The sequence below is a fragment of the Drosophila grimshawi genome, unplaced genomic scaffold, assembly GCF_018153295.1.
Source record: "Drosophila grimshawi isolate 15287-2541.00 unplaced genomic scaffold, ASM1815329v1 contig_848, whole genome shotgun sequence".
Classification (NCBI taxonomy): Eukaryota; Metazoa; Arthropoda; class Insecta; order Diptera; family Drosophilidae; genus Drosophila; species Drosophila grimshawi.
The window spans coordinates 3,830,254-3,902,342 of record NW_025063692.1 but is presented as its reverse complement, the minus strand read 5'-3'; the positions used below and the strand labels follow the sequence as shown (position 1 = coordinate 3,902,342).

The 72,089-nt window shown below is 39.8% G+C and overlaps 2 protein-coding genes across 2 annotated transcripts; one reads left to right on the top strand and one right to left on the bottom strand.

Moving 5' to 3' along the window:
• The first annotated feature begins 33,799 nt into the window (after window positions 1-33,799).
• On the top strand, window positions 33,800-34,987 carry LOC6569386 (casein kinase I). The gene has a single exon (XM_001995779.2). The coding sequence runs from the start codon at window positions 33,831-33,833 to the stop codon at window positions 34,866-34,868; it is 1,038 nt and encodes a 345-aa protein (XP_001995815.1). The 5' UTR covers window positions 33,800-33,830; the 3' UTR covers window positions 34,869-34,987.
• A 7,655-nt stretch (window positions 34,988-42,642) lies between these two features.
• LOC6569385 (ubiquitin-conjugating enzyme E2 E1) lies at window positions 42,643-43,787 on the bottom strand. The gene has a single exon (XM_001995778.3). It carries the CDS (start codon window positions 43,726-43,728, stop codon window positions 42,922-42,924), a length of 807 nt encoding a protein of 268 aa, XP_001995814.1. The 5' UTR covers window positions 43,729-43,787; the 3' UTR covers window positions 42,643-42,921.
• Window positions 43,788-72,089: the final 28,302 nt, after the last annotated feature.

Sequence of the window (72,089 nt, the reverse complement as noted above, 5' to 3'; positions counted from 1 at the left end):
GATGATGATGATGACGGTGAAGGCGGTGTGGTGGCTGATGAGCTGACATGGTCTCTCATTTGGCAGACTCCACACACACACACATATCATATATATATATATATATACACAGTGTGTGTGGCTATCGATTATCTGTGGCAGCAGACGACGGCAATGCGTCGACGAGGAAGGACAAGGATGAGCCAAAGTACAAGGAAGCAGGCCAACAACAACAGCAATGATAATGATGATGATGGTGATGATGAAGATGATGATGATGGGTGGTTGGAGTGGGAGGAGTACAACAACGACGACGACGACGACGACGGATCAACTAGCCAGTAATAATGTCTTTCGCTGACATTTGACATTTCGGCTATATTTCACTCACTTTGTGACAACTGGCAACTTGGCATTCAAATATATATCCAGAACGTCCCGTTTCGAGCCCACAGTCAGCGTGGCATTCCCGTAACCAATACAGTGATACCTCCCTAATGAACATTGTGCTAAAATTAGAAATTCTACTTGGATTTTGAATACGTTTGGACAAATTGATAACTATTAGCGGAAGCAAAACTGAAGTACGATTCAGGTTGACAGCATGATTTGATGTCTATGAAATTGGTTTCCAATAAATGTATTTGGTAGTACAGTGGAACCGTTGCCAAGAACTCTTTTACAACATCTTATTAGTGTACGAGATTTATTTTTTTGCTAGTTTTCTCAGCAAGTGTTTAAGACTGATGTAAAAAAATATTTATTATAATTTAAAATAAATGTATGTTCATAAATTATTTGTGTATGATTGTGCGAAAAAGACTTGAGCAGTTTTGAAGTTGTAAAACTTTTTACAGTCACAATAAATAAAACGAAATTATGGAATTTGAATGAATCCCTGATCTTAGATACCTATAGCGTACTTATCACGCTGGTGTTTACTGTACCGATTGCATTTCCATACCCATTTCCCCCTTCCCATTTCCATGCCAGAGTTCCAGTCGTTGGCCCGGCACACGAGTCATTCATTCATGCTCAGATGTTTAAGAACAATAAATTTGTGCGTCTCTTTGGGTGTATGTGTGTGTGTGTATGCGTGTATGTGCGTGTGTGTGCGTGTGTGTGCGTGTGTGTGTTGAGTGTGGTTGTTGTATGTGTGTCGCAGACAGACTAAATGTTTGCCAGCATCGTCTCTGTCGGCGGCAAAAACACAAATGACAAGACGGACAGCGTCCAAACAGGAGTCGCAATCGGAGCTGAAACTGGAGATGGAGCTACAGCTGGAACTAAAGTTGGAATTCGAGTTGGAGTTGGAGTTGGAGATAGTGAGGAGTGGCGATTATCATCATTGGCAGCAGGAGCTGCAGTAGCAAGCACAACCAGCACCAGCACCAGCAGTCGCAGTCGCAGTCGGGTCGGCATTTACATACATCATAACATGTCCAGCTGATGGATAGACAGATAACCCGGATTAGCATTAGCGGCACGATGATGACCAATGCTCCCAGCTTTCCACATACCCGCTGGCCAGTGTGTGGGCGTGGCATCCACGCTGTTGTTTGAACATGCGGGTAAATTATCTTTTCATTTCCGTCAACGTCGCCATCGTCTTCGCTGTCGTCATTCCAATTGCCATGTCCAACTCCTGCATCCTGCATCATGCATCCTGCATCTATCACACAACAGCAACAACAACAGCAAACGAAAGTAGCTGTAACCGACGATTAGATAGCCTATATCCAGTTCTTCTATTGTTTGAGAAAAGAGAAACTAATTAACGTATCTGTAAACTGTTGTTCTATAAAGATTTAAAGCTTAAACTAAAATTGGCGTTCTTGCATCAAGATCAGGGAACCAGACCAGAGCTGGCAATGCCATCGTTAACAGAAACTCACCCATTAACGCTGGGAGCCAATCGTTCTTCAAAATGAACAGCAAGAAGTCTTTTCGCTGCCAGTTACTTTCATTTTCATTGAGTCATTGTTACAGGGTATAAAGTCAACGAACACGGACTGCGCTCATTGTTGGCTCTTAAGCCTTTTAGCAATCGGACAGGTCCTCCTCCCATCGAGCTTCTCTGCTCTTGTTATTCTTACTGGCCCACTGGCCCCTTGCCCCTTGCCCCGACAACCATCGACTGCTTAAGTCAAATGTCGAGATTCATTAAGAATGCCGCGAAAGGACACTTCAGCAGCATCAGCAGGAGCAAACAATGGCCACATCCTCGTCCTCATCCCCAGCCTAAGTCCCATCCCATTCCCCAACCCTTATCCTGTTTGGCACTTTCTCTCTCTCTCTCTCTCTCTCTCTCTCTTTCTTTCTCTCTGTGCGGCTCTTGAAAGCAGCTTAATTCACATTTTCATTTCGCTAATTGTTTCATCAAACTACATACATACATACTGAATTTCAAAAATACATAATTACAACATGCTTTCTCTGCTATGTTGAAAGAGTTCATTATCGATGCCTTCCCTAAATATATAAATATATTTATTGTTGTGTACAAAATTGTGAACAAATTAATAAATATTTATATGAATAAAATACTTTGATTTTTATACACTGATACCAATAAGGTTGTTCAGACAAGAACTCATCTTTAGACCGATTGCTTCTAAGGCAGCTATATGATTTGGTTATCCGTTCGATCTGGCCAAGTTTCATCAAGATTACTTTTGGACTGACTGAGTTCACATAGTCAGACACTGGCTAACTCGACTCGACGTATATATATATATATATATATATACACCTTCAAGGTCCTGCACAGCACACCACAATATTGGAGTGCCTTCTGCGAAGGTATAAAAGAAGATACTTAACAGTTATCAACTGAATTCGATGTGAATGGCATTCGCTTGCCAGGCCAGGCTGGACTGAAGTGCATGCTGCTTTGAGGTATACGACGGCAAAAATACACAAAAAAAAAACAAATACTACATTGTGGCACAGCTCTTCTACACACACACACAGTTGGAGCAATGAGTGGGGGGGGGGGGGGGGCGGGGGGTGTAAATCCAGATGGTGTGGAGAGCATTAACAGTTACGCTAACGCTTCGACAGCTAATAAAAATGGTCCAGTTTCTGCAATTTGAGAGATGCCTGGCACCCACCATTCCTTCTCAGAAAGAGAGAGAGAGACAGATAGATAGAGAGAGAGAGAGAGAGAGAGAGAGAGAGAGGTAGAGGGAGAGGAAGAGAGAGTGGCGAATAGAGCAATTTAAATTGGAACGTGATTATGCAAACGTTTGCGCAGCTTAACTCAAGTGGCGCTCCGTGCCGCTTGGCCAGTTGGCTGCTTGGCTCACACACACACACACACACATACATATGTGCTGTAATGGTAGTTCTGGTAGGGGCGGAGGAGGGGGGATGTAGAACTGTTACTGCTGTTGGTCATGCATTACAAGTATTAAATCAATTGCTAAGGCCAACAAACGTTGTTGGCAACAAATCCAAGCAAAAGTGCCACCAAGGATGAGGCAAGGCAAATATAAAACATTTCATTCAACTGACAATGGAAACTACGCTAAAAAGCATTTTCAAATCTTCTGAGTGCCACCCATTCAGGTTTTAGTTAAACTCAACAATTCTTCAATAAATATTTCCAATGCGGTCGCAGCAAAAGTATCTGCAGCATTGAGTGCCGAGCTTTAAAGGGGGAGAACAGCAAGCTGTCCTCAAAATTATAAGAGATATCGATTAGCACAAAGGCATAAAAGTGGCCATAGAAGTTATAAAAAGGCACACAAAGATATAACACTCTTGTATATATAGCCACACATATTATTGATCTGCTGTGCAAGTTTCATTAAGTTCAGCTATGAAATCCAGACTTCGATTTAGAAATTGAACAATCTTATATTAGAAAACCTGCCTTAGATTGCACAGCAGTCTAAAAGCTATCCCAAAAAATTAATTGTGGATCGGTCTAAAGTTTTAACGGTCATAACTTTGCCAAAACTGAACAGATTTCCAAAAATCAGGGCTTCTTTATCATGATTCAAAGTTGAAACTAATATATCGAAAATATATAAATATGCAATCCAGAAAATAGCATTGAAGGACTGATCAAAAATCAACATATAGAATAATACCACAAGTTGAAAACTATAATAATAATAATATATTTAATCGTCAGTTTGTTTAAGATATTGGTAATTGGTAAAGTGTGTTTAGATCTGGCTTAAATACGATTGAAATTGACATGCATTATCTCTCTCTCTCTCTCTCTTTCTCCCCATCTCTCTCTCTCTCCCCCTCTCTCTCTCTCTCTCTCTATCTCCATCTCTGTCTGAGTCACTCTCGCTTAAAGGCCAAAGGTCAAGTGGGTGCTGGGGGCAATGGGCAAGGAACAAGAGGCAGCAGCAATAAACGCCACAAAACGCGCACTTTTGGTAATTTAAGAAGCGACACAGGGACAAAACTTGCAACAGCAAAAGACAGCAGAGGAGCAGGAGCAGGGGGAGGGGTATTCACTCGATGTTATTTTACAAGGACACGCGCGCAATTTACAATAACGACCGCCCTCCTCCCCCTACCGCACTCCTTCCACCATCCCCGAGAATTGAATTGAAGAAAAAGGCATTTCTAAATTCAATAACGAAGTGGAATAGAGTTCCCAATTAGTTTTCGATTATTTTGAAATAATTGGAAATGAGAGCAAACACTGAATCAAGTTAAAAGTGCTCATAACAAGCAGTTCTCTTCTACAAATAAATACTTGAGTACTTAATTTGAAGAGAGAGAGAGAGAGAGAGAGAGAGAGAGGGAGAGATAGATATTGAAATGGGTGAACATTTCTTAAAACGAGAATATGAGTTCTTTTAATATCAATTAATTGCGACAAATAGGCGATTAATTAAGAGAAATAGATATTCGTGCCTTGGACAATTTCGAGGTCTTTGATTCATTAAAATAAAAACTTTAGTACTTCATATGAAATTAAATAAATACATCTGCAAATAATTGAGTTTCAAGTCAACTCAAAATTAGTTGAACATGTTTGAAATTGTCTTAGATTAAGAAGAAACAATCCGAAAATCATATTTTTTTCTTTCGTCTAGAATATAATTTTGTTGTATCCAAGTGCACAGTAAAGTAAAGCCAGGACACACACACAGACACACACATACAGCCAAAATAGACACATAGCCAAATAGAGATGTGGGTGTGGGGGTGTGTGTGTTTGCAAACGAGAAAAATGAAGCGAAACAATTCCAAGTAAGCAAACAAAACTGATGGAAGATAATCTACTTGAAGCATACTTTAAGGCGTATCTAATGGTCCTTTTAATGTTTAAACACGCTTTCGTCTGTCTTGTCCTTGTTGAATACCACCCGACAGTCCATCCCCCATCCCTATCCTCATCCTCATCCCCTGCAATGGCCTGCCCGTCCCCAACCTAGAGGAAAACACAATGGAAAAAAGAAGAGAAAAGAAAGAAAAACCAATGTCCTATGTTTATTTTATCCACATCATCAGCCGCAAAGAAGCGACTCCTCTCACAGTGGCGGCCAGGCCAATGTCACGTTCTTTTTCTTATTATCCCTCCACGCCCCCAAACCCCACCCTAAACTATTCTCTTCGTCTCTCTCTCGCTCTCGGAGTGTCTGTCTCTTTCTCTTTTTGTAATATTCACGTAGTTAAGTGTTGCGCTGCGGCTTCTTCCCTGTGTTTATTTTATCAGAATAATTCCACATTTTTGCTTTTATGCATTTTTAATTTGAACAGCGACGCCGAATCCCCTGCGGGTCAAGGACGAGGCAGGGGCGTGTCGAAGGAGGGGGGGTGGCAGGAATGGTCAAGCAGTAGCCTTGATAAGCTCTTTGTGTGGCGTAGCTGACTTATGTATTTTGCATAAGTATTTAAATTAATCGACCAATTGATGCCAGTTATCGAAAATGCCAGTTCGATTAATGCAGACGACTATCGCAGCGAGTGGGCCACATGTGGCCATATACGTTAATTAGCATATCGCAGCTAATGCAATCTATTATCAGACGATTCAGATTTTAAATGACTATCGAGTATTAGCTGGAGTTATCGATAACATGTCTGTGCTCAAATAATGACTGATATGTGCTCCAGAGTAAACAAATTTAGCAAAGCTCATCATTTGGTAATGATATATCGATTTGAGACATTTATCGAAATTAATGAAAAACTATCGAAACTATATTTAGCCAACTCTATTGAAACGCTTTATTGTTGATAGTTCTCGCTTAGCAATCGACGCAATGTTTTAGCTGCTTTCGATTTTCTTTAGTTGTCGATAGGTTTTTAGAAGTTATCGATTACAGCTTTGATCAGATTGAATGTTGGGTTGTATAACACTTAAAAGCTTATTCTAATACTTAGTTATTTTTTATCAATACATTTTCTTTTCATTTTGAACAGTTTCGATAACTTTTCGATAGATTGTAGCGTGTACAGTTGCCATGTTGTCATGTTGTTGGTTCGTCGATGGTGGCTCTCCTGTAGTCGCAAACATTTTTGCACCGCCTCACTCCTTGTCGATGTCGATGCCGATGTCCTCGTCCTTGTCCAGTGGCTAGAGCTCGTCCTTTCGCCGGATGGCATCGTTGTACGAAAAACGATTACGCACTAAGCCTATAACTTATGTTGATGTTTTCTTTTCGTCTTAACATTTGCAAATTTGTCATTTTTTTCTTTTTTGTTATTTTGTTTTTTTTTTTCTTTTTTGCCAGCCCCCCTCTTTGGGCTTAGCTAACCAATATTTTGCTTGTCCGTGTCCTTATGCCAGCTCAACTTTTCTTCTCTCTTCTTTTCTTTTCCTGAGCTATTTTCTTATAAATGTATATACATATATATATATATATACATTTTTTTGTTGTTCGTCCTGCTTGCTAATAGTATTGTCCTTGTGAGCATGTGTATTAGTGTGTGTTCGTATGTGTGTGTGTGCGTGCGTGTCTAAGTAGTCAAGATTTTGTTGCTGCTTTGCCATTTTTAAGTACTGTTTGCGTATTCCAGCTGCCTTATCCACTCTCAGCCCCTCTCTCTGTCTCTCGCTCTCTCATTTTGTTTTGTGTGTCCTTGTATCATATTAAACTAATCCTAAATGGTTTCTTCACGGCACATTTGCTGGCACTTGTTGGCGGCCGCAGGACCTTCGCTTACCCATCTGCCCCCATCCCTCCCGTCACAGTCTGCGTCTCAGTGTCCTTTGTGTCTCTGCCATGTCTAAGCATATTTTTACAGCCCAAAAGCCTACACAAGAAATTAAAAATACAGGTATACCATTCATATATGTATATATATATATATATATATATACGCATATATTTGAATAGAAATATTATAGAAAAGATAAGAATCATTTCCCGTTTTCAGTCCAAATGTCAACCAAATCCACAAATGCGATTCGTCAAACAATTTCAAAATATTTAAAAGAGATAAACGATAAGCACATAAAAGACGGAAAATCTGAAAATCATATTTAAATTTAAATATTTAAATATATATATATATATGTATATTTGGTTGAGCGATGCTCATCCAAACTATGAGGGAGAAAAAAGGGTGGAGTTGTATCAAAATAAGTTGATCAAATATGCAGAGCAAAAAATGTGATAAGTTCGTTTAGTTTTTTGATTGGCTGATTGACTGATTGCAGGCAAATTGAAATTGAATGAGCGCCACTAATTGAACAACAAATTAAAATCAATCAGAAGCTGCTGCAATAGAAGCAGACGCCGCTAATGATTTGCCTGCCTGGTTGCCTGGCTGCTGGCAACAAACAAACAAACAAACTCACACCCCCCTACATCCCCCCCCCCAGCGAGAGCAGTGGTTATGTAAACAGGCGCTGTGCGAAGGGAAGTGAATTGATTTCCTATTCAACTTTGACAAAATTACATTTTGCAAATGCAATTGAAACGCAGCCAGTGACATGTATGTGTGTGTGTGTGTGTGAGTGTGTGTGAGTGTGTGTGTGCGTATGTCTATTATAAAGTAATTCGTTAATAAATAGTTAACAATCAACGATAAATTGGCAATGGTTTGTGGCCTGCTGAGCTGCTGCTGAACAGCGACAACAGTTCAACTTGTTGCCAGTGACGTAGTCCCTAAAAAAAAGAGTTTAAAGGGGGTTAACCAATAAATGGGGGCCTTATAAAGCGCACGATTGGGACGCAGTTAAGAGAAAGAAATGAAATTGCGATTGCTTATTGGCTCAAAATGATCAGAGGCTTGTGCTCGCGTATCGTGATTGGTTGATCAATCCAGTTGGCCACGGCTTGCTGCTCGCTGTGCGCAACGAAAAGAGAAAAAAAAACATTTGCTCGCGTTCGCTGTTGTTCGTGTTAGTTCGTGCATTGCTGCCGCTATGGCCGCTGTGATCGACAGACGACACGAAGCGAACACAATCACGAAGCCGAATCCGATTCGTCTGCGCACAAGTACCGAAGTGAACCGCTAGAGGACGCCACTGCAATAATATGCTATGGAAACTGGCACATGGCAATAATAATAATAATAATTACACGTATTATGTTTAATGCCAGCTATTGTACAAGCCACAACCCAAAGAGCAAGAGAGAGACAGAGAGAGCGATAGGGAGGAGATAGGGAGAGAGAGAGAGAGAGAGATTTGTGCACGCACATATTTTGCAGCTTTTATTCACTTTTTAATTTAAAGCCATTGTTCTTAGGCGCATTCAAAATGACCAGTCAATAATTTCACCAATGTCTGTGGTCTGCGTGTGTGTGTGTGTGTATGTGTGCAGAAGTGCATGTAAATTATTTGGCGAACAATAGCCGTTAGTTAGTTTGCCAGTTGGCTTTTATTTCATGCGCATAGGTTATCGATTAATTTCTCTGATTCGTTCCGATACCCTTTAACTATGAACAATGGGGCATACAGAAATGCAGCACAATTGTGCCACAAATGCAAAAGGACCTGCAATGTACATATATATTAATTAAAAAATATTAATAAATATACAGATGCAAAAGATTTCAACTAAATTGAAAAGAAACTTGACATTTCAAATTTGTAAGTTCGGTTTAAATAAAGTAATACATATAAAAGGTTTCCTTTAATAAAAATATGATTGAAATATGCAAATCTGTTATTATTGTGGCAGCTGCAAGCTCTCGGTTTTCTTTGATCCACATGCAACTACTCTTCGGGATGAACTTCATTGAGAAAATATCCAAAATTGCAAAATCCACAATCTTCCACAAGTCTCTCAATATAATCACAGCGAGATGCATCTGCATATCTCTAAGCAACTATTCGCAATCCATGTTCAATCCATGTATTGTCATCTATCGTTTATTATAATCGCTGACAATAAAACTTAAACAAAAGTTGCCACATGCTAGTTTTCAGCACTAGCAACTTTATTTTTACAACAGTTAACAATTTAATAATTACTTAATGAGCTCGATTTGACCTGCTTTGCTTCCATTTAGTGCTCGTATAGGAATAGTTTGAGTTTTAGTTTTAGTTTATGAATAAATCAGACAAACACTTTATGTGGGAATGTGTTGCAAGTAGCGTGTGCTGCACTGAGAAAAACAAAAATAAATCTTCGATCATGCCGCACAAATCAAATAATACACTTTTAAACCAAGTATAAATTATTTAAATGCAGTTTGTTTCCACTTTCTTCTACTGCTGCTCATTTTTATTCTACTCTGATCTTCATTCGAGATTAAACAACTGCCACATTTGTTTTTCTCTGTGTATGGAAGGGGAGGGGTGGGGGCAATGTTCGTGGCATGCAACTAATTATGATTTTTGGCATTTGTTAGTTTGCTCTAGTGTTACTTAGCAACATTATAAGCCGTTTAACCCGTTGCACACACACACACAGACGCACACACACACACAGTGGTACACACACACACACACTCGCACAATTAACTCTCATTGAAGTTGAGAGAGAGGCTGCTTCAAAGTTAATTTTCGCAATCCTGCACTTGAAGTCCTTCAGTTTTGGTAATGCTATATCAGGATATAAGCTTATAAAACCGATTTATGCACTTTAGCATTAGCAATAAATTTGTACACATTTGTACACATTTGAGCAGTCCAAAATCGGCCAATGGCAAACGAAGCTATATTTAGTTAATATTCAAACATAGCGGTATACGCCCACTAAGGGACTTCAATGCCAAGTTAAAAATATAGCTGAGACTCGTTAGGAACCTTGTCAACAGTGGTCAGCTCTTTCTACTTGGCCAATTGGCTGGCCTTCTCGGCCAGCTCTGTCTTCTTGATCAAACTCATTTCACTGTCAAAGTGCATCGTTGGGTAACTCGCTGAATATTTTATCCAATATAATCTGATCTATGTCTGCATGTTGTCTAATTTCGCCGGGTTATTCAGGCAGTTGGTGCATCTGCGCCGATCCTGTTCCTGTTCTGTATGAGGCTTCTCAGACTTGAACAGCAAATCATCCAGATCAGACTAGCATATAGCATATATAACTAGGGTATTTAGGATTCGGCATGCCTCAAATAGCTGTTTTGTCTTGTTTATTTGTATATTTTTGCTGGTTGCTGCTGCATTAATTAAAGGTAATTTGATATTTTACAGTCAGTTGGAGGCTTCTTCGAATGGGGTAACTGAACAATTGAACAACTGAGCAACGAAACAACTGAACAAATGAACAACTGAGCAACGGGACAAATGAGTAACTGAGCAACTGAGCAACAGCCAAATCATGAACTATATAAATTATTAGAGCAATGACAATAATAACAAACCAACCAACCAACCAACTCAGTCCCGCTGTGCAATTAGATACGAGTCTAATATGGGGGGCGGTGGTAGTAAATTGTAGGGGTGGATGGTGGGTATAGAGCTGGGGGTGGGGGTGGTGTGACTGGTACTTGGCTTGTAGCCAATTGAGCGGCTTACTCGAATAACGGTGGCGGCAGCGGCTTCATAAATAACTAATAACCAAATAATTGAGTTGACAACGCTCCATGAATAAAGATTGCAACTCGCTGCTGGACAGTGCAGGGCAAGGGGTATTGGGAGCGGAGGGGGGTGGGGTGTGGGTATGAAGAGAAACTAGTCGGACTTGTAAGCGACAAAACTAATGAAATTCCAATTACTTATTTGTACTTGTGGTATTTTTACATTTTTTATTTTTAGTTCTTTATTGAACAAATGTGAAAAGAAAACAAATAACAATGATTTAGGCGAGAGATAGATAGAGAGAGAGAGAGAGAGAGAGAGAGCTTGATTAGCAGACACCCTGTGATTAGCTTTAGGCTTGCTTGAATATATATTACGACGATATTGGAATTGGAATGCCAATTCTTTAAAATTATATCTTTTATTGCTATCGGTAATCAATTAATACCAATATTCACGAAACGATTGCAATTATCGATTAAATCCTGAAATCAACCTTATCAGATCAGATCAGAAATCAACTTTTACTCCAAATTTGGAGTAGCTCTTCTTGCTCTGCGTCGTCTACGATTCTATCTGTGATTTGGTGTTTTTATATATATTTTCATTTTCTTGGTAAGTCGCTATACGTATTTTTGTGACAGCCATCGAGCATAATTCAATTCTGGTAGCCTGTTCTTAATCAACATGTTGTCAAATCTCCTGTCAACAGTCGATTTTTGATTTGATGATTCATTATTTCGGCAATCTCAGAAAGAAATATTTAATAACATATGCTAAACGAGGAGATGCCCATTAAATTTGTATTTTCTCGAGCTTTAATGCAAACTTGATTTAAGTTCGTGATTTCTGCAATCTGCAATGAACTTACTTTAGTTAAGAACATTTTGGCTCCTGCTTCCAAGATTATAATCAATGAAATCTCCTCTTTCCATTCAGTCAGTAAACATTAACATTAGTAAAATGTACAAATATAAAGCTTTGCAAAGCTTTGACCCACTGTTAAACTATAAATTTCAATTTCGAATTGCAATCGAAAGCTTTTGATTTGCTGTGTGCTATTTGTTAACGGCAGATGGCGCCAGGAGAACTTATTTGGTGTATCGTGGGTATTTTGTTGAGATTAGCTTCGTACTTGCTGGCCCTTTTCTAATAACGGGAAATTCGGCAACAACTTGAGAAGCTTATGGGAGATATTTAATCTAGAATTACTTGCAAAATCTAAATAGGTCTGCATTGACTTATAGCTAATATACAAAAATATAATCACTAAGCTAACCTAACCATTAAACTGATAACCCACGCAAGGCACCTTAACTATTTATGTGTTCCTCTTAATTATATATGTATATAGATAGGATATTTTTGATATGATTTGTAAATTGTATTTTCATAAGTTCACAATTTTACTGTCCACGAGTGTATATTTATTATTCTCATATTATATAAACATATTACATATTTATATATTTATATATATATATAATCCCCCATTATTGGGAGCGTATCGTGAGCGTAATTGACACTTGTGGCAATCAAAACACAGATAATCGCGTGTTGGGGGATTGATTGCTTTGTGGATGGGGAAACGGGGACATGGGGCATGTGGGGTAGGCAAAAATGGTAAATTGTATTTAAGTAGTAATTACATTAAATGGCAGCTGATCGCCGAGTGAAACTCATTTGTTTTTATTAACGCATGTCAACGAAAAACAGCACACGTGCCACAAGTGGCAACAAAAGCGGTATGCAACGCAATCATCGAGTTCGAATTGCACGTTTTGACTGGCAAATAGCTCAGCAATTATTTAAGCCAAATGGAATTAACCCAATTTTCATGGTTTCATAATTAATCCAATTTGCTCGGCGTATAAATTTCCACACACACACACACCGAAGGGATGGGGGGATGCTTACTGCAGTTGCAGCCACAAAACAGTCGACCGATCATAATTGCAAATTTATTATACACAATGGAGTTGTCCTTGTTGTCCTTGTTGTCCTTCTTGCCCTCTGCCTCCACTTCTGTAATGCGTCCGATAGCCCTTGGCCTTTGCAGCAGCAGCAGCAATTGAGAAATTGGAGCAGACACCACACCACATCACATCACTCACTCCTGCCCCACTCAACCTGTCGTATACACAATTTGCCATTTCCAATGTACATAGACGAAGAGTGCTCGACTAGCAGATACCTTATACACAGCTGTTAAAAATCAAGCAGCAGTTTGTTCAATATGGGAAGCAAAAGCGTTGAGTTCTTTCGATCTCAATGAAATACTTACACACTGTAGTCAATAATATGTCCAAGTATATATTTTATATATATTTGAGGGCTATATCCTTATTTCATTCTGCTTCTTGCATACTTTTGCAAAAATTCATTTACTCATTTTGAATGAGTGCAGGGCATGAAAGGTGCTTGCATCGGCTAAACAAGGATTTAGTAGGATATTTAAAGCTCCGCGCATAAATCCCTTATTTTGTTCAATTTCCCCTTTTCGGCAGCTTTAATTGTTGCGATGTTTTTGCTGTCCCAAAACAACTGTAAATGGAAAGTCAACCACGCTGTTATTCCTACAGAGCCGACATCTGTTACTTAACATGCATTTGAACTGTTAGTTAACATGATCTAAAATCAGTTGACTACGAGAAATAAAAGCTTTTTTTACTGTGGAGCTAAAAAGGGATCTAAATTTTATTTCAATATTGAAAGCAAAATACTGAGAATCAAAATATTTGAGTATTATTATATTATATATAAAAATAAATATGTTAAACTAAAAATTAATTATTATATTTTAATTTTAAAATTAATTAATCTTTTTTGTACAAACATGTTTTGCTAGCGATAATTGAAAAAAGAAGAATAGCAATTGCCGACTTGAAATTGTTTAAAATTTGGTATTTTTGATAGTAGTTAAATAATTGAGCATGTTTTTGTTTTGACTTTCCCCGGTTGCTAAATAATATTTGATAAGACTAGGTTTTGTTTTAATTAAGTCTGCATCAGGTTAAGATCGGGTAACTATGCCCTCCATCTCGTCAGCGATTTTTCCGAGACTTTAATCTACTAAGTTAGCTTTGAGTTCTTGACGAGAAACAAATCCAATCACGATATATATATATATACATATCACTATCACTTCTATTCCCAAAATATTTCCATTCCTATGCTACTCCTATTCCGAATATATTTTAGGAATTCTGCAGAATGCTCTTCAGTTGAATTTGAAGATGCTTTGTTCTTTTTTTTTTAACGTTTTCTCCTAAAAGAGTTTATTATTATTGATTGATTGATTGAATGATTGAGAAGAGAGAGAGAGAGAGAGAGACAGAGAGAGAGAGAGAGAGACAGAGAGAGAGAGAGAGACAGAGAGAGAGAGAGAGAGAGAGAGAGAGGGAGAGAGAGAGCATCTCCCACTCGCTTGCTGTGTTGTTCTGTGTTCTAGTCGAATACGAATATAATTGACAGGTAATCAAAATGACTTCCGACAGGTGAACTGTCTGTCTTCTTGTACATCTCGTGGCTATTGGACTTTCTTAGTTTCTTTAGTTTCCGAAGAATGAGTTGGACCGTCTTGTTGGGTCTTCTCCATTCTTCCATTCAGTTTGAACAGCATTTGACACACAAATACATATTTAATGTGTATACAAATTTGTTTTCAATTTAAGTTCTCTTTCTACCTCCGGTAAGGATGATAACTCCGGGATTCTTACATTAGGTGTACCTATTATTGTAGGGGTACCTCACCGTAGAGGTACCTTATTCAATTACGTACGTATTTTCTTAATACCAATTGTATTGTTGTGAAATTCAATCGGTTAAAATAGGTTAAAGCTACCTTTTATCTCTCTCTCTTTTCTACACATTCCAAAGTAATTTATATAATTTGCTGGACACGTTTCCAACCTGTGGCTGCAGCATGTAAGTTGCTATAAATAGAACCCCAAAAATCTGTTATAAACGCCATAAATATACTTATAAGAACTGATGCTGTACGTCTCGTTACAGACTTAAGAGACTTAACGGCTAACGACGTAAGAGCTTCGTTGTAGATGAGAAAAATGTTCGCTTCAAAGAGAAAGAGAACGTTTCAAACTGTTTGCCAAAGTTTTGTGAACAAGAAAAATGATGAATGCGATTTGCTTGCCTGAGACTGGTGTTAGTCAAGTTTCGAACCTCGCCATAATTATAAGAAGAGTAGCCCACTTTAACATTCGCTATTGCGCTCTCTCTCTCTCGCTCTTTAAATGCGCCTGAGTGCGCCAGCGCTGTGAGAGTTGAATGTTAATGACATTTTAGCACCTGTTATACACAACTGTTAACAGTTAACAGCGAACAGTTAAAATTGCTGCTGTTTGCATTTGAAGAGGAAGAACTAACTTAATACAATTATCTCTGATCATTTTGAACTCGAGCCAAATTGTGTCTGTGATCTGGGAAACCAAAAAAAAAAATCTGCAAATGAAGGTGTTCATGGGTATAGCAGTGTGGATGAGGCGGGGAGAAGAGGGGGGTGGTTATAGTCGGGAGCATTGAGAACTGTTCACGTTTTGTTTCAGTAAATCACATTTGTATGAGGCTTGACGGGGGGTTTTCTATCTGGCCGTAACGTCTTCTTTATGGCAACAACAACAAAACGAGCGTTTCACAGTCAGCACGTTGTGTACTTCAGTTCACCCCCCCTCACTCCTCACCCTCCACACCCCTTCACGCCCATAACCTAGTCCACCCCCAACGCACACAAGCTGCTCTCACAGAGCACATTTTCGGCTTTTAATTTCGCACTTGGGTCATTTTGTTGTTTGGTGTGGATTATAAGACCACTTCATATTCATGCAACTAACAACCAAGAGGGGGCACACACACACACACACTCGCACACACATACACACACACATACCGTAGACACAGACTACTTGCTACTTGCGGCCTAGAGCAGCAACAACAACAGCAACAATAAGGACAATAACAAGGAACAGGCACAAAAAGCAGCCGCCTTTGTATTTAGCCACAAAAAGGAGCCACACAAAAAGAAAGCAACAAAAACAGCAACAGCGACAACAACAACAAAAAAGAAGGGAAATAAAATGCTGGCTCTCATTCAGCCAGCGACGACGACGTCAAGTGCAAGTTGACCAAAATGAAAGGCAAAAGGCAAAAGGTTTTCCACAAAAAAAAAACACTAGGACACAAATCCTCAACCACCCAACCCACTCTCCCCGGCTCCCCCCGTCGACTGGGGCCAGGCCAATCCTTTCCCGTGGCCCTCGGACACGGCGCAAAAAAGATGTGTACGTCTGTATAAGTGGACATGTATATCAGTTGTGGAGCAAAGAAGGCAGAAAATAAAATAATATAAAAAGTAGCAGCTGAAGTAACAACTTAATTTTTAGCTGGCACTGCTGTTGACCTCTCGGTCTCTTGGCCATGTCTAGGCCGGGTCAGCCTTTGACTTTTGGCCCAATTGCGTTCATCAATCAGCGATCGAAGCCAGTTTGAGCAATGATGTTTGGCTGGTTCAGGCTCAAACACACATAAATCATTCAAAGCAAACCAAACATTGAATCATTAAAACACTCAAATGGGTTTTATTAAGATATGTGCTTCAGCCAGTCATATAACATATATAGTCCTCTGATCCGATCGACTGAATTTTGCTTTATCTAAGATAATAATAATTATTAAACTTCATTTATCACAATCTCTTTTTAGCTATTTAAAGCCTCAGCTCGCGACGAACTGGCAACGCTTTGGGCAATGCTTGTGATTGAACTGGTATCTCTCATTTTTGCTTAACTCTTTTTCTTATTCAGACCACTTATCAGCTGTTGGTTAGTTCACTTCCCATTAGCTGAAGATGTGGCAACGCTTTGATTGAACCTGGGATCAGAATGGGAATGACAGCATTCTCTCTCTCTTTCTCTGTCATTTTAAGAAACCCCTTAGCATACGCGGTCAGTCTGGCAACGCCATGCCCACTTGGACTGAGATTAGAGGCTTGGAGGATGCCTATTTTCAAAGAGCATTCGCTCACATTTAGCTGGCTTCATACAATGTGGCAACGCCATGGACATAAATAAGCCTCGACTTCGACTGGGATTAGTTGATGTCTCCGCTTGTGCAGTGCTTAACCTGGCTTATTTAGACCGGTTACCAGCTGGTTGGCTGGTTGGCTGGTTAGTTAATGTTGCCCAATTTCACTTCATCTGAGTCCTGTTTGCGTCGGCTCAATTTGTAACTGTAAAGGCATCCAATAATATACCGAAGACGCGACAATTACAACAGTTTTGCCGGCAATTGTCTTCTTCTTTTGTTGCTGTTTTTGCTGTTGTTGTTGTTGTTGTCTCGCTTTTCATTTCGGCCATTTTTGTAGGCCAGTTTTTGTTGTTGTTTGTGTTTTTGTGTTCGTTTCCGTTTCCGTTTCTCATTCTATTATTATTGCTGTTTCGTACTGTTGTTGTTTTGTTCTGCTTCTTCTTCTGCAACTACAACTTCTGTTTGTTTGTCTGTTTGTTTTTTCCTGTTGTATTTAGCTACATAAATGTCTGACCTACGTTCAGAGATGCCCACCCCCACCCCAAACTTAATTTTTTTATTATTTTTGTTTTTTTTTCCTAGCACTTGTTTTGCTGCTGCTTTTTCTTATTGTCCTTTTTTAGCTTCTCTTTTCTCTGATACCATTAAAAATGGGATAAAGCTGTTTTAAAGTAGCTAACAGCTAACAGCCCCATGCTGGATATATATATATATATTCTTGATCAGAGACTATAGCAGCTAGAGAGTTCCAATTTGGAATATAAGTTATTGTCTGTCAGTGATAAATTTTATTTAATTTCATCGAGAGCAGCACCCATTTCGAGAGTATCGGAATAGGTGAATTTCGAAAGATAAAGCCTTCCAATTGGATACATGATATGCCCAGATATGTTAATAATTAAGTGTAAAAATTGAGAGTAGATCGAATAACAAGCACAGAAGCTGTTGGTAAATAAGCAACAATTCTACAAACTATTATCAGCCAAGTATATTATGCATTTAACAGCTGTGTTTAGGGTATCCTCTAGTCGAGCATTCTAGCTTATTCTCTTTTTGTTTCTTTTGTTTTTTGATAATTGGTTGACCCTCACATTTGCCGCACATTTAGTTTAGTAGCAGCTGAAAGCGTCTCAATTTCTTGTCGGTCCTTATGACGACACCAACAGGACCAACCAGACCAACGCATCCTCCTCACTCCGCAGTGGTCTTCACTTCATTTGTGTACGTTCCCCGTTCCCCGTTCGCCTCTTCCGCCCCACCTGCTACTTCTTCATTTCAGTTTTCTGGCTTTCCTTTTTCGCACACTTCGCATGTATTATTTACTTCTCTCAAACTGCTCTATTCGACTACCCTTAGACGTGTGAGAGAAGTTCCTTGGCTACTTGGCCAACTAGCAGATACTCCAACGAATCCTATCTGATTCTTTAAGCTCGTATATATCTACATATTTGTAGTCTATAAAAGAGAACCCGCTTAAGCTTAAATTTGAAGCCAAGAGTTGGCACTGTTCCATTGCAAAAGTGCAAAAGATAACCCAAGGGTGAAACATATATACGCAGCTCTAATATCCTATATGCCAAATCAAAGTTTCAGTTAATTTGAACAGGAAGTTGAGGAGAAGTCCTGCTAAACTGTCAACTGTCCTAGTAGCTTCTCCTGTCTAACACTTAACTTCGTGTGAAACATGGTAAGAATATTCAAGTGTCGTTCATCTGATCGACTGTTTGCCTTTGCCTTGCTCAGTATTCAGCTTTATGCCAAATTTAACTGCCTGACAGTGTATTCAAGTGTCGTTCTCTTTCAGTCTCCTGTTAGCTTTCCTTTGTTTTGTTTTAATTAAAGCTCTTGACCGCCAAAACGCACACAAAACAAAAGAAAAAAGAACTCGACTTCAGCTGTGAGCTGTGAGTTACACCTCGTGTAACCCTTCCCATCTTTCCATCATCATCTATCTTAAACTTTGAGTTGGTTTTTTTTTTGTTTTGTTTTTTTTTGTTCTTTTTATCGATGGTGAAAACCTTTTTGGCCAGCGCATGTCTATGCATTAATGAGGCTTATGGGCTTATAATAAGGAGACAGTACTCTCCACCTGCTCCTTCGCTCTCTCCAAAACAAAAAGTTGCCCATTTTGAGAATCGCAGCCACATCAAAGCACTCTCCATTCGCATCCCCATCGACATCGTCATCGCCATACCCATTCCCATTGCCATCATTCAATTGTGGTCCCATTTTCGATGTTTCCGATGTTGGTTCCATTTCAGTTTTGAGCCGAGTGTGAGCTGAATTTGAGCTGCTGCATCCCGAACTCTTATCAGACGCTTAGCTCTGCGGTTGTCCTTTATTATCACAGTCACAGTCACAATCACAATCACACACAGCTGCCATTGGCATTTGAGGTTAGTGTCAGCTGGCGAATACAAACTTATCAACTTGTTAATTTCCCTTCATTATTTTGTTTTATTCAAAGCAACCTTTTCACTTTCATTTATGATGCTCGACCATTTCAAAAAGTTCAAGCGAAATTTCAAATCTACTTCAAGTTAAAAGTCGAGTTTCACTAGCTCCTTTTAGGTTTTGTTTTTGCTTTTTTTATGGTTTCCTTCTGCATATTTCACTTAAATAAAATTATAATTAAATAAAGTGAGTTTTCAATTAAAAATTGGAAAACTGAAAGCTTATCAAGTCGATTGCGGACTTGCATATAAAATAATAATGATTTGGATGCCTTTGTTCCGAAATCAACTTAGCTTTCATTTGCTGGATGAAACCACTTGGATCTATTGTGGCTGAATATTCCTAGTCTCAGGTAGAGAACAGCTTAACTTTAATAATTACTCAGAACCAGGATTTGCATTTCTACTTCAGAGAATACTTCTAAAAAGAAGATAAACACTACATTTTTATGATTGTCGATTTAGGGCAAGCCTCTCTAGTTCTTAGACATTTTTTGTTATATTTCGAATTATTTTTAAAAACAAGCAAATATGTCTAACTTTCAGTTCGGTTTTCTAAAATTCAGTGCGATTATTTTACGATTTTGCTGAGTGTAGTCCATTCAATATATGTGGGATCTTTAAGACAAGCTTGTAGATTCACCGTGCGCTGAAAAGATGGCTTGTGGGAGTATCTTTTGAACGGTAAACATTTCCGACTCGGTATATATATATTCTGCTCAATGTCATCGACTTGGACCATGACTGGAGATTACTCCAATGAATTATCGCCCGGCTTGACTGTGAACTATAAGCCCTGCTCTCTGCTGCTCTGGAAAAATAAACGATATTGTACGCTTTCGCTTGTTTGCTAATTTAAATTTATGTTTATGAGTTATGGCCGAGACCGAAACCCTAAACCTAAAAGAGCCTTCGTCGATGAGCCGTATATCACGTATATTCATCCCACTCAGCCCTCTCAGCCCCTCAACCCTTTTGCTTTTGCTTGCCAACAGGAAAGGCTACCAGTCACCGCAGTGGTTGCACTTCTACAAAGTATAATTATGAATTTTTGGCTCTCTTTTGCTGCTCTTTGAGGTTAGCTATTAATTTTTAAGCGTATCGCGTACAACAACAACAATAAGACAACAACAACAACAACAACAATGACAATGAGAATGCCACAAATTCATTACGCAAGTCTGAGATTAGTTTTCTCGAGTAGAATAATTGCGAAGCGCCAATTAGTTTTTGAAATATGCGCACAGCCTGAGAAATTTGATAAGCCACGACTCCAAAATGATTAATTGTTTGGATGAGGCAACAAAAGCATATAAAATTCAAATGTATGTATTACACCAGGCATAAATATTCAGTAGATAATCCTAATAAATCTCGGCCAGAATCAAGCAATTGAGTCTCAAATTCAATTGTACTGTGCATAACACAAAAGTACCACCAAGTTGTAACATGGGACTGAAAAACTACCAATATTTTGGTCTGGTAAATATATTTAATTAAGAAGTTGGAGTTATAGAAAAAATATGCCTAACATTGTCGATCTGTTGACCTGAAAGCGATTTAGATAAGGATATTTCGATGCGTATCCACAATCACAGGTTAAGGAATGAAAAATGAAGAAGGCAGCTTAAACCTTTCAGTTCAGTTTTAGTCTTTTAGCTCAGATTCAGATGCACAGATTCATCAATAGCAATTCGACTTTCAACAGTAATTAAATTTCTGTTAAAACTATCTCTGTTTTCTTTCAATTCGAATGTTTTTATTTTTAGTAACAAATAACAAAGAATTAACAACGAACTTTGGCCATTTTGAAAGAGTTCAATTAGCTTGCCCAACATGAGTATTTATATAGATTTATTCTAGTTATAATATTTCTTGCAGGTCACAGCAAATGCAACACAATATGAACTGGAATCAAATCTTATCTTATGATTATCAGAGCTAAGATGTGAAGAGGTTTGCTAAGGGCAAATGCAGAAAGCGATAAACAATCCGATTTATTATTGATGTCAAATATATTTGACTTTTTATCTAATAAAGCTAAGCAATCCATATTTAATTTAAGTCGAACAAAGTGAGGCAGATAGAGAGATAGAGAGAGAGAGAGATATATTTATGGAATATAGTAACAAAATGAATCAATGCAAGTGAATTCATTTTTATTGATTCGAATTCCCAAGAAATAAAGAAAAAGGACACAAAAATATCTGTATACCCAATTGCTGTATTTATGCTGTAAGACAGCAGGGGAAGTTTGGAGTGGAAGTTGGTGGGTTGGGGGTTGAGGGTTGAGGGTGGGGCAGAAGAGGGAGCAAGGGCGCAAGCAACCAGCGAAATAGGTGTTCAAATATTTATGCCAATTTTGGTTGGCTTTGTGCTGAGTCGGAGAAAATACAATGACTACAAAATGAAACTATTTGCGGCAACGCCACCGATTTATATATGTATGTATATATTTTATGTATATTTATATATATATATAGATATAGATATTTATATATATGTATATAATATGTACACACATACATACAATAACCGAAGCGGCTTCACTGAATAAAACATGGGTGCAGCCAGCAAAGGGCAGGGCAGGGCAGAGCAGGCAAGGAACTAACCAATGTTGGAGACGGGAGACACAGGAACTGAGGAACTGAAACGATGCCTTCCCTTCATTTTTCCAACTAGAGATGAGTGTGCTGAATGCGAAAGTCTAATATGGTGAAGGAGTCAATGGCAAAGCAAAGTAAGAACATCGAAATTTCACCAATTCTTCCAATTCTTGAAATGATATAAATTTCAATGTTGATTACTTGTTATCCAAATGTTTGTGGGTGTGTTGTAAAACACAGTTAAATGTCGATCAACTGGGAAAGTATTTCCTGTTTCCATGAACTCTGCATATTCCCTTTTATAAACACAGCTTTGTTAATTACCATTTGGCAGCTATCTAGATTTCAATATTTGGTACAAATCGCATCGATTTTATGGCTGATTTTATTTACTAAATATAAATATGAAAAATATCTTACGATTTAATTAATGTTTCAGCTAAATTTTTATATTTTCCATTTTTGCATTATTTATTGTGAATTGAACAAAATTGGCATTATCTATTATGGATGCATCACTCTCCAAATTACTTCTATTTTTGTTGTTGTTAATTGTTTGGTGACTTCTATTTATAATCGAAATAAAATATAAAAATATTTTATGTCTTAATAAATAATAAAAAATATAAAATATATGAATATAAGTTCTATATATATATATATACACTTTTTTTTTGTATCGTGGGTCTCGTGCTCGTGTAGTACACGGGAGCATCTCTGGCGCTGAGAATGGCGCTCCTGCATTGGGCTGGCTGCTTATTTCCTGCCGTGCTTGGATAATCATCCAGGTAGCAATGAATTTCTGAATTTAGGCGATACTTTTTTTGTGCTCTTTGCTGGCGCTTTATTAAATCTGTTCCTTTTGAATTGTGTTGGCGCAAATCTTGGCATCGATGTGGATATGTATATGGATATAGATATAGATATGGATATGGATGTGGATGTGGGTATAGATGTGGATATGTAGACGATGGGCAATTACACAAGATGCGCTTATTACTACAGCTGCTGCTGTTTTTGGGGTGTGTGTTTTTAGGTGTTCAATTATTTATAAGCATGCTCAAGCAATCGCATCTTATTCAATATTCGATATTCAATATTCAGCATTCAGCACTCGGTTGTAAGGCGGCAAGTGCAACCAATTGCCATTCAAGTTCATTTCATATTCGAAATGGGGGCCATGCCCACGCCCACCCGCCCATCACAATAAGCCAAAACCAATAAATGGGATAGATTTGCGTACAACTTGTAGCATATTTCCTCCTTTGTCTTCGGACCATGCATATTTTTTCGAATGTGTTCGAAAAGTTTTAGTAACGCTTTCGAGTTGAATTAAAAGCCAAATTAAATTGTGATTTTGTTTGTGTGAGATCATAATAAATCAATCCAACTAGAAGTCAGTTTAGTTTCTTTAGGTTTAACCAACTTAGGAAGTTTCTTTGTAAATGCCCTTTTGAGATATTTCAAAAACCATTTTTGCGTTCACCAATTTTCTAGTTTTGTTTTGATGCCACTTCAAATGCATTTTTCTTTTTCATTGAGACACTTTTTAAATCATGTTTTTGAAGTTCACCATTGACCAGAACTATTTCCTGGTCGAATTCATGTGAAAGGTAGTTAAAATGACTGCTGGATTTTGAAAACCAGATGACAACTTGCTCAATTGCTTGTACAAATTTGGCAGGCACCCACAAAATTGCGACACAAGTCTAACGATAATTATACTTTAATACCGAAACTAGAAGAGCATATTGGCTTATGCCGTCCGTAGAAACTTGAACTTACCCGTCCTTCTGCAAAGCGTTAAGAGATATCGATAACATCGAGCCTTCATTTCAAAGCTAGAGTCTTCAAATTTGGAGGGTACATTGCTGGTGACCTCCTTCAATGTCAGCATATTCAATGTCAACCAATTTCTAGACTGCGAACAGAGTATGCCCCCGTCGGCTATGCCCGAAAACAACGTTCTCACTTTCTACTTTCTTGCGTAGTTGTTCAAATTGCTGCTGCGAGCGTTGAGGTAAAAAGAAAAAAATTAAGATGCGTTGCCGACCGACCAATAAAATGCAATGTTGATATAAAAACAAATTCACGCGGGTGCGACAAACCAAATGACAAGGACATTAAGCACACATGTACACACACACACACACACGCACACACACACGCACACACACCTCTCTCAAAATGTGTGTTAGGAAAGGGCAACTTTTGCAATGATTTCAACATTAGATTTTATTTGCACTTTCGTTGACATTTGCTCAGCCCAAAAACTGAAAGAGCAACACGCAACACGCCCCGTGGACACACAAGACACAGGACATCGGATGCACACACATACACACACACAAGCAGGTTGAAGGATAACGGCTGAGTGGGTGGTGAAGTTGGGTGTGTGATAACGTTTTTAAAGCGGCTACAAAATCTCCAAAGCACACTTGACTTAAATGTGCAGAATATGTGCTTGTGTGTAGGTGTGTAGATGTGTGTGTATGTGTGCGTGGGGGGTACAGGTAGACACAAGGACTATTAGAAGGAGCAAGTGAATGAGATGCAGGCTGAGGCTAGGGTTTGGTTTGGCCAAGACACTGAGTCAGTGGAGCGCAAAGCGTCGAGAGCTGTTCCCATTACCACAAGACGAGGCGAGGCAGCCACATATGACACTTGTTAATCCAACAACAACAGCAACAACAGCAGCAACAACAACAACGATAACAACAACAAATAATGGAATCAAAGGAGTGGCAGGAGGAGGAACTCAACAACCGATGACGAACAGAGCATGAAGCAATGCGGCTACACAGAGAGAAAAGCGAGCAGAGAATGCAAAAAGCACGCAACAATCTAGGCGAGTCCAAAGAAAACTCGACTTGGAGATACCCTGTGCCCTTTCGATTGCTTTGTAATTATGTAATTGTTAATACACAATCTTCTCCCGCTTTGTAGATATGATAAATATTTTATCGAGGTGTAAGCAAACCCAGTTGGAAAAACATATCTTTAAGATTGAGGATTTTAATCGATGAAATAAAATAAACTTGATTTGAAGAACTTACATGCCAAATTTCAATGACAACATTTTGGTTTATTTGCTTTTGAATTTTTTGTCGCTGTGCAGGAATAAAGTAAAGTCTACGCTAGTTGAAGACAATTCCTGTCAGGATTTTGCGACGCCACACAAGCGGCAACAACAACACACACACACAGAGCGCGAGAGAGAGAGAGAGATACATACATACGCATACCAATAAAAAGAAACGAAACGATATGGCATTTGGAATCCTCATTGCAACGAAAGTGATTTTAATAATAAATGAAATTTTTTCGGTTATTTTTGCGTCTTTTTGTGTTTTTTTTTTTTGTAACAACAACATGCAGAACACGCCACACATGGAAGAACGCTTGTTGTTGTTGTTCTTGTGTAGTTTTTTTTATTCTTGTATTTTTGGAGCATCCACAAAGGACTCGGCTTGAGGCTGTATCAACAGCCTGCTTGTCCGTTTTAGTGGTATTCTGTGGGGACAACCAAAACGAAAATACCCCAACTGTTCACGCCCTCCTTACCTTCCCCTCCCCTGCAGCATCAGCAGAATCAGAATCAGAATCGGATGGGAAAACCCTAAGTGGAACTTAAGTTGAATATCCCAAAAATGTTGCCCAAATGGGTGCAATCCAAATATTGAAAACATTTGCTGCATATCATAATTTGATTAGCTCAGATACTCTCCAAATATATTATTGGTATTTCTTTAAGCTCAATTTAATACTGCCAAAAGACTCACCAAATTGTTACCTTTACTGTATATAATGTATTATATTTTGTATAGTTTAGCTGATTGTAGACAAATATATATAATCTCTCATGTTAACTGAACTCTTTGATGTGGCCAAAACTCATTGTCAATTCTTTGATATTTGTCTTCGGTATTTAATTCGAATTGATAGAAAACATCGATATCTGTCTTAACTGGAATTTAATTATTTTTGAAAGCTTAACGATCGTACATCGATATATGTTTTTGATATTAAAATACTAATGAAAACAAAAGTCAGGCAAGGAACTGTCAAAAATCACATCTAGTTGCCATTGCTTGCATAAATAATTCCACATTCCTAATTGCTGACGAAATAGGCAAAAAAGTCAATTGTCGCCAAATATTCGAAGGAATTAAAGAGAACTGGTAAATAGAATACTCTGATTAAAATATTGCAATTGCATCCAGGCGAAGAGTGCTTTCTAGATTTTAGAATGTCCAGCTATACATCAAAGGCAAGGAAAAACCACTTTGAGCAGTTGGCACGGTTGAAACCACATCCGATTCGGCAGCCTTTGTGGTTGTGGTTTTCGGAACTGGAGATTCTATATGCTTCGGTGGGCATCGTCGATGACAGCGTGAAAGTCTTTCATTTGATGACCATACTGGAAAATGAGATAAGCGATGCCAAATTGGAGCTGCTCGAATTCTCGCTGGTCTTTGCTGATAAGCCTGATCACGGCCGTTCATCCTACGAACTGCTCAAGGAGCAAATGCTGAGTGTATATGAAGATATGGATTTGAAAGGATAAGACTACTGGCTTTTTTCCTTAGCATATTAAGCTAACTGAAAAAAAAAAAAAAACAAAAACAAATAAAGAGCTGTTCATTCTTGACGCATTTTTAAGAAGTCTGCGACGCCGTGGAATGTATATTTATTCTTGATAACCATCACAAGCCTAGTCAATTTAACCTGTCCGTCTATCTATTTATCGGAGGCTTGTATAACTAAATACTAGAGGCTGAAACTTAATGCAGGTTCATTTAATAATAGGCTATAAGACATACAGTTAAGTAAATAAGTCCAGAAATATACAATTATTTTCCATTTAGTTTGAAATGCTGGAAAAGCGCTTAAAAATTAAGTTGCTTGAATTACGTTGTCGTCTCGCTTGTTCAGTTTGTCAGGTTAAGTTAATGAGCGAATTTCACACACTACTCTGGCACATGTAGTCGGAGAGTGTCAAAACGAGGGGGGGGGATGGATGAAGAGCTTATTTGTTAAGTACTTAAACAACAGCAATTGAGCCACAGTTCGGGGATGCAACTCACAACTCATTTTCGATGTTAAGCCGATATGTAAGCAAAAATCATCCTGGCTTTGTTGCAATTACAAACGCAAAGCTCTGAACTCCAACCTGCATGTTGTGTGCTTAATGTTGTATATTGTGACTAACTGCCACTCCCATGCCCACGCCCCCACGCCCCATGCCCCCTTCGCTCTTGTCCCTTGTCCATTGTCCATTGCCTCATCTGTAAATGTATCTGCATCTGCATATGTAAATGCAATCAAATTTGCAACGGTCATTTGGCCAGCCAACCGTCCAGGCCAATCTAACGGCTATCATGCGGCATGTGGCGTGTGGCATGTGGCATGGACGGTGCATTTATATATTCATAAAGCTGCTGCCACTGCTACGAGTGCAACTGAATGATGTTTACCTCATAAATAAATAATTGTTTAGCACAAATATATACATGCAACACACATTGCAACATTACGGCACTCCACGCTCTAACTGGCAACACACAAATTACCAGCAGTCAAAAAGTAGCCAACAATATCTTCAGACCCACACAAAAAAAAATACAAATAAAATAGTTTAGGTTTAGGTTTAGCTTGTGTCGGCTGTCAGCCCTATGGGCTGACACACTTAGGCAGCTTTGGGTATGAAGGTTATTTTTGACTGGGGCCATGTCGGTGGGATGCGGCCAGTCTTCAGAATCCTCCCGAAGATCTCGTGTAGCCAGTTTATGGCTGTATTTCCCGCCTTTTGTAGTTGTACTGGGCTTATCTGGTCTGGGCCCGGAGATTTGAACGGCTTGAAGCTGTTCACTGCCCACTTGATGTTATCTTTGTGTATAAGAGACTTCAAAGATGTGCTCTCTATACCTTTGGTTTCTGCGCACCTCGGGGTCTGCTCGGAGCAGCCAGGGAAGTGGGTTTTAAGGAGGATTTCCAGTGAGTCTTCACTGATCATCAGACACTCTCCAACCTATTAGCTGGTCGCTCATAGATTGTGAGATGAGGGTCAGATAAAATAGTAAAACAAGTGTGAATGTTGCAATTGGGCAGAACCGACTGCGGCATACTCTGATAGTGAGCGTGGCGAGCGGGCAATGGGCGAAAGGGTAGTGCTGGTGGGCATGGTCGGAATAAGCTTTGATGATGATCTTTGAATAAGGTCACCAGCAATCTAACCTCCAACTTTTATGACTATGTCTTTAAAAGTGGTCTTATCGACAGATAGACAAAACACAGCATGCCAAAGCCGACTAGCATTGGTATCAGAGTATACAAATGGACCAAGAGGAGAACCAATAAATCACAAGTCGGCCACTAATTAATTTTGACGTACAGCAGCTTAAATCCCATTCGCAATAAAATCAAATACTTCAGAAATTGAATTACTTTTGCTTAGAGTTAGAAAACTTAAGCTTAAAATACTCTTACAAAAAAGGCACTTGGGTACGGTTCACAAATTAACCAATATTTAAGGGTATGCAAAAATGTCGATTTAAGAAACATGAAATTGTATCACTCAGATAAAAATCTGTCTGACTGCCAGTGTGTGTGTGTGTGTGTGTTCGAGAGCTTATAAGAGCATCAAAAAGGTTACTCAATATTTGTTGCACAGTTGCACATTTCTCGGGCTCAGCTGAAATGTTAAAGCAGGTCGCTAATTGACAACACAGTCGAGTTGCGAGTCCTTCACACACACACACACACAGAGACACACACACACACACAGAGAGAGAGACACACACACACACATAGAGACACACACATTCCCTTTCTCTCACACACACACACGTTAAGCCCACGCCTCATCCAGCTCGACAGCAGCTACAAAGAAATTGCAAGGAGTGTCGACAGATAAGGATGTACATATGTGTGTGTGGGAGGGGAGTAGGTATAGTTGCGGGGGGGTGGGGGTTGATGGGGTGCATTCAACTAAACCAAATAAGTTCCACTAGACTGGCCACAAAGTGTGAAGCGTCTTCGTCTCACGGCTGCCAGACAGATGAAGCGGCAGCTAGTCTCCCGTGGTCCCAGATACTATATCATTTTTTAGTGTTGGGCAGCCGCAAAACGAAAGAGAGCAGCCGAAACAGGACAACGATAAGGATCTTAGATACATACAGCACTTAGACAACTGAATTCATAAAAAAAAAAAACAGACGAGCATGCTCCACTAGCAGATATCCTCTAGTGAGTTCTCAAAGGATGCAGCCAAGGACCTTTACCAGCACATAGAGAACAGATAGAGACCATAAAAACAATTCACAATTCTCGACTAGCCTCTGGTAAGATCCAAAAGGGAACAGGACTGCATACCCTAATATGCAGAAAAAGAAGAACAAAGTTTCAAATTGTGGGTGAATGTAAATGATAAGCAAATGAATATTGAAATGAATATCGAATGGGAATATTTATAGATTTCGGATTGGAATACTGAAAAGTATTAGTTATTAGTATATGTCACATGGCAATTAATCATAAATAGAGAAAATTTACACTTTTAATATAGAAAAGTCGAATGTTTCAATATGGAAATCGTATTTATATTATTTCTTATTATTTGAATACATTTAGTACTAAGATATTAAAAAGAAAATATTATAAATATAAAAATTGAAACTTTAAAAAAGCAAAAAACGCATATGGATATTTCAATAATAGATTTCTATTGTCTGTCACAAGCATTCACATAACTCAATATACCCTTTCTGTCTTTTACTACTTGAACATGTTTGCTGGGCATAAAAGGGCCAAAATCCCGAGCCTCAGAATATTCCGAATTCTGTATTCCGTATCCCGTAACCCGTATTTGGTATCCAGAAGGACGCCCGCACTTGAATTAAATATCTTACGGTACTTATTTTGGTGTGTGCTTGTGTGTGTGCTGCATGCGACGAGACATTCCATATGCATTCAGATACACACACACACACACACACACACACACACCTGCATTTACACACTTGTGCTAAACCAATTTGTCTGACTGCTTGCGGTGATGATGATGTCTGTGTGTGTGTGTGAGTGTGTGTGCTTGTGCAGTTGTGAGTATGTATTTAATTGTAAATATTGTTGCTGCTGCTGTTGGGCGCCAAGGTACAATCGAATAGTTATCGATTGTTTCTCACAAACGTAAGAATGCTTAAGCCTACAACAGCGATTCGATGATTATTCATACTTAGATGTTGATTCAAGTGCTTAAAGTTGAGTTTGGCAAACTCTTCGAGCTGCCCACGGGTGCCACTAAACTAAACTAAAGCCACATTACAACCGAGCAGCAGTTGTAGTTGCTGTTGCTCACTTGAAGGGTATATCGTCCAAGGATGGTGCATGAAATTCATCTGCTTGCCAGCTGAGGTATAATTCAACTAGAGTTTATCAACAATATGTTAAGGCATACACATTCCGGATTGAAAAGGATATATATTCATAGTTACCATCGATACTTATCGATACATAGAAAACGGGGGGAAATATCGATAAATTTATAGTCTAGAAACATTCCACATTTGAAAGCTCCCTCTCTCACATACTTAATCTGAGATCGGCAGAACACTTTTCTTTAAAATTACTATCGGAAATCGATTCTTATCGATATTTACGAAACAGAGAAATGTATTGCCAAAATGAAACAAAATAGATCCGCATATCATATATACTGCTACTTATTATCAAAATTTGTAGTCGCTAGATATGGTTATAGTCTCAGAGATAGCCTTGTTCATAGAAGCAGACAGACGAACACGGTTGGATCAACTCGATTGTTGATTTGCTAATCAAGAATAAGAATACTTAGGCCTCGATTCATTTTGCTTATATGTATGTAGGGTGTCTCAGTGTCGCTTTTAGTCAACTTTTCGTTGGCTGCTTAGCCATCCTGTTTATGTTCAAGGGACTGTCGACGAGGCGTCGGCACTTTCTTCGTTTTGCAGCCTCATAAGAAATTCATAAGTATTTCCGCTTCTGTGATTTTTGATTCGGTAATTAAAATGCAACTGAGATTGCGTTACATCTCTGTGTGTCTGTGTATGTGTGTGTTTCTGTGTGTGTGTGCGTGTGTGTGTGTGTTTATGTATGTGTGCGTGTGTGTGTACAGGTTTGTGTAGAACATTTGTGCACAGAGTAGAAGCATTTTTCATTTGTGGATGCTTATATTTGTTATTGTTGTTGTTTGTGTGTTTGGGTTCTGTTGATTTACTTTACACACCAACACACGTATACCTTCCAGCACACACACACACACACATGTAGAGCACTTTAGTTCCAAGAGGCACTGGAACTGTTGAATCTGTTGTCAGGTGCTTAACTAATTGCTCGGGGTATATAAAATGTCTGTGAAGGAGTACAGTACTCATTGGCAATGTGTGTGAGTTACATTCAGTGAAAAGAAAAATTAAATAATGAAATTGTGACTTAATAACTCATTTAAGTGACCTGGAATTAACTAAACACATATTTCGATTATAGCGAAAAGGTCACGATTAAATAAATAATATTTAGTTAAAAAAATTAATGACCAAAACTGACAATTGCAAAAATTAATTTGTACTTTTTGGAACTACATTTACATTATATGAAAATTGACTGAATGCAGAAAAATAAATGGAATATCTGTCTCTCTCTCTCTCTCTCTCTCTGTCTGTCTGTCTCTTCTTAATATGGAATGTGGAATTGCTGGAATTGCTGTGGGGTAGCTTGTTCGAGGGTGGGGTGTGCAAAGGATGGGTGTATGTGAGGGGGTTTCTTTGCCACTGATTGCTTAAGCGCATTCCAGCAAAGCTTTGATTACTCGAATGGTTTCTAAGCACCTGGCCAGATGCTTCGGCACGGAAATGCAACAGTCGCAAAACGCATTATCTGCTTCAGCTGCCAAGTGGACGACGACCAGAAAGACGCAAAAAGAAGAAAAGCAAGCAGCCGACCAGCTCGATGGCAAAAAGCAAACTAAAACCAAATCAAGATGAGCAAAAAATAAAAACAAATAAAAATATATAACATTCTATAATTTCATTTACAAAAGTTTATCTACAAGTGCTCGATTTGTCGGAAAGCGGGATTCCGGCAACAGGCACCGCACCAGCAATGCGACTGAGAGTAAACAGAAGCCAAAGAGGCACAGGCCAAGAGGCTCTCTCTCGGGACAAAAATAAAAAATAAAGTACAACAAAAAACTAATGGCATCAAAGAAGCAAATCAAATATTGCTCGAGTGCCACTGGTAGCAACAACAACCAACAACATTCGACGGTTGCCGTATAAGAAAACATGCAGATGGTCCGTCAAAAGTTTTCACTGTAACTCTCGAATGATAAACCGCGGAGCAGCCGGTTAAAGGCCACCAAGGGGACAAGGCTAACACGGCAGGGAACAGGGGACAGGGGAGAGCGGTGCTAGGTAGCTGCGCTATCTTTCGAGGCGAACGAGTTTATATGATTTTGATGAATTTCCGTGGCAACGACGCCAAAATGAAAATGAAAATGTTCAGCAGAAGCGAAAGAAGGAAACAAGTCAAAAGTGGCACCCTTCGGGAGAGCATCGAAAGCATGACGATCCAGATACCCTGTAGTTATATATATATATACAAATACATATTCAATTTTGATACATTTTGGTGCACACTTTCTAATCCTTTTATCAAAACAGAACCGATTTTCATAAGCCAAGCAAATTTGATCATGACTTTTCCACGATTTCAATGGTCTATAATCCGTTTAAAATGAAAAACTGAATTCATGCTTATAAAGAATATATGTAATTCTATGTTGCCCTTTGGGGTCACTATTCAGGCAAACAGGGTATTCAAAATGAGTGTTGGACGAGGGCGGACAGGGAGGCAGGGAGGGGGACGCGACTCGATAAGTAGCAGTTAGGATTTCGCTGCTCAACATCCGCGCTTCAAGAGAGACAGAGATAGGGAGACAAGGGTGAGGTATAGGGACAGGGAGAGTGAGAGTGGGGGTGGGAAGAGGAGCAGAGGAGCAGAGGCTACCTGCTTTGAGTTTAATATTAGAAATTGCAGCGAGGATGATAAAAAATCATTGAAGCTGAGCCGAACTAGAGGGGCAGGAGACGGAGTGAGGAGGGGAAGGGGATGGGGCTGGGAAAGGGGACTGTCTACTGTTGGACAAGCGAAACCACTCACGCTCTAACCACAAAGTAATATCCTGCAATTTAAACTTAAGAAAAATAAGGAAGCGTCTTTGATTTCCGTGTGAAATGATGTGCTCTGAGCACAGAAGGAAAAAGAAACAAGCAGACCGCACCTGAGAGTCCTGAGAGTCATTGTAAAACTTAATGGAGAATTTTCTTGATTCGATTTATTATTTGCTTAGATGGCTCAATTTTATTATATATTTTTTCTTTTATTTTTTCCCCATTCCCATTTTATTATTGCACTTATATGATAATTATTGTTGCGACTACAAATTGGCTCCGTTTGGTGCATAGGTACTGGTGAGTACTGGTAGGAACAACCTTTTAGTTTACACAGTTATCCAAATCAAACTCACCAATTATGCGATTAAATATCTTACTAAAACTTGGACATCAATTCATTGGCATCTTGGGAAGACTTCAAGCAAGGAGGAACCTCGCAACCGCTGGCCGCTGGACGCACAGACTTATTTTAGACATAGGAAGGAGGTCAACTTTTAAATAACCCACCTAAGGTATTTCAATATTATCGCTTGGTTTTGAAAGGCTCCCAAAAAGCATTTCCTGTCATGGACATTTGGTAGCCTTAATTCTATCAGTTGTTACCTATAAATATATTGAAATTTATTGTTTTATTTTAGACATGGAGCTGTTCCGTGAGAGTGAAGCGCCCAAGTTCCTTGTGGGAGATTACACGGTGCATGGCCAGTTTGACAGCGGCTCCTTCGGGGACATCTATTTGGCCACATCCCTATACAACGGCGAAGACGTGGCCATCAAAATGGAGAGAGCTGATGCACCACATAAACAGCTCGCCTACGAATACCGAGTGTATAAGGCAATCCGTCCGGCACTGGGATTGCCGCAAATCTATTATTTTTGCGAGCGGACTGAATATAGAGCCTTAGTCATGGAGTTGCTGGGTCCATCACTGGACCATCTGTTCGAGCTGTGCAGCCGGCAGTTTACAATGAAGACGGTATTAATGCTGGCCGATGAGATGGTGCAACGGCTGGAGCAGGTGCACAGCAGGGGCTTTGTCCATCGGGACGTTAAGCCCCGAAACATTTTGATTGGCCGCAATCTCAGCTGCAAGCGACTGCATCTGATCGATTTTGGTCTGTCGAAGAAGTGCTGGGATCCCATTACCAGTACCCATATACCCTATCGCGAGGATCGCACCCTCACCGGCACGGCACGCTTTACGTCCATCAATTCGCATGAGGGTCTGGAGCAGTCGCGTCGCGATGATCTCATCTCGATGGGATATATGCTCATCTATTTTCTGCGCGGCAAATTGCCCTGGCAGGGTATCAGAGCATCGACGAAGCACCAGAAATACGAGCGCATCTACGAGATGAAGCAGAGCGTTAGCAACGAGGTCCTTTGCCAAGGACTACCCAGCGAATTTGCCATGTATCTAAACTACTGCTACCAGTTGGCCTTTGACGCGGAACCCGATTATAAAATGGTGCGCAAAATGTTCCGACAGCTCACCATTAAGCTTCAATGCAAAATGAACCAGATCTATGACTGGGAGATGCTCTCGATCAATTACCATCGCAATCAGGCTAATCCGGCTAGCGGTAGACGGGCACGATCAAAAGCCAGATGCCACAAGGATAATGCCAGCAGTGGGTATCCCATCATATTCAATGAGAAATGCAATCGTTGGGATTAGCGAACTGCATTCAAAAATATTCACAACTGCCAATGGATACAAAATCGTGGACTCAACTCAACTCGACACTTTAGAAACAAGAATTTCGATGCAACAGAAAGCGTACGTCATAGATTAAAAAAAAAAAAAAAAAAAAATAATGCAGTGATCTGTTGTGATTTTATTTGTAAAGTATCAGTTAGTCGTAAATCGACAACCGATTCACAAAACTGAATATATTCTTGATTAGCATCAGTAGGGGATCGACATATACATTTACAACGTCCGTCCAGCTATCCACCCAACAATGTAAACTCAACTTAGTGTAAGCTATCTGCATAAAGTAAGAATGCTCTAGTTCACAGAAAGAGCTCGGCTGATGGATACCCTGAGTCAAGCTGTTGATTTTATGTTAGCGATCAAGTTTTTGTCATTTTCAGTATCATTTTGGATATAATTAAGATATTATACCTATGCCAAAGTGAAACTGTCTAGTTTAGGATATGTTATATTAGAATAATCTTAATTACAGAAATTAGCTCTCAGATAAGTTGTAGTAGAACACACATAAGATATGTGTAATGCATGTATAATATGATGTGGATTATCTGTCGAAATGAATAGGTATCTGCTAGTCGAGTTCTCACTCACTCACACCAACACTTGTTGGGAAAACATGCATACATATAACATGTACATATCTTTATGTGTCTTTATGCACTACGTACAACGCTGATGGATCCCGAACTCGGCGGTTTCATTGCCATATTCATTGTTATTTTCTTTGTTGTTGCTGTTTTTTGTTAGAGATACTGTTTTACCGTTTGTAGGCTGAGGCTCATTGCCCGTTGTTCGTTGCCAGCAAGTTTCATGTATCGCATCGTTTACTCCACGCCTTTTATACTCTTGCAATGGGTATTGTCGCTTTGTCTAAAGTCTGCACACATAATAACTTCATTTATTAGTCCAGTTCCAGTTCAGTTCGGTTCAGAACTAGTCTCTCAGTCTGCTAATACAAATTTCAATGTATTTAATCTGGCTGTGGATAATGTTTAGCTGGACAATCTTCCATTGTATTTTCTTCATATATTTATCTGGAGTATTCACTTTGTAAATATTCAATATTTAAAAGTATCGTTCACTTAGAGAAAAGATGGCACTGAATTTAAGAAAATTGATAACAGCACGCAGCCTGATTGTTGTCTAGATTTGCTTAACTGACAACAAGTTGTAACAAAATGTACAATGGAAACTATTCAGAATCTATACCTCAACCCGACAGCAAGACTAGAACAAATCGAGACGTTCTCAAAGTTGCAAATTGGCCAGATTCTGAGCATGAGCAGTGTGTGCATATTGTATGACTATAAGCAATATCCAAGCAACTAAATAAAGTTTCGAATCTCAATCGGTCGATTCTTTTTTTTAAACATATAATGCGATTGACGGTCTGTAAGGGTATACTAACTTCGTGGTGCCTGAAATAGATTCGCTTTTTGGTTTTTTTTTGTGCTTTTTGTTCTATTACTTGCTTCTTTTTTTCTGTTTGTCACATTTGGGAAATGTTTGCAGCGGCAACCGCTTCTCCATCGCTGGTCGGCCAAAATGAAATGCCTGAGGGCATTAAATTTAAGCGACTGCCAGCCGGAGCAGTTAAAGGAGCTGAAGGAGCCGAGGTACTTGGGGGAGACACTGGCCGCGCAGCGTTCAGAGTATTTACCGCCATGTGCATAGTTTGCAAGTCTGCGCGGCCGTCGCGACACCTGCAGGAATGACCATAGCAGTGGATGGAGGCCATTTAAAACCGGAGCCGGAGTATTCCACTCTACTCCACTCCACTTCACTCCACTTCGGACATGGCCACTAACAACATCAAAAAGTGGCAAGTGCCAAGTGGCAAGTGTTTGCCCTGGTCAGCGTAGCCCAAGCCAGCAGCAACATTCTTTTTTTTCCTCTATTATTTATACCCTTTACAAATCGTATATGGAGCCTGCCACAATGATTACCGTATTTCTGACACAAAACAAATCCATATGTCTTACTTTTCATCCAAGATCACTAATCCGTTAACCTTGTTAAAGCCGATCCGATTTCTATGTGGAATAAAAGTTTTGGTCATTTCTGGCATCCGTTTAGCCTAATCAAGTAACAATTAAAAAGCCTGCTTCTACTATGCCCAACATTTCTGTTGTGGAGCGATAAATAGAGGAAGAGAAGGTAACGAGAGAGAGAGATATATAACGAGATAGAAAGAGAGAGAAAGAGAGTCACTGAGTGAGATATAACTGGTCTGGGAAATATCTTGTATAAAATTGCACTCGAGGAGAGGATGGCAATCGGAAAGTGTACAGCTTCCGGTAATGGTTACAAATTAATTCCACATTTTATTCGCTATTCGTTGCCCAATGGTACTATATAAATAAGTTCTAATTAAATAGTTTTTGTTCCGGTTTTGAATTTCAATTTTTCCGTTTCGGTTGCGTTTTCATTCATGGCAACAGAGTAACGCCCAGTCGGTACCTCTTTACCTGAACACTTTTGTTTGTTCGCTTTTTCTTGTCACCATTTTTGGCGATGTAACATTTTTTTTTTTTTAGACTCAGCCCTTGTCGAATGCTCTCATTCAGCCCCCCAGAATTCAGACCATGTGCCCTAATGTGTTCTGGCCAAATATATAGGTATATATATGTATATACATATGTATGTATATATAGCAACAGCAAGTTTTTTGGTGCACTTGTTGGCCACTCTCTTATGCACATCGATTTTCGCTCAGTGCTTTTTATTTGCCAGACATCCAGCCGGACAAGAAAGCTGTACGGCTGTAGTATATGTTGTAGATGTTTGTTTGTTCGTTTGTCCAGCGTTTGTTTATGTGCCGTAACTGGTCAGGAAATTTCGAAAGCATCATTTAACCGGGCAAAGTGCTTAGGATGGCCCAAATTTAAAGGGCCTCCCCACATTCATTCCACACCTTGACTTGAGCATTCGATGATCACTTTGCTGAAATGCAATTAAAGACCACAAACTAAAAAAGTTGATATTTAGATCATTTATAAAATACAGCAATTATTGGCCACGCCCACTCCTACCTTCGTAATCATCAAAATCGATATATCACCAAACTTGAAGCGCAGATTGCTGCAGATCTTCTTCGGACAACGCAGGCACTCTAACCATGCACTTGGCCCAAAAAAATATGAAATGCCCCCAGTTTCTCATATTTGTATGTATATAAATAAAATAAAATATATAATAATATGTAGTTATCAATCAATCAACATAATATGTAGTTGTAGTCTGTGTTCCTGTGCATGAAAAGTACAACATCTTCACTTCACTTAATCAGAGACAATATGTTTCCTCCCCAAAAAGGACAACAACCATATACATATATATATATATATATATATTTGGCCAATCCATAATTGCCTGGCAAGGCTCACAAAGCATTTCGTTGCGCAAATAAATAGGATGCAATTGCTCTTCCTTACGCCAGTAAGGGTCTCTAAGCCCCAAGCGGTCATTAAAGAGTTATTAAAACATTATTTGCTTTGGCTAAATCGAGCTGAAATTAGGTGTAAATGTGGCAATTGGGAAATCTTTCGCAGCACCACTGTATGGATTTGTTATATGTATTATCCATTACTTCAACACATGCCTTCATGCCACAACACACAACTTGGGCTTATGCAACTTTGCGAGTGTGTCAGTCCTTTGATGGCTTCTCCATTGCCAATTAATAAAACTACTCCACTCGCCTAACTAAGTTTGTCAATTTGTGCACATCGTAATGCCCTCTTGTGCCACGCATACACCCACACACACACACACACACACACACACACACACACACACACACACACCCAACACCAGTACCCCTTTCTCTATAAAATTGCCAAGTTTGATTGTTGGTTGAATTGGGTGGGTTGTGGGGCAGCGATGAAGGCTACAGCTTTTGCTTCTCTGTCGCTAAATGTACTTTGCACTTTCTGTGTGTGTGTGTGTGTGTGTGTGTGCGTGTGTGTGTGTGTGTGTGTGTGTGTGTGTGTGTGTGTGCGTGTGTGTGATGTACATTTTACAATATTGCATATTGTGAAACGCACTTAAATTCAATTAAGCTGCAAAAGACAGAGTCTTGCAAAATCAAAGGGCGCTCAACTCATGAACCACATGCGTCCAACAAAGGCAAACCAACGATGACGATGACGATGACGATGACAAAAACGTTGACGATGACGATGACAATGATGCTGTTGCTGTTGCTGTTGCTAAAGTAGCAGAAGAAGCAGCAACACGATATGCAAGGCAAAGCAGAACGCCAGTCGATAATTCGCTTGCCTTCGCTGAGACATGTTCTCTGATCAAATAAGAAGCCAGCCTTTAGTCTGCTTAGTGGCATTATGTATGATATGATGAATGCCCTCCAGATGCTTATTCAATTCATGCTCAGCATTCAAACACGCACTCGCATTCATCCAATCAGAGCTGCTGCTAATGATGTGCAACACTTTTTGTTGCAATCGCGAATTGAGTAATTGGATTATTCTACGAGCATTAAGAGTCGAGTTGATAAAGGCGTGTTCCTCTGTCTGTCTATCTGTATGTCTGTCTAACAGCTAGATAAATTTCTTTATATAATTTATATACTCTAACATATAATCGATAAGCTCTGCAGATTTGATTAGTATTGGATAATTTTAGTTGCGGGCTTGTATGTGTAATATATTCAACAGCTGTGTACGTACATGGTATCTGCAAGTCAAGCTCTCTCGATTCGAGCTTTCTAACTTGTTTTCAAATTAGTTTTGGCTTGCTTAATTCTGTGTAACGCCTTAAGGCAACGGTGGGTGGGGGTGTCGCCCGGTGTCTCTAATTTCATTTGCACGCTTTTCAACACTGATCCGCATCAATGGAGCGTCTATTCAAATGTTTTTCTAGCTGACCTAAAGGACATGTCAGGTACACTTACACATACATTTACATGCATATACACATATGCATATACATACGCTATTACACTTGAAGAAATTAAATTGTTGTTTCACATAATTTAAGCTTAAAAGAATCCACTTGTTAATCGAAGCACTAGCTTTTAAGCCGATCTTAGTATTGATTTAAAAGCTTGTCCACTTAAATAAGATCGCGAAGTATAGTTCAAGAGCTTAATTGCTCTTGACTTAAGTACAATCTGACATAACTTGTTCCATTTCGGAATTTTCGACTGTTAATTTTAACTCATAATTAGGAACATCAGTTGAGTAAGATTGTGCTCAAATCAAGAGAAGTTAAGCCCTTGATTCTTATCTGTAAACTTTACTTAAGATCTTGGCTGCTTAGATTAAGATCTTGACTTAAGTACAATCTCAACTAACATATTCCCATTATGATTAAATATATTATTAATGTTAACTGGACATTAATGTCATAAGTTAAGTAAGATTGTATTTAGATGTGCGTTCTCAACTTTCTTTAATTATTTTTATTTTTGTTTGAGTGTATTTACTTTTTGTGAACGTGTGTTTGTATGTGTCTCCATGTCTGTCTCCATTTGTATTGATAGGTATTTTATGTAGCACCTTTGCTGCTTGCTGAAGCATAAGGCAGCAGGATCTTTGTGGGGCACATCGCCTGATATCTCTTTGCATCTCTGCAACTGGAACTGATGTTGATGATGAAGCCCGGACGCATTACTCAGCTCGGCTCAGCACTGTTCTGTTCTGTTCTGTTCTGTTCTGCTGCTGATGATGTCCTTCTTCGTACAACTAATTCCATTAAAGCGAGCTCTAAGTTGATTTTCAATTGACTCCCCATTTGAAGACGATGCTGGGGGAGGGTGTGTTAGACGGCGTCTGCGCTGTCAGCAATCAACATGTTCAATTGAGCATATCCTGCTTGGGCAGGACACTGCCAGAGCGATGCTATTTTCTACACACACGAAGCGCCCCTCCCCTCCACCTCCCCTTCTCCCTCTCACTCTCACTCTCCCCCTCTCTATCAGTGTGTGTGTCCAGTCGGGCGCTCGTTCGGTTGCCTTTTACATTTCATTGGATTTTATGCGTTTTACTTTATGCTGATGTTTTTATTATTAAATTTCCTTGAATTTTCATTTACATTTTTTTTTTGTCTGTTTTCTGTTTTCTGTTTCATTTTTTATTTTTGTGCTTCACTTCTGCTTAAGCTCGCAACAGCTAGTTGCCCAACACAACCCACCCCACCCCACCGCAGCCCACTTCCTTTATCCTTACTCTAGCTGCTGATGACTCCTCTTCATTTTCACACTTTTCATTCAATTTATCGCATTTTGCAAATTGAGTGTCGCTTTCCTTAGATCTTCTCGCTGCTGCTGCTGCTGCTGCGGCTGCTGCTGCTTTATTCCCTTTTAACCTCCACACACCCCATCCCCAGTCTCCCTGACATGTCCATGACTATGTCCTGTTACCATTTTACTGTTATCTGTTACCTCCTCCAATTGCCAAGCTTTCCACTCTCCCCTGTCGCCTCGCCTTCGATTCGCTTTCTATAATTAGCAATTTTCGAATCTCTTTGCTAAAAGCAACAATTCAATTTGAATTTGAATACTGAAAAATGTATGTCTGCTGGGCAGAGGCACCAGACGAGGTCTCTCAGACAAGCCATAGATCTTTTAGGTGGTTATTTTAAAAAACGATATTTGCAATAGCCATAGGAAAGATCCGACTTAAAATACTCACCTGTCTCTTGACAGCCCATTGTTGACCAAGAAGTCGCCTAGCCAAACTAGGTATAGTCCTACTCTGCCGATATTTTGATAACGGGAAATAATTCTCAAATCACATTTTATCTAGACCAATGCATTAATTAATAATCATGATAATAATAAATGTATAATATTTATTGTGAGGGTTGGAGAAAGCCAGAAAATCGCAATCTGATCGAAAAATATACTATGGATAACACCTGTAATATTTGTACATTTAAACCTAAATTTTCGATTAAGGGACCCAGAGTCCTTGGATTCGGTTTAAGATTAACAACGACAGATTCTAGAAAGGTTTTATCTTAAGCCCATGCTCACAGATTTTATCCACACAAGTATTTTTGTAGCACGTTAGCCCACAGGAAATTCAATTTAATTTAATGGCTTGAATCAAAATTTTTGGATACACATTTTAATAATCTTAATTGTATAGTCGGTCATCAGTCGGTGCACGACGCCAAATTGTAGCCTGTGTACGACTAGTACAAATATCATTCAACACCTTCAGTTGTTGGTTGCTTACTCCAACCAGCCAACCACCCAACCACCCAAGTTAACCATCCAACCACTCATCCCATCCACCTATTTTAACCCATTCGCGTTCCAATTCATTTTTCAAGCTCTACCCCGCCCACAACCCACTTCGAAACGACCTTTTGGTACCGTCGCCTTATGCACGGTTCATTTTTTGGCAGCTCATGAATATTCATGGACATGAACGCACTAAAGGCCCGGCTAGCTATCTGGCGACGTCAGCAGCCCCTCAGCCACTCATGGCTGGATGACAAGGGGTGCGCGACGGGAGGAGGGCAACTGCGGAGCAGTGGAGCACTGGAACAGTAGGTAACCAGAGCGGAGATCGTGTCGTGACACAAACGAGCAAGTGTTCCATCTGAAAAATATGCAATTATTATATTATATTATATGAGAAATTAATAAAAATACTTTTTATATGAGAAATCTCCAAGGACTTATGAGTGTAATAAAAAACAATTATTTGTTACCCAATAAATATGTATATTAGGATAAATGCAAGGAAGCGATACGCAAAAGTCATTTTGGGCAAGCACAATTCCAATTTGTATTAGTTGAAAATGCAAGTAAAGATGAATTCATGATTTCGAGTTGAGGACAGGGCACAGTTCGTGCTAAAAGTATTTGGACGGGCGACCATCTCCAAGTGCCCGGTCGCATTATGCAAGCCATATTTTTTTGCGCGCTTACAAATTGTTGACGCCCAGCAAAGATTGCCAGCCCCACACTTGCAACCCGGCGAGGATTTGGGGCGGGAATGAGGGTGTTGCTGGGGGCGGGGAGGGGAGGGTAGGGGTTTGTCTAAAGTTGACTGCTGCGACTGTGTGTTAAATTAATGGCAATTGAGCTGCTTGTCGGTGTTGTGGCCTGCTCATGCAGCTCCGCCTGCTGCTGCTGCTGTTCCAGCTCGGACTGTTGCTCCAGTTCCGAAGGCTTTTCCTGCTCCTTCTCCTGCCTCTCCTTCTTCTCTGATTCAAACTTGGAGCTTGGCTTGGCGTTACTGTTGCCGTTGCCGTTGCTGTTGGGCATCGCAAAACGTTTTGTCCAGTAGCGTGCAATCTTGTCGTGCTCATTGCGATTGTTTTTGTACTGCTCGGCAATGCCGAGAACAAGCGGATCATTGGGATTACACTCGCCCATCAGCACCCAGATCGAGAGTAGCACCTTGGCAATGTTCATAACGGGCGACCAGCGCTCGTTGAGCACATCCAGGCAAATGCAGCCCCGACTGTCCACATTGCAGTGATAGATGCGCGTGAGGAAGCGGATCTGTGGCGGTCGGAATGGATACGCAGCCACAAACTGAATGTCCAGCTTGAATGTGCCACCCTCGTAGACGGTGCCGCTGGGACCCAGCACCGTTGCCCGCCAATGGAACAGATCCTGCTTATACATCTCGGCACTGCAGTTCGGTGGCGGATTCTGCGAGATGTCCCTCAGTTCGCGCCTGATCCGCACAGCCGGACCATCGCACTTGGGCTCGCTGGCTGGCAACGGTGAATTCTGCTCCAGGCGGGTGACCGCTCTGCCCTGTCGACTGGTGCTGGGCGCATCCTCGCCAGCTGACACCTGTGTCAGCTCCTCAACAGACTTGGATGGATTGGACATGCCTCAGTTCAATGGTGGCACAGTTGAGCAAATTTGGAAAATTTAATATTGAATATGTTTCTGTTGTCGTTGGGAACTTGTCAATTGTTGTCAGTTGTTTCATTGCAACGCTGACCTCTTCCACATTCAACATAACCTTCAACTCGATTTGTAGTTATGCAGATAGAAAGAGACACATCCGATTCGATGAGGTATATTTGTAGATTCTAGCTCGATATCAGCTGTTAATCTGATCAAGCCAGATAGGGAGAGACTATAATTTGTAATATAAGTTAATTAATTTAATTTGTCGATAACTCCTCTCGTTGCCCTAATACCGATACAAATCAAATTTTGTAGACAGCACTTTGTTTCGTCATCAGTAGAGTTGGATATCTAAGCTTGCCATGGAAAATTAGCTCCTTTGCTAGTCAATGATTTGGCATCGAACAGACTGCTAACGATTCTTGAGGGGTCTTACAACTATTTCAATTGCAATGAGGACAAACGAAGGGTCCTCAAATCAGTTCTTAAAGTCCTTTTGTATTTGAATGAACACACATTGAACACACTATTTCACATTTATCTATGTAAGACAACAACACGAACTAAGACAAGAGTCTATTCCAAAGTAGTGATATTTATTTGCCCGGCACTGTATATACATGAATGGTACACATTGTCGAGCACACAATCGTGCAACAGATGCCACGAATAACTTGCTTACACTTTACACGACTCGCCTGGATGAGATGAGCAGAAGGAGAGAGCTTCTTGCCACAAGGTGCTGCAAATGCGGAAAAGCAATATACTGGCAACCTGACAATGCCATCAAACTGGACACAGCCCGGACAGTTCGAGTGAGGCATCCATCCATGGAACCAAGTCCAGTCCGGCCCATTTGGTGTATCGGCAATCTTCGCTTGCTTAAACAAGTCAAACGTTAATGAACTTAAAGAAATTAATTAAAGTGCCACACTAGCAGCAGACGGATGAGGATGTGTGTGCCAATGTGTATATATAGTGTGTGTGTGTGTGTGTGTGTGTGTGTGTGTGTATGTGTAATTTTGTGCGTATATAGTGCTTAACAGCGACGCCTTTATTGAAAACGACATCCGGCTGGGCCATCAAGCGACGTCATTGGCCGCTGGGCGGGCAACTTGTCGCAAAGTGAATGAATGCAATAAAAGCAACGACAAAAGGGATTGGGCCACAACCAAGATGTACCAGCGTAGGCGTAGGGGGCGTTTCCCGGCCAAAATACACACATTCACAAACATAATGCTTATAGTGATGGCCTCTGCTTAACGGGGCGACTGGCAAATGCTCTGCCGAAAGCAATATCTATCAAAGAAAGGACCTGCGACTTAAATAACCAAAATAAAAATAATGTATCCACTACATGACATGTACAACAGTCAGTATATTCAACATTTCAGTAAAGACAAATAAAAATAAGTCCATCAGTGCTTTTATTTAAATCAATATGTATATTTGTCTCTCGAGAAATGTAAGGAATATGAGAGTACAAAATGTTGGCATTTGGCGGGTATATAATGCATACCATATCATATCATTACTTATATGAAAAACTCATCTTGCACTGACTAATTCGAACAGAATATATTTATATTATATATACGAAAGGCAGACAGAAAACTATAGTTTTCAAATGCAAAATCATAAATAGCAGTTGTCAAAACACTTTCTTGATAAACCAAAGAATAGCTAATTTTGGTTTTCAAATAAAAAATAAGACCTCAAATATTACACACTAATTAAGATTTTTATTGTTTGAAAAGATGAATCTTTTTTTAATTAAATATATAAAAATTATATTAAAATATATATAAATAATAAATAATAAAATAATAAATATATATCTTCATGATAAGTCAAATGTTGCTTTTCATTGCTTCGTATCGATTCTTGCCCAATATGACTACGATTTGGGAATTTTGGTCTTGGTGCCGAATTCGCAGAGTGCCACAGAGAGAGCAGCCACACAGCTTGCCGGGTACCGCAGAGCGCCAGAGTTGCCACAATGACTACACACACAAATGATACAATGTGAGCATTAGCCAAAGCAGCTAATTAAACTGTGGCTCTTGGCCAACAAGGTACCAGGGAGGGTAGCCAACATTCATGTGGCAACCCTTGACCAACACCAGCACGGTCAGCATAGAGCACGGCGAGGATTACACTTATTGGAACATGAGGCGAGTGAGTGATGTGAGTACTCGACCAGCTGAAAAATATATAGCATGGTTCTTCACCTGCAGATTGGATTTCAGTGTTACCACAATTTGCGAGGACATTAATTGATTGATTTAGCCTAATTGATATTCGCCGACTAACTAAATTCAATTTAAGAGTAAACAGAGCAATAAACAATATATTCTTAGATTAAGTTCGCTTAATTAAGATTCTTGATATTAGTTTATAGATCTTATTGAAAGAATTTCGTGCTAAAATGGAAATAAGTAACTTGAGCCAAACACACCCACACAGCTAATGTGCCGCACTGTGTGCTGTGGCTGCGTGTGTTGAATGCTGTGCACTCATTTGTAGACAATGTTGACCGGATCTCGAAGGTTGGAGGTGGCAGGTGGCAGGTGGCAGGTGGGAGGTGGGAGGTGGCAGGTGGGAGGTTGCAGCTGGTTGATATATATCGAATATTTCACCTTGTGGATAGTCGCAAAATTAACAAATGCGACTGACAGGCGAATGGCTATCATCGCGAATGCTCTCTGGCTGGACAGCAACAACAACAACAACACCAACGGCAACAACAATGCAAAAGCAAAAGATACTCTTTGGTCCTTTTGCGTGTCAAACGGTTTATGCACTCTCAGCTTTTATTGAATTCCATTACAGTTTCATGTCACTCAAGCCAGAGAGCAGCGCCTCCGTTCACGTAACGTCATCATAAAAGTACCACACTGCCGACCTTTCCAAGCCAGCACAATATCCACACCCCCCCGGCCACGCCCTTACCACCCACCCCTGGCACGAGGAAGGAGCACAGACTTAATTTACGCCACTTTTACAGGCCTCTTTTACAGCCAGTATATTCGGCAAGAAAATAATAAAATGCCATTCGACAGTTAATTGAAAATTATTTTAGATCTTTGTTTGCTTCTATTTTTTATTCTTTTTTTTCTACCCATTAAGATGAATTACAGTATTTCTTGCAATGTAGATCGCTGTTGATTAACCCACCGATGAAGAAAGAGAAGAAGAACTAATCAGTTTAGCGGATTTTCAAGACTGTATTCATTTCAAACAAGATTTGTATGTAAATGATACAATATTATTATAAATTATAACTAATATTGTTAATAAATAACCAAAAGAAAGTCACAAGAAATGTCGAAAGAGCTTATACATTTGTGGGTTTTTCAAATAAGATGTGCATGTAAAATGTACAGATCAAAATCAAAATTATAAATGACTAAAACTGACATTTTTTAGCAAACCAAAAAGAAAAATGTTTGAAATAAATATTCAAAAGAGAATTGCAAAAAAAAAATAATTAGAAATTGTGAAGTGAATCAGACAGAGAGAGATCTCTTTGACCACTGGATGGAAGGAATCACTTACAGTTTAGGGGGAGTTGCCAGCTGGGAGACGGGAAGTTTTTGGCATTGTTCTCACTGGAACCTGGACCTGTTGTCTATGTTTTCTCTCTGCTCGCAAAACGGGACTTCTCGCATCTGTTGCTGACAGCAGCAACAACAGCAACAACAACAGCAACAACAACTCTTCTAACAAAATGTCCGGCTTTTGAATATTTGTGCACCCAGCAGATGCGGGTACACCAGATCCAGCTGGAGTGATAATGCCAGACAGTAAAGCCACTCCAATATGCCTGTGTGTGTGTGTGTGTGTATATGTACATATATATGCTTATATGTTTATATGTATGTGCCTGGACAGGCATCAGTCACAAATGCCCAGACAAAGATGCTTATCCAAAATGCTTTGAGAATCACTTTTCTACCCCAGGGTATAATGTAGTTGGGCAATTGTATGTAAAAGCAGCAGATATTATAAGCTATATATATATATATATAATATATCTCTACGAATGTCGGTTTCTCAGAGACTACTATGCAATACAATAAAGGCTAAAATCTGTCAAAAATCAAGGAACAAATTTTTTCACATCAAATTTTCATAGCATTGATAATTATTTCCTATTTGCTGGCGAAATTGAGTACAGATATCTTGAAAAAAGTTATATCGATGTTAGCCAATATGGAAGAATGTTCTGAAGACTTAAGAATGACAGCCAGTAATTCAAACGCGAGTCGCTTGGGCTTTGAGCAGATGAGATTGTTGGACTTCTGTGGAGTAAGGCCGATGGCGCAGCCCTTGTCGGAGTGGTTCGAGGAACTGGAGGTGCTCTATGAAGCAGCGGGCGTCGAGGATCACAGCGTTAAAGTCTTTCATGTGATGACCATTTTGGAGGAGGACGTAAGCGATGCCAAATTGGAGTTGCTGAAATTCCCGCTGGTCTTTGCCACTAATCCATATGACGGCCATACACCTTACGAAAGGCTCAAGGAGCAAATGCTGCGTGTATATCAAGATATGGAACTAAAAGACTAAAACTGGGAGTCTTTTAACCATATGAAGCGACCTGAATGACCAAGTCTACCATTTTAAAACCCAGTACAATATGAATAAATCGATATTCTATTCGGCTAATGCTTCGTCTCATTATCATATCATCATTGTTGTAGAGACTGTGATTCAATTGAAAAAATAAATATTTGTATTTACGAATTTAATTTGAAATTGTGTCTATTGCAATTTGTGCAGACTGATTCATATTTTGGAAAACAAAAGGTAAGGGTATGTAATATTGCTCTCCACTGTAGTAATATTGAAAGACGCACTTGCTTCTCGATTGCCATTTGATGAGCGGTGCAGGTGAGTGGCATTCAGTTTCCTTTGTCTGTGCAACAACCAAGTTATAATCACGTGGAGTTAATCAAAACCGAATTGAATCAAACACATCGCTCCTTAAGACAATGAAATGCCAATTAGAAGAGCAGCACATGTCGAACAGCCCAATCGAAGGCATAGACATGCAAATCCAACTCCAACTCCAACTTCAACTTCAACTGCAAATGCAAATGTCCTTGCCGAACACACAATCTTAACTAAGAAGTGGTTGGGGCCTAGTGGGCACGAGAGGGGGGTGAGGTGGGGCATAATAAAGGTACAAGTTAATTTCGACAACAGTGTGTAGACCAAAGAGAGAATGAGAGAGAGTGAGAAAGATAGCGAAACTTGTGCGGCTTCTCAGTTAATCTGATGCGGCACAAAAGCCGTCAACTGAGCGCCAGAGAGAGACAGAGGGAAACAAGAGCCAATACACTTAAAAAAAATAGGACACAACGTAGTACTAGACGAAGCATCTATTTAACATCGATGATAGAGTTAATAATAATCCGACAGTTCTAGTTTAGTGTGGTTGAGCCCGCATCTGTAATTTCATCTCATATATTTCAAATAAGTTTTTATATCCAGATTGCAGATTGTACTATGGATTTATAAGTTGAGAATAGGGTAACTGCTAGTTAGCCTAGTGTAATTTTTGTGGTTTTCGTCTATTCTGCGAGTGTAGAGAACAGAAGAGTTGAATGGCAACTGGTTGTTAGCTCAGCTCTGCTTAGGTCCCTGAGCCTTCCCAGACTCAATTAATTTAAGGGATTTCCATCCCAAAAAACTGAAAGCAACATTGCTGCGATGCATTTTGTTCTGGCCGACTGGCAAACTGCCTGGCAGAATGGCCGAATGGCAAAATGTCAAAAACTGGCATTTGGCGGTCTTCTTGGCTGCTGCATGGATTCTCGGCTGCCAGTACCAAAAATTTAATTAAACTGGAAAATTGTGGGGCTTAGGTTAACGAAACTACAGTTTCCAGTTTGCCGTTTTCAGCTTACAATTTACAATTTACAATTTATAGTTTACAGTTTACAGTTTACAGTTTGCAGTTTACAAACGGGCAGAAAAGTTGCCATCTAAATATTATTTTACACGACGCTTTAACTGCAACTTTTGCATGCCTCATAATAATAATCATAATAATGCCGCAGGCAACAACTGTTTCATTAAAAGAAGAAATAAGCAAAGTAAAATACAAAGCGGGACGGCCAGAGAGATACTGAGCGAGATAGTAAGAGAGTGAGTGAGAGACAGAGAGAGAGTAAGAGAGAGAGAGAGAGCGAATGCATTCAGATCATATGATGTCTTGTCTGGGAAGCAAGACTTGTGGCGTAGGGGGAGGGGGATGGGGTGGGTTACAGGGGTCTCTTTGGTCGTGTGGCAGCGTATGTTGTTTTATGCGTATGATATTTTGCCAGGCAAAAGTTATAAGGCAAAGTGCAAGAGGCAAGAGGCAAGAGCCAAGAACCAAGCAGCAAGAAACAAGCAAAAAGCATAATTTCGCCCACCCTTTTTATAATTTTGCTGTTGTTGTTGTTGTTGTTGTTGTTGTTCTTGTTGGCAGGGCTTTTGACGTTTGAAGAAAGACTTGCTCTTTTAGTTAAATGTTTGAAAAGAAAAATTAAAAACTTTTTACAACAGCATGCGCGGCTGTTGCTTCCTCTGCTTCCTCTGCTTCCTCACCTGCGCTTCCTTCATCATATTACGCTGCAAGCGTTTGGGCAGAGGGGGCCGGTGAGGGGGTTGCCTACAAGTGCAAGTGCAAAGAAGTTAAGCTACAGCTAAAGCAGCCCAAAGATTACGTCGCAAAAAAACGCACACACACACGCACACACACACACACACCCACAAGTATTTACACAGACAACGGCAGCAACATGTTCCACATATGGCTTAATCTAGACAACAACAAAAGCCAAAACAACAAAAACAAAACGCTAAAAAAATGTATACAAATTATAATCAAAAATAGTTCGTGCTAACTTCTCCTCAATATTAAAAACTAAATATTACAAATTTATTTTAAGCTGCATATCAGTTTTACAAATTGTTCTTATTAATTTTTAAATGTGTTTGTTTTGGTGGCCAAAATAACATAAATACATACACATGCATATATGTATATATTTTTAAATATTTTATTTGATGTATATATTAATAAATTGCAATTAACTAGACTGATGATGATGAGTAGATAAAGCAATCAGCTGCAGCTGCAACTGCAACTGCAACTGCTGAATGCAATGCTTTCCTTTCACCTCTTTTTTTTGGCTCTTATCTATTCTCACATTTATTGCCAGCTTTAAGTGGCTGCCCCCTGCTACCCGCTGCCCATTTAGGCATGTCTAGGCACATGCGGTAAAAAGTGTAAAGTGCAGGAGGAGGTGCGAGACGAGAGGAGGTGAGAAGACTAAAAACAAGAAAAATTAGAAGAAAATGACAATGAAAACAGACGAAAAAAAAAAAGCCAAGTAAACTTGTAGCAACTTTTTTCGTTGCTGTTGTTTTCTTCTACATTTTTAGTCAGCTGCCTTCGCTGCCGGCTGAGTTGGCTAAGTTGACTGCCATCCGTGTCTTGTCCTTGTCTCGGCATGTGTACACACGCCATCCAGATCCGGATGCGACCGCCACACTTGCTGCCTGCCCGCCTCCTGTCTCGTCCTGCCTCGTCCTGCACCCAGCGACCTGCACCCTGCCCCCATCCTGCTGCAGTTCTCTGCTAACTTTTGCTAGTGCGGCGACATCTGCCAATGTTTTGAACATTACAATACACACACCAACACACACACACACACAGCATAGGGTGATGTGGCCTAAAGTGCTCGGCCAAAGAGATACCCTGTACTTCTTAATGACCAACAATAACTGGTCAAGCTGCAACGACACTTAATCAGGACTCTATTTTAATTTTGTTATACTTTCTGTCTTGAGAAAACTAGCCTACTTTGTGGATAGATATAATAACCGACTCACTCCGATTAGTGGCGACTTTAATCTTTATTAAGGAGAAAAATAAGAAGAAGAAATCGGATGATTTATGGAGATTGCAAGAAATTAGAATTGAGAGCTCAGTGGACTTTCTCTGAAATAAATACAATGTAAATCTCATAAGAATTTTTAAGAATTTAAGAAGAAAAATTACGATGAAGCTCGACAATTTTCTGCTCAAAGAAAAACATATTTTTCTATGCATTATTTTCACAATACACACACACACACACAATATGTAATGGCTACAGGGTATCAAAAGAGTATGGTGTATGGTTGTCAAAGGATGCGAGGATGGGGGAGGTGGGGAGGATGTTTCTGAGATACGGAGACATGTGAGAGTGAAGTGTCTTTTCGCCGAGTGTGTCACACAAGCAAAAGGACAAACTCCTTGGCAAAAATAATGAAAAAGTAACTGAAAGTCGTATTTGTATTTTCCTACAGCGTCAGCTACGTCCTCAATCCCACCTTCCCACCTTCCCCCAACCCCAACCCCAACCCAATCCCATCACTAAAACGCCCCTTATTCTTATCGTTTTGTGCCCAGCTCAAAGTCGAACTCTTCCATCATGCAAGGCGAGGCGAAAGTCGAAGGCAGGCAGCCTGTGTGGAAATTGGTGCGAGTAATTGGTTTGTTAGAACAAAACTTATAGCAAGGCAAATGGCAAGACCCAAAACCACCCCTTCCCCCTCCGCCCCATCCCCCTTCCTCACCTGCACCCCATGCTCAGCTGGACACGGGCAAAGTTTTTGGGAGACTCACCTGAAATTGGGCGACTGCGGGCGCAGGGAGGGGGTTGTATTGGGGGAGTGGAGGGGGTTGGCAAACCAGCAACAACCTAATAATAATCTGCATGTGCATGCCAAGCCCAAAACTTGAAAGCATTTCACAGAGTTTTCAGCTTACAGATTCCTATGCTGCACACAACTTTGCTTTTGCATTCACAGTGCGCCTACACTGCGACAAATTTCTGCTTTCGAAATTAAAAGATTTGTTATCAAAGCGGTATATCGATAAGGAATAAACGAAAGCAATCAAATCCAACAATATATCGTAGACTCTGTCTCTCTCTCTCTATCTCTCTCTCTCTCTCTCTCTCTCTCTCTATCTCTCTCTCGCTCTCTCTGAGCCCCTCATTCACAGTGCTCTTGGCAGCAAGGCTTTTCTCTGAGTGCACATAAAACGAATTTTAGTTTGTCGAAGAGTAGAAGATACACGTGTAGCATGTCAGTGACATGTTGGAACTGTCTTTAGCTCTAGCTTCACCTCCAGTTTCATCTCGCTTCTCTCCAACCTCTTCACTCGTCCCCTGTCCCCTGTCCCCTGTCCCCTGTTGCTCTGTCCAAGTCAAGATTCAACTTTCAGTTCAGGCACACAAAGGTTAAAAAGCAATTTTTCGAAATGTCAGCGAACAAAATTTCATTACAAGATTTTTATTTGCCTTTTGCGTTTTAGCGCACTTTTTGTCTCATTGTTGTTGTTGTTGTTGTGTTGTTGTTGTGACCAGTGAACAATAACAAACAATACGAACAATGATCAGCACGAAGCAACAGCAGCTGTTGTTGTTTCTACTTCTACTTCTACTTCTACTTCTATTTCTGTTTCCGTTTCAACTTTACCACACTTGTCACTGTGTGTGTGAATGTTTGTTTGTTTGTTTGTTTGTTTGTCGTCAGTGCTGATAAACGTCAGTTAAAGCAACAGAAAAAGAGCTCTCTAATATGTTCAAGTCGTGCTGCAGTTGAAATTAACACGTAATTGTTTTGAAAACTGTTTAAAATATTCATTTAAATGTTTTCAGCTAATCAAATTGAATTTGTGTTGCATGTTGCATGTTGCATGTATGGTACATTGCACGTTGCAACAAAAATGGACTTTCAAATTAATCACTAATCCCATTATATATTCAAAACAAATTACGCTCTGAATAAATACCAAAGCAATCCAAATTTTAACAAATTTACACCAAAATAACTTAAATCGCCAGCTTGTGAATGAGATGAGTTTTGCTTAAAGTGCCTGCATGACAAACTTGTGTGTTAACCAACACTAGTCAATGCCCGTTAAAGAGCAATACATTTTTTACCAACTCTGTTGGATACTCAAGCTCTAAAATTGTGAAAGATATGCGATTTTTTCAATTCACATTCTTCAATGTTGTCGATTTTCTAACACCTTATCTAATATATACATACACAAATCTATATTCAAAGAGTCTAGCAACGTATTCTCGAATTGATATAGTTTACTCTTCAGTGTCTGTGGCAGCCATGAGAAATGAGAACACTTCCACGTAGGTTTACATTTGGGTGTGCAAAAAACTGGATTATATATAACAGTTGGTTTTAGGGTATATCATAGTCGAGCTCACTCGACGACAGCATTTCAGCTTCTTGTTATTTTGTTGTTTTTTTTTTATTTGGTTTTTTGTTCGTGGCAAATGAAATGCAAAATCATCTCGGCCCAGTTGCTGCTCGTGTGCAAGCTCATTCAACATCAACATCTAATTTATTATTATTAATAACAATAATACGCACATATATGCATATGCAAAGTACTTGAATGGGTTCTGGTTCTGGCTGTGGTTCTGGCCCGGGTCCGAGGCAAATCGCCATGGCCAAAAACATCCTTGGGCGCAGTCGAAATCAACGTTTAAAAAGGATTTGCCATGCTAAATATTTTGAAATGCCTTAAGCTATTCAAAAATTACATCACTCGAGTAAATATGGGCGACTTGAGAGTCGACTTCAACAAGGACAAGGACGAACAGCAGACGGACAAAGAGTAGAGTCGAAAGAGGAGTGTGCAGTGCAGAGAGCGGAGGTTGCCTAAAGATGCCAGCCAGTAAAGAAGACGGCTGCCGGCCAAAAAACTGGGCAGCCGCAGACCCACGATTAATGGCAACGGAGAATGTAATGTAGCGAATATGCGAGTTGCCGTACTGATTTCAAAATGGATGTACAACTCTCCCCCCTCCCCTCAAATCCCTTTCTCCATACCATACCATACCACTCTGAGTGTGTGTGCGAATGTGTGTGTGTGTGTGTGTGTGTGTGTGGGCGGCAAACAAAACAAAGGCCCCCAGTTGTTATCCCAGCAAGCAGCAGCAAAAACAACAAGTAAAAACAGCTAACCAAAGCACTTCGAAATTGGGTTACCCTTTAAAGTCCATCCATTTACACGAAATTATTCCTACACTCAGAAAAAAATAATATTCCTAGTTCTAATTGCAGCCACATACATGTATATGATGTTCTGAACCGATCCAGCCGACTATCAAATGGATATATTCAAAGTTTCATTCAGATAGTTACTTAAGTCTGATTGAGTTCAGCTTGACTTTTGATGCGGATCTAAAAGATTTATGCAGATAGTCGCAGAAATGCATTTAAGGTCAAAACTAGGTGCCTCTGGCAGCTATATCATAGTAGACCGATTTGAACTTTGTTAAAAAAGACCCGCCAAGATTCACTTAGATTGGTATAATACTGACTGAGTTCACATAATTAGTTAGTTAGTTGGGTAGATGAACGCAGAGCTATGGCAATACCGACTCGGCTAGTTATGCTGACTAAAAATATAATATATACTTTTCAGGGGTTCTAGACGCTACCTGCAAGATGTCACAAGATTGACGAAAAAATCATAATTCCTTGTACAGGGCTATAATAAGATGTGTATAGGTTCAATGGTCGAGCGCTTGCTTGATTTAACCATGCACTGAGGGCCACAGCCCAAGACCAAAAATGAAAAAAAAAGAAAAGAAAAGAAAAACGGAGATGGGAGTTGGGAGTTGGGGCGGAAGTCAGTGGAAACTGGGTGGGTGTGTGTATGTGTGTGTTGGGGGGGTGAAACTGCGGTCGCTTTGGCGGTCGGGCTCCGAGTACGGTCCTCGACATCATCGAGAAATGAAAACAACTCAAGCGAAAATACAATCATATTTTTATTGCCGGCTGGTTGGCTGCATGTCGATGGGGCAGGCGGTAGGGGTAGAGAAGGGGGAATGGGGAATGGGGAAGGGTCAATGGGGCAGGGAGAACTGTATTGGTGGCTGGGTCGTCAACCAATTCTCGTTTGCTCGCTCGTTTAGTCGATTATACTTGGAGGCGTTTTTCTTAATAGCAGCAACAAGAACAACAAGAACAAAGCGACAAACGACCAACGACAAAGCGACAATCGACAAGCGGGCAACAATAACAAACTGTGGCGCCCGTCGACGACGACGACGACTGAAATGAATTAAAACTGAATCAAAACATCTGGACGCACGACCATGAGACAACATAAACATCAGCAGCAGCAGCAGCAGCCACCAGAGGACTCCGAGCAGGACTCTGGCCAGGATCCAGGAGCAGGAGTCGCCATGCTACGCACTCCATTCGCACTATTTATTTTGACGGTCGCCTGAGCATTGAAGCATTGAAGCATTGAAACATTGCCAAAGGACTGGGGCTGGGGCTGGGGCTGGGGGCCAAAGACCTAACCATATGATGCTTGCCACACTGTGCACACTGTGACTGGGCAACAACAACTTGATAGACTGTTGATTCAATGATTAATGAATATATATGTTCGATGTTCGATGATGATGGTAAGAGCTTATCAGATGGGTTACTATTACTATCAAGGAAACAAACACTAATTAGCTGTAGCTATAAGGAAACTACAGTTATTTATATATGCAAATCAGCAGAAGGGACACACACACAATCTTATATAGACTTAGTTAGAACGAGCAACACCCTTTCTCTCTCGCTCTAGCTTATTGAATCTACCTTTTAGAAGAAGTATGTAGTTGCAAAAGCCAAAAAGTTTTCAATTTGCATTCAGACAGTTGTGAAACAATCGAATTTTGATGTGCTGAAAAGCTTCACATGAATTTAGCGTGCCGAAAGACATTCCACATGAACTTAGCTGATTGTAGAAGCAAGAACTTCATGTACTTCCCAAATATTTAAGAATCAGTCGTTAGTCTCTCTCTCTCTCTCTCTCTGTCTCTTAGTATTCTGACTAAATACTATATTCAATTACGTAAGGGAAACTATTAGCTGAGCTTATGTAATAGCTAACTGATGCTCTGCCAATCTCTTAAGTCTAAACTGAAAGCGATGAGTTTCTGGTAAACATTGTGTGCGCATACAAATAATAACACTATCAGCGCGGCTGGTCGCACTTCAGCAACATCAGCCAGTCAGCCAGCCAACCAGCCAGTCAGCCAGCCAGCCAGCCAGCTAAGCAGCCAGGCAGCCAGCATCTGTTACCTTCGTGCCCCAACCAAAAGCAGAAAGAATAGAATAGAAAAAGATATAGCAACAACAAAAGGGTATAAGGGATATGCAAGGTAAGCAATTTGCATTTGCAAACCGCAAACGGTAAAGCAAAACTTGAAACACAGCAGACGACGACGACAACAACAGCAATAACCACAAAATGATTCAGAAATATGCTAAATTACTAAAAGACAAAAAAGAAATAATATTCATATACATATATACATAAATATATATATATATATAGCCCACTTCCCACCCACAAAAAGTACTTTCAAGAAGTTGCCGAAAGTCGAGAGCGCGCTGGCCAAGGCATAAGCCAGTGCCAAAAAATGGTCAGGCAAGCAGCACAAGAACAAGAGCTGGCAACACGAACAGCACCAGCAGCAGCAGCAGCAGGAGCAGCAGCACCTGTGACCACTCTCAGCCACCCGTCGACACCCCTCGAACCCTCAAACACTACCTCAAACCATAGATTGGGGCAACAGTTCATCTTGGTCGATGTCATGCTATACAGGCAAATAATCAAGTAAGCGTGCAAGAGATAGAGCCAAAACAGAGTGAGTGAGAGGGTGAGAGAGAGTGAGAGAGAGAGAGAGAGTGAAGACTCCTCAACAGTGGAGCGTACTCTTCTATGTTGTGTGTGCTCTGTTATTGAAAATAGTTATACAATTTATAGAGTGCCCACTGTTGCCATGGACAAAGGTCAGAGAATTAGAATCAAAATCGCATTGAAAATCACAAGCGCACAGAGTGTGTAAGAGAGAGAGAGAGAGAGAGAGAGAGAGAGAGAGAGAGAGCGAGAGAGAGAGAGAGCGAGAGAGAGAGAGAGGGGAGAGAAAGTGGTAGGGGAGAGAAATGGACGTGCTGCCTGCCTGCCCTGCCTGCATTTTGCATAATAAAGGACACAGCGCGTCCAGTCCTTCAAATTGTCAGTTGAAATGTCTGCTCAAGATGCTCCCAACAACAACAACAACAACAAAAACAAGGACAGCAATATGGCCAACAAAAACCACAACAACTAAACGTAAATCAAGTAAGCTGCTTTGTCGGCTTACAAACATTTGCTTACATTTCCACAGCAGAAAACAAATCGACAGACAAATTTACTCAAAGGTGAACTTATCTACGCAACGATAACCGATGAATTTCCACCTCTATCACTTTCTCCCTCTCTCTTTCTCTCTCTCTCTCTCTCTCAACATATATATATATATATATATATATATATGACTGAACATTTAATATGCAGTTATGCTAATTTTAAATTGGAATGAAGCACTGTACTTGAAGTCTTCTCAGCTGGTTTTCTTCTTTTTTTTCTGCCAGCAGTTAAGAAGCACTTGAAAACGGTTCAAGCTGAAATAGCGAAAATAAATAAATAAAAATTATAAAATATATATACATATATAGATTAGCTAATAGGCTTTCAGAGACTTCAATTAGAAGTTCGAGAATGGAAATTAATTCACCTAATAGATCAACTTGCTCCTTAACCAACACTTTTAACAAAGTATAACAAGTTATAGCCGGATTCCTCAATACATTTCTAAAATTCACATTCTGCACTTGCATATCAATAATATATAAATATGGAAAATATGTACATTTAATAAAAGTAATAAGAAATTAAATCAAACACTGGCAGAAAACTGTGATGATTTATGGAAGGTCGCAACTCAGATCTAAACAAATATTGAAAAAACAAAAAACTTACATGAATTCGTTATGAAAACTACTGTCAGTTCATATTATAGAACTTTCCATCATCTACATTCCCAAAAAAAAAATGAAAGAAGGCGTTGCTAAAGAAACAACGATAGAAGGACTTAAGGACTGGGTTTGAGTTCGAATTTGAGTTTGAGTTGGGTACAGACTGGCATCCACTAAGTCCATTGGGGATATTCATATTCGCATGCACTTGATATCTATAAGTATGTACAAGTATATATATATATATATTTATATATATCCTTATCCATGTGAGCGTGTCAGCAATAGAATACACCTATTCTATTTTGCGATGAAGCTGTCCAAATGCGCCTTTTAATGTAATCTCTTACGGATTTGTTTTGACAAACGTCATCCTCAGTGTCTCTTTGGGTATGCGTGTGTCCGTGCGTGTGTGTGAGTGTGTGTGTGTGTGTGTGAGTGTGTGCTTGTAGTTGTTGTAGTTATGTCTTATGGGGTTGCTTGGGTTTACTTTTCTTGGCTGCTGTTCGTTCTTCATCATAAATATTTGATTACTCAGGCGTAAATAATTTGCTATATTATTACATTTGTTAAAACTGTTTTTTATTCAATGCCCACCCCCCAAATTGGCCACCAGCTAAAGAGGGTTGCTGCAACATGTGGACAGGCTTGTCAAGCTTATCCATGATTGAAGCAACTGTTCGTGCTTGACGTAAGCAGTTTTCATGGAAATCATATAACAGAGATATAAATACTTTTTCTCTGAACTCAACTGGCATGTTACACAATTTGATTAATGGCCTGTCATTGGAAACATTCCATCGAATGCCTCATCAAAATTTCAAAATAGTTATACATTTTCATATCGGATCAATCAATAGGAGAAACAAAATATATGCAAACTTTGACATCGCTCCAATCAATAGTATATTATTTGCGTAACATGGAGGATGAAATTCAAAACAGATAAAAAACTGGAATCAATCACAAGATTAGGTATCAAAGTTTCAAACTATTTTGAATTTTTAATTGGATCCTCTCTGTTATGCGAAATTCAATGGAATGTTTTTAGTAAAACAAATGAGACAAATAAACTATAATTATCCTTAATAAATATCTAACACTACTAAAAAGACATTTTCAATCATTTGGAGTCATGATTTATTATATTATTACTATATTCTATATTACATTATATATATTTATATATTATGCTTATTTATTATTTGGTGACCACTTGTTATATTTTATTTATGTTATTCGCTGGCTCCTGTATGAAATATTTGTTTGTTTATCTACCTCTGTATATATCTGTATATATCCAGACTAAATTCACTAAAAAAAATTGTCAAAAATTGATTACTTGCCATAGGAATAAACGTGTGGTATTCATTTATAATGAAACTTAGATGTCGACAGTTTGACTTGGATATATATATTTTTTAATTTGTTTAACATATTTCCTGGAACCACATGCATATATGAGTAGATAATAGGCTGTGGTGCTTAACTCAGTACGTTGCATTCACTTGGCACTCACGTACTCTGACACACAACCTCTCATGCTGTCTCTCTCTCTCTGTGTGTGTGTGTGTGTGTGTGTTGGCAACTCATTTGTGGAGCCAACTATGATATGTAAATATTGGGGAAGCGCCAAGTGGTTTTTTCCCATAGGAAAATAACCGAACGCCGTATGCCATACGGAGGCGCTGATGCGAAATGCGAATGTCTATGAGAGGGTGGGAGGGGGAGGAGTTGGTGGAAGGGGGTTACTGCAGTTGCAGCAGAGGTAGTTGTGATGTGGGAGAGGGGGGTTGAGTGGCTGTAGAAGCTGGCTGTGGGGCAAAGCCTTGCTGACTCTGAGTAAACTCCACTTTCTCACTGGCAATCCGATTTACATATTACTCGAAGAGTCTGCTTTGAATAAGCTCGCTCGAACGAACTCCAGCACTCGTCTTTATCTCTAGCTATCTGCCTCTCTCTCTCTCTGTGTCTCTCTGTCTCACTCTCTCTCTCTCTCTCTCTCTCTCTCTCTCCCTCTCTCTCTCTCTCTTTCTCTATTAAGTGAGCGTGTGTGCAGTTTTTAAATTTGCAAACATGAGCATGTAAATTTGCAATGAATAAATTAACCAACTGGATCTTCTGCACTGCTCCCTCTCTCTCTCTCTCACTCTCACACTCTATGACTGTCACATGCCTTGATTTCTGAGGCGTTACTCAACACTTTCGCTATTTATTAAATATAAATTGGTTTTTACCCCCCTCCCCAAACAGCATTCCGCTTCTGCTTGGCGCCTTAAAGTCAAGTTTGATATGCAGGCGAGTCTCAGTTTTAATCACTTTTCATTAAGCTCGTATCGCTGTCCTTGGATGATGTCCTGGAAGAAGAAGAAGAAGCAGTGGCAGAAAAAGAAGAAATCACTCAGCCGCAGGCTCAGCCTGCTGTCTGCTCCTGTCTATCTATATGTCTCCCTCTCCCTCTCACTCTCCCACTGCCACTGCCTCTCTTGCTGCTGCTGCTGTTGCTGTCGCATTCTTATTGTGGCGAAAAAACAATCACGTGGCGCTAGATAGACAGGCCTGGCAGGCTGAAAACAACTCTTTTTGCAACATCAACAATATTACGTATATACACTCAGAGAAATACAATTTGCTGACGTTAAACATGATCGAAATTTGCTGTAGTGTTTCGGGGTCTTTCTTTACTTAATTCCATGCTCGATCTTTTGTAAAATGTTGAAAAAATAAGCATAATTTTCAGGGTTTGACTTTTATATGTGTTGCAGAGCATTTTAATATTCGATTTTTTGTTACTTACAACATTATAATTATATTTTTTGCTGAGTGTATGGATGGGAGTCGGGAGACACAGCTTCAAAGATGAAAAAAAGAAAGACGTCAACGGCAGCCACGGTGGCAACGCCGAGAGAAGGACAGGGTGACAGAAGGACAGGGCGACAGAGGGACAGAGGGACAAGGCGACAAAGGTACAGTGGGACAGGGTGACAGTGGGATAGGAGGATAGGGGGATAGGGGGACAGGGCGATACAAGGCCAGGACGACTTCCACAGAGAGAATGCTGGATAAACTTCTAGCCAGCCGCAACGACAGCTAGCGCCGAGAACAGGACAAAAACAAGACAAAACAACAAAGAAGTCGAAGTATGAGCTGCGAAAAAGGAGAAATGAGAAGTTAGGAAAAAGAAACGAACACAACGAGCCGAGAAAACTCAATTAAACTTTTGTAATTACAGCTAAAACGGAAGAAGATATTTATCCAGTATAATTGCATTGAAGGCAAATGAAATAAAAGAATAAAAACAACAACAACAACAAAAATAAACGAAAAGAAAAGAAAAAACGGAAAAACAAAACAACGCCACGCCAAAAACCAAAGCACAGGCAAGAAAATAAATAAATAAAGGATGCCGGCAGACAGCAATGAGCACAAGCAGCAGACTAGCAGAATAGCGGCGTCCAGGTATACCGTTAAAGCGGCTGCCAACCACCCCAACACCCACCGCACCGCTCCCGCACCCCACATTCTGTGTCGGTGGTCAAGCGACGACGCCACAAGTGCCACTTGACACATCGGCAAACGGCACAAGGCAGATGCAGCAGAGGACCAGGAGCAAGACGACAGTGCCGTCTTCGTCGCACACACAATCACACGCCCCTTCTCCTCCTCCAGCTGGTCTTGGTCCTGCTGCTGCTCCTCCAGCCCAATCAGAGTAATGACAATGCAGCTGCTGCATTGTGAAACTTTACGCTTGATTAGTGCCCAGGCTGTTTCTTGGCTCTGCTTTGAAAACAATGTTACAAATCAGAAGCAACAGATCGCTGTAATAGTTCAAACAGAGCGACAGAGAGAGAGAGAGAGAGAGAAAGAGAAAGCAAAGTGTGAATGTGTGTGTGTGTGTGTGTGCTTGTAATTATGCAAGGAAGCGAAACGAATAGCGAGAATTTATCGTGTCGGCTTATCGCACTATGCGCAAGCGAGAAGGAAACCAGCTTAGCCACAAAGTGCTACAAATGTCTCTGCTTTCTGCTTTCTGCTCTCTGTTTTTGTACCTCGAACCCATTGAAAATGCCTGCAAAGGGTCTAATGAAATTGTGCAAGAGTATGTAACAGGCAACAAATATTGCCGTCTTCGACCCAATAAAAACATATGTATATTCTTAAGAGAAGTCTCTACTTCAAATTTGGAGTATGGGCTTATCAAGCTTTGCCCTCCGGGGGTCTTAACTGGAATACTAGTAAAGGCTAACCTACTTAACCTAAATAATAAATCGATTACAAAGAATTATCTACCTATTTCTCTTCAAACTAATATACCTTGACTTACTATTGATATATGATAATATAATATTCATTGACTTATTATTGAAGAACTGTTATCGGATAGGAAATACCCAAACAAATTCTCATATCAGACATGCAAAACAAATAAAGTATCTCCGAAAAACTAACTCTATCCAACTATTATGCTATCTCTGTCGCACCATAACCCAGGGCATCTCCTCGTCGAGCACCCTCGACTTGCGCATTCTCACTTGTTTGCTCACTGCTTTTTGCCTTGTTTTCTATTCGAGCCATTTACGCTTTTTATTCGCTTGTGTATCAAATGTAAAAAGTGTTGGAAAACAAAAAACGAATACAAATTGAATGAAAAATGAATGAAAACTCTTTTCAGTTGAGTAGCTCAAGTTTAGTTGACCTTCTTCAAATAGGCATCGGCAATCATCTTATCGAGGTGCCTGACCTGAACCTGTCTCACTGCACATGCAAATTTCATAGTGATCCGCTTCCAAGGGTCGCACGCAGTCCCTCTTGATGGCCTGGATAGCCAGATGAATGATTCTATTTACCGTTAGGTTTGCCATAATAATGCTCCTTGAGATGGTCGATGCGTTCCTCTAGTCGATTCTCCTCTCCAGACATTCTCCCAATGGCTTAATTGGCATAAGTCACTTGTTTCACATCGCCTTCGTAGTTGAAAGATGTCTCTGAAAAATTCTTGCGTTCACTTCCCATTTCAATTTGATTCTGTTTTACGAGTTTCACGAGCTGATTTATATACTTACTTTTTTACTCTATATAATGTGGGAGCTAAGTTTAATTTAGTTTGGGCATAGCCTACTTGGTTTGCAATTGCCAAATGGTGAGAAAATTACTCACTTTACAGGTACACTTGTCGGCAGAACCAACTGAGAATGCTCTAGTGGAGAGAACTCGACTTGGATATGCGACACTCCTTTCCAGCTTATCGCTTTGCAAGTTTTTGTGGCAATAGCAGAAAGATCGGCAGCAGAATGACAGCATAGCAACCGAACTATATAGCTTAAGCTACTGCTATAGCAATCTCATTTTTGTTATGGTCAATATACAATTGATGAATTTCACTCGATTAGTCGAGTCAGTGATGTGAAGTGAATATTAAATGTTGAACAACAAGTGGATGTGGATTGTTGTCCTGTTGTCGACTGTTGATTTGTTTCTGACCTTTGTCGATATTTGTTGCTTGTTTAGTCGAATTTCGAATTTCTCTGTTGCTCTGTTTGCCCCTTGATGAAGACATTAATTTGATGCAAATCGCGTCAACTGAACACAATCGAAGTGCTAATTGCGTTTCTTTCAATGCCAGTAACCAGTAACAGTAGCTTTCCCACCTGCCTCACAATTGACCCCACAGTTGCCCCGCCCCACAATCGCTCCAGCTTCAGTGTTAACAAACAGTCAGCCAATCACCACCCCGTAAAATGACAGCAACAGTAGCTTCATTATGCTTGACATCAACATCATCATCATCGTCATCATCATCATTAGGCAGGTGAGGCGACAGACAACTGCAATAGCAATAGGACTAGGGGGGCATGCAGCATGTAGCAGACTGTATGTAGAAGGCAGCATGTAGCATGTAGCATGTAGCAGGCAGCAGTCAGCAGGCAGCTGCACTTCGGGTTCACTTCATTATGTATGCGCGACACAGACAATGGGCCACTGATGGACGTGCTCTGCAATTGCAACAGCAACCAGCAACCAGCAACTGCTTGGACAGCAGCAGTGGGGCATCAACAGTCGTCCCCGTTGGCCACCGCAAAACATAGATGTTGCAACCCAAACCCCAACGTCAACCGTTCAACCCAAAATTAAACGCCATTTTACACACTCGGAAAAATATATACTTCTTCTAAGTGAATTGGATTCCAGTAACCCTGTATTTGGTAGAAAGGGTATACTGAAGTTATGCAATGGTATGCGACAGGCAGAAGATAGTAATGCGATTGAATAAAGTCAATATATTCTTGATCACCATTAATAGCCAATCTTTCTCAAAGATTAGAGCTAGAAACTGCAAATTTGGAGCATAAGTTATCGAGGACCACTCGCAAATCGAGCTTATTTCATATCGATAACATCGATATCACAGCTGGCAAGCTTATGGATCTAAGCTCTGATTTCCACGACGGATACTTAATAAAGAAGCCTTTTCGCTCTCTCACTCTCTCTCTCTCTCATTAATGCATTGAACTGTTGTAGAGACTTAAAATTTCAGATCTATCGATAACTACTCGTGCTTCACGCATACTGATATAAATCGATTGGCGATAGCCATAAAGACTATAAAAAACTACTAATCATCTGTAAAAGTTTCATTCAGATCTATTGCGACCAAATGGCATTTGAATACTTATCCAATTACACAGCACATGCATACACACAGATATACAGACATACATACATATACAAAAAGTGCACATCTATTTTTCTGAGTGCACTCAAACTGAATCTAGAACATGAATACTTGGCGAATCTGAGCGGCGACTTGAACAACGCTTGCCCTCAATGAATATAATGTTTTGTAAATCTGAAACGCTTGTCTGTGGCATGTACAACACATACATGCATGGGTGTTTCGAGTGTGTGTGTGTGTGTGCGTGTGAGTGTTGTGCTTGTGCTTGACACCTTGCCATTGAAAACTGATGTGCTGCAATAGAGTCAAATTGCGAAGCATGTGGCGCCAGTTTATCTATTTGGCCTGCTAGCTAAGTTTTTATACCATTGGTGCAACACCCTAGACCCGAAACTGTACACCCAACATCCTAAACCCTCCACCCATCCCACTCCAACCGCAAACGGAAACTGGCCAGTGAAAATGAATGGCTGTCAAAGCAACTGCAACTGGAGCCACTGCATCCAGGGTTTCAGTTCGCCTCTTTATCAAAAGAATGTTGACCAGCAGCTGCTGCTTCTGCTTCTGCTGCTGCTGTTGCTGCTGAGGTTTCTCTTGGGCCGGTTCTCTGTTGTCTGTCTTCATTGGCAACGTTATTCGGTTGGCTTGTAATTTAATGTGGCCATTTCTCCCCCATTTCGCACCATTTGACCATTTGTGCAGCACTCATTTAACGGGTGCTAAGGCACCACCAGATTATTGGATTTGTAAAACGCAATTTTCGCTTACATAACATTAATTTAATGCAATTTTGCTATGCTTGCTTTTAGGTTGAACCAAAAACCCACACACATTTGCGTATTGCAATTAGTTAGCCTTTTTCCAGCTAGCTTCTGCTTCACTCCAGATCAATTTTAAGCTCTTTCTCGTCAGCTACTGCACTGAAATCCTGAAAGCTTACCATATTATTATTGTTCTGCGTTAGCTAAGAAGCTTTAAAGCACATTTACTGATCAGGTTAAAGCTTTGACCTCGATTAAAGCTTTCGCTCTGTCTTAAGACAATTTGAAGCTGATAGACTTACTGATGTTCAATAAAAAGCTAAAAACTTTCTATGATCTATGCCCGAAAGTTCATACATCTATTCATTAGCCTCTTCATATCAGTCAGCCTTTTTCAGGCTAACGAGCTCTTCTGCTTGACGGTATTGAGCAGCTTAAAAGCTTAAAAGTTTCGAACTTGTTCATTAAATGAAGTCATTTACATTGTTTTAAAACAATTTTAAGCTGACAATAAGGAGCTAAGAGCTCTCTTCTTCTCTCACCAGCTACTGTATTGCACTTTTGTATGCCAGAAAGCTCATTGCGAGTGTGCAAAGCAGGTCCAGCCTAAATACGGGCCCAACTCATAATTTATGCCATGCAGTATTTTATGCATTCTTATATTATAGATTTAAGTGCACACACATTAAGGCCGTTAGGACAGGGATTATGAAAGCGTGGCTCTATTTATATATCAACATATACATGCATATATATTTTTTATAAGCTTTTTCCACGCCGGCGAAAACAAAATAGAACAAAACATGACCAAATAACAGGCCCAAAGTGCCCAAGTTTAATGCATATTCGAACTTAACGGGCCCGGCGAATGTTTTCATAAACGACCAGCAGCGATTTATGGGGTTTGTCGAGAGGAGTGTATGTGTATGTGTGTTTGAGTGTGTGTGTGTGTGTGTGGCGACTCATTAAGTTCATGTACTGTGTCTCTGCTGGCCATCAAAGGCGATTACCTAGAAAATGCCACAATGCCAATCGATTAAGTTGCATAGGTCGACAGAGTGAGACCCGTGCAGCCACTGAGAACCGTACAACTGTATCCGGCAAATGGTGTTGCGTACGGTTCCTCGATGCGGTTCGGTACGGCTGGCTCGGTTTGGTCTCAACGGTTCGGTTCAGTTCCGTTCATTGTCAAATTACATTAACAGCGTCTGTGTTTTGACAGCTGCTTTTGGCTATTGACATTCGCTTCTTGGCAGTCAACTTCACACACACACACACACACACGCACACACACACTCACACACACACACACACACACACGCACACACACACACACACACACACACACTCACACATATAATCGCACACAATGCAACGTTATGGTCAGCGCTTATGACAGCTTCGACACAATTCCTTTTACTGTCTTGCCTACACTCTGAAAAACAAAATAATTCAACAATATATATATATAGATATATATATATGTATATATCTGAAAAGTGTAAATAAATCTTGTGAAGAAAGCGTCTCCGAGCCCTTGATCAGCCTAGTTATGCTGAGTTGAGTGGATATAGCCATGTCAATCCAACTAACTCAATGTGAACTCAGTCAGTTTTCTCAATGGAGATTGCTGCAAGTAACACACATTTCAGAGTCTGACGGATCGTACTACAATATCACATAGCTGCCATAGGAACAATCGGTTGAAAGCTGATTTCCTTATTTGTTTCCAAACTGTTTTCCAGACCAAACTCACTCGTTACGAGCTTTTCCAGGTTTCACACATCTGGACAACTAATCATCAACGTCAGTCTATTCTATCTTATAGCTTTTTAAGCTAATAATGATATTTAAATTTCGTTTTGCCAGCTTATTCATCTATCTAATCAGCGTGCCAAAGAAAATAGTTCTTACGTAGATTTTTTAGAATTTTCACACTTGTTTTTTGCCTGTTTCTAGAAAAATGTCTATTAATTTTCATGCTTAAATCTACAATGCACTTTTTAGCCTAGGATCTAGGAACTTTATTTGTGTTTTTCTTTTTATTCAATCACTTTAATCTGAAAATAGGTTTGCTTTCTTTGCTTTCTTTTCTATGGCATTTCTATTTGTTTTTTTTCGAGTGTAAGGGCGGTGCCCATTCCGCTACTATCTCAGCTTCTATCTGTGTGTGGTCATAAACGGTATGTTTAGGAGCCAATGAGCTGCGTTTTTATGGCACCCACACTCGCAAAAACACACACACACCCACACACACACACCCTGGGCCACTGGGGAGAGTGTGTGTGTGTCAAAGTTAATTTTGGGCACAGTCTTTATGAAGTGCCACACACTTTGCTTATAGGCAGCTGTTGAGTGCTGCTTGTGGCACAATGACATTGTTGCCACAAACACACACACGCCAGTTGCAACATTAACTGTAATATCCGGTGCCACACTAATTGCAAAATTTTACACGACTTAAAGATTTCTGAAGTTGAAGTACATTGCAAACGTTCTCGTAAAGAAACTTCCCCTCATCTCGGATCTCAATAAAGACAGCAATCTCTTAGTATGCATCCATAATCCCTATTGCTTTTTTTTAAACAAAATTTACATATTGTTGACATTAAGGAAAGTAGGAAATGTTGATAGTGGAAATAGGGTAAGTAAAAAGCTCAGACCTGAGTGAATCTCTGCAACTGTGAAGTACCATAAAAAAATATGTTAAAATTGCCAAATGTAATTGAGTGAAGAGAGAATTGTAAGAACGATTTCACAGATGACCCGAATTGAATTGTGAATTGTGCAGTGAAGGGGTCAAAGTTCCTTGTAGGTCGACTAGAAACACAAAACTTGAGGCGACCTGAAAGAAAGGTTAGCTTAAACGATTTGACTGATTGGCAACAGAGCAAAAGCCATGCAACTGAAACTTTCTTTGTACAATAATAGTAATTACAAATTTAGCAACATTTTGTGCAATTTGAACATAATCCGCACAAAAGCCAACAGCTGCTGCATATTTCCAACTGAAAGAGACAGCCGGCCAGGCAGGTCAAATTCTATCTCAGTCTCTCCCTCTCTCTCTCTCTCTCTCTCTGTCTCTCTCTCTCTCACTCTGTCTTTGTTTCGCCCTTTAACGATTGCAACAATGAGAAAATTGAGAACTGCAGCCATTTAATAGCTCGCTGGACAGGAGCAGGAGCAGAAAAAAAGAAGCCACAAAAATTGCCACAAAGGCCGAGAATTTCCACAAGAGGTCACTCTTACAGTTATTCCAATTGTTTCACCTGTGTGTGTGTGTGTGTGGTGTCCAGCATAGTTGTAGTCCTTAGTCCATTGTGTCACCATCACCATCACCATCACCATCACCATCACCATCACCATCACCATCGCCATCATCTCCGTTCAGCGCACGTTGTGCGTTCGAATAATAAAAATCACTTTTATTGCTCAATATATTCTAATTACGGTAATTCCCTCACATAAACGTAACAAACTTGACTAATTTCCCAGTCACCGTCACCAAGGACAGCGCTGAGGGAAACTATCCAATCGAAGGCAGCAACTAAACCTTCCAACCCCTGCCGAAATGTTAGTGTTAATTCATGAACTGCGCTGTGCCTTGATAAAGTGTAATTATTCTATGAATATCGAAAAAGTGTCTTGAGTTGCGTGGTAGGTGGTAGGGGTAGGCGGTAAGGTAAGGTGAGGCAAGGCAAGGCAAGGCATTGTGGTCAGGCCGGTAGCAGGCAGGTGGCAGGCAGGTGGCAACCCTGCAACCTGCACCCCTGTCCACGACAACGACAAATGGCAACAATGGCACGAACTCAACTCAACTAACGGTCTATGTGATTTTATGGTAATTTGACTGTAATGAAAACTAATAGCAATTGATTGTACGACGTGAAGCCAGCAGTAGCCCAGTATTCAGTAGTCCTACTCGGCACAACCCTAACCAATCCCACCACCAACCCCTTTTAGTGTCTTGTCCGTGTCCGTGTTAGTGTCCATGTCCATGTCCTTACTTGTCCCGTTTTGCTCAGCCTTGTGCCATCCAGTCTGGACACGCAAAGTTCTTGACCCTCCACATCACAAGCCATAAGCCCAGCCACATTGGCCATGAGTGGAATTTGTAGTTCATTGTATGTGTAAACAACGCAAGCTGGCACCTGATAATGGCTACTCATATATTGTAAATATCACACAAAGTTCAGATACCAAATACCAGACCCAGACCCACTTGATACTCAACGAGAAATCCAGCTGCCCCCTTCTCTCCTGCCCACATGCGTATTAATATTATGGTGATGGCTTTCTTTGCTATACACGTAAAAAGTAACCATAATCTTCAAGTTGTTAACAATCAAATATATAAATTATATATCTATATATATCTAGAAAACTGTATTGTGAAATTGTGCAAAAGGTAGAAAACTAGAACATTTTCAGATGGTTAGAAATAATAATATCTAAATATGCCCAAAAAAAAACATTAAAATTAGATGGGTTTTTCCCATTTTGTATTTTTTTGGGCTGTTTTCTGTTTTGTATATATATATATATATATGTATGTATATATATATATATATATATATATATATATATATATATATATATATATATATATATAAATTGACATATTATTAATCATTCATAAAAATATCATTAGAAAACAATTTGTTTCTTAGACAAGAGACCAAATTACAATTAGCAAATTAAATATGTATTTAGCAGCTGGTTGCAGGGTATCTCCAAGTTGAGCTGTCTCTAGCTCATACTGATTTGTATTCGGATTTGATTTGTTTCAAATATGTAACATAATTACTCTGAATCGAGCTCAGTCGAGCTTCTCCAAATCGAATTGCAGAAACTTAAGCCAAGTCGAGTGTCCAACGCTCCAACGCTTGAACTTGAGCTTTAATGTTTTTCTTATCTTTGAGTATCGCTTCAGATTGCATTTATCCCAATTGGAGAAATTATATAATCATAAACAGTGGCTCCTTTTCAATTCATTTATGTATTCAATAATTTCTGATTTTAAGGTTACATAAAGCAGCGCGTGTTATTATTATATGATCACTTCTTATACCCTGAGCCCATTGAAAATGTGCAAAAGGCAGAATCAGGATTTATCAAGGTCTATGGCCAAGGCGATATAGCCATGTCAGCCCGTCTGTCCATCTGTATAAACTTCTGATAATCCCAGAGACTTTAAGAGCTGGTGATTTTGAATTTGGAAAATTTGTGGAACTTTTTTATTTAATTTTTTATTTGTTTATATAATATTATTATTAATCAACTGACAGATCGAGAAAAGTATTCTCACATTGATCACATTGCTATCTAGTTTACATTTGAGTGTGCAAACCGTTTTAAAGGGCATTTTGGCAATAAAATCAGAATATAAATAACAGCTGAGCTTAGGGTATATCGTAGTCGAACTCACTCGATTACATCATTCTGACTTGTTGAGCACAAAATGTAATCATTTATCTTCAATGTTTTTTTGCGACTCATATGTCCTTAGCTTTGTGTTTGTAATAATGAATTGGGGTTGGCCCCAAAACTGTATGTGATAATGACTGATTACAGCATTTGTTATGTGGCCGAGGAGTGCAGCCGGAATACAAAAGCGCATGTGGCACAAGTGCATTTAACAGTTGCATGCACCAATGTGCCACAATAGCAACACGAATTCGATTCGAAATTCGAACCCAAATCCAAGTCCGAGTCCGAGTCCATTGCGAGCTGCATGCAATGCTCAAAGCCAACAGATGGCCGCATAACATTCGGTTCCCAGCAAGCACTTCAATTGATAGAGTCCACATGCAATGTCCAGTTACACACAACACACACACACACACACACAACACACACACACACATACACAGTTACAGTTATGTGCATGCAGAAATGGATAGAAGCTTAGTTATAAGCATAAAGCACGCGACGGTGTCTGAGCAAAGGAATACGTAGAAATGTATCTTAAGGATTGAAATCACAACAGGAGCAAATTTTCCTTAGCTGCAAAAGGA

Bases quoted from the DNA above. Each gene is read 5' to 3' on its own strand.
- LOC6569386 (XM_001995779.2), top strand. From the start codon at position 33,831: ATGGAGCTGTTCCGTGAGAGTGAAGCGCCCAAGTTCCTTGTGGGAGAT.
- LOC6569385 (XM_001995778.3), bottom strand. From the start codon at position 43,728: ATGTCCAATCCATCCAAGTCTGTTGAGGAGCTGACACAGGTGTCAGCT.